At 40.3% G+C, this 72,089-nt stretch overlaps 1 protein-coding gene across 1 annotated transcript; it reads left to right on the forward strand.

The window, feature by feature from the left end:
• The first annotated feature begins 2,360 nt into the window (after positions 1–2,360).
• CERK (ceramide kinase) lies at positions 2,361–44,527 on the forward strand. The gene is made up of 13 exons (XM_074168258.1): positions 2,361–2,617; positions 11,182–11,295; positions 12,505–12,627; positions 17,218–17,343; positions 17,856–17,919; positions 20,613–20,758; positions 29,811–29,885; positions 31,593–31,745; positions 32,536–32,641; positions 33,821–33,891; positions 38,130–38,332; positions 40,625–40,833; positions 41,761–44,527. The coding sequence occupies exons 1-13, from the start codon at positions 2,479–2,481 to the stop codon at positions 41,858–41,860; spliced, it is 1,629 nt and encodes a 542-aa protein (XP_074024359.1). The 5' UTR covers positions 2,361–2,478; the 3' UTR covers positions 41,861–44,527.
• The last annotated feature ends 27,562 nt before the right edge of the window (positions 44,528–72,089 follow it).

A 72,089-nucleotide genomic window follows, 5' to 3' on the forward strand; every position in this document is an offset into this window, starting at 1 on the left:
AGGTAGTAAACGGGTCTTAGAGATAAACCTTGTAAGTTGTGTTACCTTCCTGCATTCTTCCCATTTGTCATTGTGAATTGTACTTGTTATACAACGTATTATTGTTGCCAAGTTAACTACAACTGCAACCCTTCCTGTGGCCTCTGTGGACCTGTGAACAAAGTGAGATGTTTTTACAACCATGCCATTTCTCAGGGCGGAGCCTGTGATCGGCCATCTTTAGCACCAAGATCTTAGGCTATAAATCTTGCAGCTTAATGGAATCGCTGCATCTGCAGTTCTTTTCCCTCAGTGGTAATTAAAGGTTTATGTAATAAGCAGTAAAACAGTAATTGACATGTATGTGCTTTAGCCTACCAAGTCAGTCATCCTGTAGAAACTCTTTCTCTGTTAGAGTCAAAGACGAAAATCGTAAAGTACTAAAACTTATTGGAAAAAATATTGTGTCAGCTCAAATTTGACCTTTACTTCCTAGGGACAGAAGCACGTGTTGGTATTCAGGGGACTGCCTGAGAGTGCCAGAGCAGACCAAACACAGCACTGGCAAGAATTCCTACAAGACATCCCTGTAGCAGCATGGAGGATCCCAAATCATGGACCAAAACACTGTTACACTGAAACAGGGTGTGGTTTCTCCTTATCTAAACAAATAAGGAATGTGGATGGGGAACACCGTTCCTGCTAGTGGTGCTAGTACACCTCTGTAGGCTTCTAAAAGACCAGAGAATATTTTATCAATTCTGTGTCTTACAGCTGAAGACTTTAGCCTTTGCAAAGCCAAAAAGAGTTGTCAAATAAAAGGAAATAATCATAGGCAAGAATGGTAAAAAGAATGAACTTTTTACTTCTTCAGCTAGCATGTATCACAGAGTAAGAATATTGATTCAGGTGACTGCAGGCTATAAAACATTAGATCTAATTTGCCCAGTAGAGAAATGATAAATAATATTTTTAAGAATATGGCTTGATATTAGTGATCCGTTAGCTCCTGGAACATGTCTGAGGGGGTCAACACCAGAAGTCTCTGTTGCACTGTGAGTATCAGCATTAGGCTGTGGTTTCTGCACAGCTGTTCTGGCTTGAAGAAGTGGTTATAAATGAATGGAAGTGAAATAAGCTAGAGATGGTACAACCCGAAACCAAAAGGACGTTCGTGGCCCAGTGACCTTGCTATCTAAGCATAAGAGGAATGATAACAGCTGATGTAGCTGGCAAAATGCAAAGATCCAGTGAGACACTAATGTCTGCTCAGCAGTGGATTTGGTAGACTAGTGTTCACAACAGACTTTCGCAACACGCAGAGCACAGGGTGAGGAGACAAAGCAGGTCACAGAATCACAAAATTGCCTAGGTTGGAAGGGACCTTTAAGATCATTAAGTCCAACCATCAACCTAACACTGCCAAAAACACCACTACACCATGCCACTAAGCACCACGTCTACCTGCCTTATAAATACCTCCAGGGATAGTGAGTCAACCATTTCCCTTGGGCAACCTGTTCCAATGTCTGAAAACCCTTTCTGTGAGGAAATTTTTCCTAATATCCAATCTAAACTTTCTTGAGGCCATTTCCTCTTGTCATAGAATCACAGAATTGCCTAGGTTGGAAGGGACCTTTCAGATCATCTAGTCCAACTGTCAACCTAACACTGACAAAAACTGTCACTAAACCACATTGCTAAGCACTACGTCTCCCCGCCTTTTAAATACCACCAGGGATGATAAGTTAACCACTTCCCTAGGCAGCCTGTTCCAATGTTTGGTAACCCTTTCTGTGAAGAAATTTTTCCTAATATCCAATCTGAACCTCCCCTGGTGCAACTTGCCTCTTGTCCTATTGCCTGTGACTTGGGAAAGAGACCAACAACCACCTCTACAACCTCCTTTCTGGTAGTTGTCGAGAGCGATAAGGTCTCCCCTCAGCCTCCTTTTCTCCAGGCTGAACAACCCCAGCTCCCGCAGCCGCTCCTCGTAACACTTGTGCTACAGACCCCTCACTGGCTTCGTTGCCCTTCTCTGGACATGTTCTTTCTTGTAGTGAGGGGCCCAAAACTGGACACAGCGCTCGAGGTGGGGCCTCACCAGTGCCGAGTACAGGGGGCTCGACCACTTCCCTACTCCTGCTGGCCACGCTATTCCTGACACAGGCCAGGACGCTGTTGACCTTCTCGGCCACCTGGGCACACTGCTGCCTCATACTGCTCCGCGCCCCGGCGTCCCGCTGTCCGGTGGCGGACTGCCGGCCCCGCGTCCCCGGTCGCCCCGCCTCGCCGATCCCGCCGCCCCGCCGGGGAGCCGCGTGCCCCGTAGGCCCCGCCCCGGCGGCGCCGGCGTAGGCGCTGACGCCGCGCCCCGCCCGGGGGACAGGCCGGCCGGCGGCGGGCGCCGTTAGCTGCCGTGCCGGCCCCCGCGGCGGCCGCCCGCTCCGCTGGGCCATGCGGTAGCGGGACTGCGGCGGGCCCAGGCTCTCGGCCGCCATGGAGCAGCTCCCGGGCGGCCGGCGGCCCCGGCTGGTGTCCACGCTGGGGCTGGGGCGGCGCTCCTGGGAGGTGACCTTAGACGAGGAGCGGGGGCGGCTGGCCTGGCGCGACCCCCGCCCGCCGCGCCGCGGCAGCGGTGAGTGGAGCGGCGGGACGGCCCGGGCGGGCCTTAGCGCACCTGCCGCGGCCTCGCAGCGGGCCGGGGCCGCCCGAGGGACCTCCTCTCCTCAGCGGCGGGGGAAGGGCGTTCGCAGTGTCCCGGGCGGCCTGCGGCGGGGCAGCTTCGGGCACGGGTGCCGCCGGGGACGGCCCGCAGCGCTGCGGGAGCCGCTCTCACGGCGGCTCCTCGGCTCAGGGAAGGCTGAGGGCTCGGTGTTGTGTCGGCGCTGGGTATTTCCTGTACTTGAGCGCCTTTTCGCCCTTCAGAAGAAGGGCGGCAGCCGGCGCTGGGGTTCAGAGTCCGGCGGTGAAGGACGGAGGGTGGTTTGGCCCCCGCGGGCCCGGGCCGGGGCCGTGCGAGGAGGTGAAGTCGGGGGCCAGGCGGTGGCAGGGCTGTCGCCGGCCGTGCTGAACGCACCGGGCCGGTTGCTGGGCTTGTGCGTTCCCAGGCAGAGCTGAAAGCGGCTCAGGGGCCAGGGCAGCAAAGTTCCCAGTTCTACGGAGAAAGGCAGCGTAAGCATCTGTGGTGAGAGCTGCTTGTGGTAACAAAGGGATGAAACCTGCCCCTGCCGCTGAGTGAGGAAAGCACGGATTTGTGCGGCTGAACCCCATTGTTTCTCGGCGCTCTGAGTAGGTAGCAGCGTGTAGTTTGTGATGTTGTATAACATTAATCGTAGCAGCACATAACAGACTTACAGAACTTTAAAAGCAACTTCTTTTTTTTTTTTTTTTTTTGCAGTTACATGATTTAGTTGTGGGTAAAAAACACTTCCATACTCTGGCAATGTTTCAGGAGATTATTGTTCCTTTGGTTGTTTGTTTTTTTTTTTTTAAATGAGTTTTTTTTTTAAAGCTCTTTGAAAAGAGCTTTAGAGAATTTTCCAAAGAAAGTTTAACTTTTGCCAGTTACTGTTTTGGAAATATTAAAGATAGGTTAATAGTTGGTAATGGCTTAACAAAGCTGTTTATAGTTCAGCTTTTGTGCAATTAGAATAGTGCCAACTTACAAAACCGCAAGTAGGAGAGGTCACTAGTGAAAATACCTGATAAAATTTCAGGATAACTTCTGAAAATGTCTGTGCATGCGGTATATCAAGCTATCTACTGTACTTTAGGTGGTATTTTATCAGAGTCTTTGACCTTGGGATTTTTATATAGTAATTATTCCTATTATTAACATAGCCCTATTAGCATGGTATGTGAACATCTGAAAATTTGTAACGTCCTTCTTTTCACAGCAGCTGCTGTAGAGCAGAAAGCTGCTGTCACCCTCATTTTAGAGGTTGGAGGAACTAAGAGAGAAACCTCTAGTTAACCTTTCTATTATTAGTTTATCTGAGACAGACTTACATATAGATGTCTCCAGTCCCAGGCAAGTTCCCCAACTTAAATAGTTAAATAGTTCTTCCCTTCTTGCCATGTACCTTTCTTAAATATTTCCCCTATTTTGTCATAATATCTTGTTGGCCTGAGGCTTTTTGAAAAAAAGTGAGGGGGGAAAAAGGAGAAGGAGGACTCAAAAGGAATTGTAAGAATTTAATGGTGTAGTTTACATAACTAAGAATTGACTGTGTTTTAAGTATATCTCTTCTTATTCTTGATAACATAGAAAGTTTGTCATCCCTCCCCTGCTATTGTGTGAGTAAAATTTGACTTAATCTAGTTTTTATCAGCAATACTGCTGAAAAAAGTATTTGAAAATTCCTGAACTTACTTCAGATATGCAGCTAAATAAATTTGAGACTTTGAAGACAAATTAGTTCTGTAATTCTGCTGACCTTGATATATTGGTGTGAAAAATAAGCTGTATACTTTTAAAAATTAAGTAAAACTAGTCTAGAGAAGGGGATCTGGATCTTAAATATATGGTTTACAAGCATTTTGGGACAGTCACTCCCAGTGGGTAAAGTAGCCCCTGCGTTGGGGAGAATTTTGTTGAATTGTGTGAAGTCCTTCTAAAAATGCCCTTGCAAAGTTACCAGTTGGCTGATCTTGTAGGCTAGAGCAAGTTCAATGGGGGCGCCGTTCTACTGTACGATAACTTCCTTTAGACCATGTAAGAGTGCCACAAAATCACGCTACCTGTCTTATTAGCATGCTAAAGTTTACAACTCCTTACGGTTGTAACTTTTCTCAACTTTTTAAGTTGTAAGCTTTCTTGACTAGTTCCTGGTGGGCCAAACCGAGTACAAACCTGTACTGAAGCCTGTTCCAAAGTGGATGTCAGAATGCTGGGAATGGTGGAAGGAGAGTGGGATGTAGAAAACTAGACTCTTCTTGAGGCAGTATTTGAAGCAGTACCCAGTTGGAGATTCTTTAGGAGGCCAGTCTGGTTACTGAGGGTGGCTACTGTCCTGTAGCATAGCTATTTACAAGATTTTGGAAAATATGACAAGGAATCAGAAGGGAAAAGGGAGGGTGGGAGGCAAAAAAAAAAGAAATACCTAAGTGTTCTGGGGGCACAGGTATAATTTACGTAGAAAGCAATACAATAGGTGATGTACCTCCTCTTCTTAACACCCTGATTAATTCATGTGTTTCCTGCAGTTGTGCTTTCGTACCATCACAGTTTTATATTATTGCTGCCCTGTTGTCTTTAAGCTCTTCTAAGACCTGGGATGGCTCATCATGTTCTCTACAATTATTTTGGAAATATGAGCAGCATACATCACAGTATATAAATAAACTTTAATAGGGAAGATGGTTAGTTAGAAGCATATAATTTCAGAGGAGTTGCTTGACCAAGATTGGTATCTTTCTACCATTTAGCTTTTTAACTACGTGACTACTTTGCATTGTGCCTAAATACAGAGTTAATTATGCAGTATAAAAGTGCTGTTTTTTTTTTTAATAGGTAGTTATTACAGTGAAGCTGTTGTCTTTAAACTGAAAAAACTCAGGGCTACCTATTTTCTGAGTATTTATTACTGTCTTGAATTTAGCACCATAAGTAAAAATGGTTTGGTATGTATTTTGTCAAGGTTGTCAGACTTTGACAGGTAAGGAACTAGAGCTAGGTTAGTGTATTAGTAATAGTTAGGTGTATTGTAGAAGTGTTGAAATATCTACCTCTCCCTGTTGCATCCAAATTCAGGAACAGACAGCAAACAAGGGAGACTTTTTCCTATTGTCCAGGATAGTCTCATCTTCAAATGTTCTGAGGAACATTATTTTTCAACCTTGTAATGTTTCTCCATGAGATTTAGTTGTTAATCATAAATAGCGTGTGCAAAGCTGGGCATTTTATTTCTTCATGTTGATGGCACAATCAGGTTTTTATCAAGTTAACACATGATAAAACTTTGTGTACCAAATTTCATAGCAGATTATATATTGTACATGTGTACTTACACCTTTTTTAGGAGTATTGGCTAAGATTGTATTGTGCCTGGTACTAAGGTATTACAAATGCACAATGAGATTCTCTTGACGTTTTTCTGTTTTTTTTTTTTTCCTTTGTAAAGTACTGGTGTGAAGGTGATGATGAAACTGGACACCAAACCGTGTGCCTTCACTTATTGTGTGCACTTTCTTTTAACCCTTCTACTTCTCCCTTCAGAATTCTCCTCCCTCAGTGTGTCTTTTCCCCCCAAAACAACCGCTTCAGGAGGCCTTGGTACTAGCGTTCACAAGACTGATGACATTCTGATGCTGTGGATTCTAAAGAATGTTCAGTTTGATAAACGCGGTACTGAGTTGGGCCTGCTTGAAAACAAGGTCTGTCCAGCACCTGGAATGTGTTGGCACATCCTTAGTCAAGGTCATTTTTCATCAGTCATTCCCAGTTGGCAATGGACACGTGTAGAAATCTGAACCGTGTTTTTCTCTAGGCAGTTCCCCTGCCTGCATTGAAGTGGTAGCATGTGGGGAATAAAAGCTCTAGAAGGCATTCTAGAAGACTGTGTCGTCTTCTAGAAGGTGATATTCAAATATAGATGCACACTGCATTAAACAATACATGTTTTTCAGCATATACCTCTGCCATTTTTTTTTCCCCTCGAGGTGAAGAAGTGCATCTTATTTCTTGCTTTAGTACTGAAATATTCATAGTTCAGTTGAAAAGATTTAACTTGGAAATTTTAAAAAAATCAATGGGAAAACATTCAATAGTACAATTTAAATATGCAAATTGTCCAAGTTCAAATTACTGTGATTTGATTCAAATTCAGATAAGTGATGTGAAGTAGCAGCTGTGTGTCTGATCATAGTAGGAGCTGATCTATTGTCTATTGGTTTACAAAGTACTCGAAGATTTATTTTAAAAAAAGAAGCCAATTTCCCTATACCTGGCTGTATATTGTGAGATTGTGGCCTTCAGATATTTCTGTGACTCTTCCGCAGTTTTGAATTAAATCGTTTAGCCTTTTTTCTTCCCCCTCCTCCAGGTTGTGAATTCTCTGTGATTGTGCTCTATATCCCTATCCACCAACTTCTCATGTTCTGGTCTGTATTAGGCACATCTTTCTGTGGCACGTGGTCAATATAATGCAATGTGCCTTCTGATAGAAAGCGTTTTCTTGCTTTTAGGTGAAGGCAAAGCTTAAACTTAGGGCAGGATAGCTTACTGTTCATGTGATCTGTAACAGTATATTAGCTTTCAAAGTGACTGAAAAAATACTTTTTCTTTAAATCTGCACCCCAGCTTTTTAGTTAATAATATTTTTAAGTCACAAGAGTCGCTAATAATTTAAATTAATTCTGAATGCCACTGCATCCGTGGGCCTGAGCTGAATTTTAAGAATAAACCAAATGCTGTGATCAACGATGTTTTTATGTTTTTGCACATGACTATATTGCTTTGAGCTAACATGTTTCTGAGGGAGGAATTTGGCCTGTAGGATATGTAGCTAACAGCACAAATGAACAAATCTTGACTGGGGTTCTAAGTGAGTTTGCTTATAAGTACATTAATACATGAAATATTTTGCTGATTTTTCAGTTTGCACTTCAGGAGCGTCTGTTAAGACTGTAAGAGTACTGTAACCTAGAACAAGTGAACACTGGCACAGCCAGTGTGCTGGGAAGACTGTCACCTGTCCACTGGGTGGTTGGTTGGTTTGTTTGTTTGTTTTGTTCGGGTGGTTGGTTTTGGGAGGTTTTTTTGCTGTTCTCTTTCATCCAGCTGCTCCTGATGGACAATTCATTGTCTTCAGTGTGTCATGTATGCTATACACTGAACCAAGTGAGACATGAAAACATAAATGTGTAAAGATCTTTGAGATCAAGCTTAAGAAAATTGATACATACGTCAGTATTTCTGAACTCAGAATTCGGTCTCTTGAATCTAGATCTGTATGTTGAAAAAGTCATGGTATTTTGTCTGGAATTTTGTCTAGGAACTCTTGTGTTCTAGTTACTTGAGTATATTGTACTGAGCCAAGTGAAATTCTTTGTTTGTTTGTTGCGGTCTGAGTCCACAGTTCAACTTTTTTCATTAATGTTGATCTAGTAGTGCTGGTGTAAGTACCAATTTTCTTTTTGTTAATGTGGCAATAAGATTTTTCCATGTTTTAGGAGAAACTCTTAAAGGTGAAGGCCTTTATGAGTGAAGACCTTTATGCTAAATCAGTGAAAGAAATGGCTCATGCTACTTGATAAGAGGGTAAAGGTGTGGAAAACGACTATAATTAATACATATGTGAACCTTGTTGACCCCTCAAAAGAGGGTGGGATAGACCTTATTTTTATGGGGTGGGTTTTGGTAATTAAATGGCAGGTGAGGGCACTGTGTTTATAGGAGCAGGGTTGTGCTGCTTGTATTGAAGCTCTGATTTTTTTCCCCAAGGGAAACTTCTCCCTTCTGGGGAAAAGTGGGGAGAGTGGGACTGAGTAGTTGATTTGCTTTATGATTAAACAATATATTTTTGAATAATAATAAATTGAATAGTGATTGAGTCATATTTGGACTGATAGAAATTCTTGAGCTCTATTCAAACATAAATACCACTACATTCAGATTTGTTTTTATAAGCTGTAGGGAATGTTCTGAATAACATGTTTGTATTTGAGACAGCTTTGCATCTTTCTGGCTCTCTAATTACTGTGTTAGGTAGCATGTGTTTTGACTGCCTCAAGACTGTAGGATACTTGTCAGGGCAGTGGAGTTGTGTGATGGTTGTACAGTGCCAAGTCGTACCGAGGACCATAATTGGCATAGCTGGTTATCCATAGAACAAAAACTTCTCAGACTTTTACCAAACCTGAGGATTTACAGAGGGAAGGTGGGATCACTCTGTCCTTTGCTTTTGTTTTGCCCTTTCCCCGCCCCTGGATTTTTTTTTTTTTCAAATATGTAAATCTTGTGGCTTAAGGTAAAAAAATACACGTATAGAACTAAAACAACTACTCTTTGCTTTTCTGCCATGTCCGTGAAGAGGTTTGCTAGCAAAGCAGAACTTCCAATCATGCGACCGTCAGAGGGAAAATACATCTGAAGAATTAGGAAGGCTTAGCAGAAGTGGTTTCAAGGTCTAGGTTTGTTAATATAAGCTGTGTAATATGTGCTAAAATATGTACTACAAAGAAATGCTTTCAGTGATACAGATTTGGAAGTGCATTTTAATCTATTTGCTATCTGAACAGTTGGACAGCTTTCTTTATTATATAGAAAATGGCTAATAAACCAATGATTTCTGTTTCCGCTCCAAGCATACATGCTAATAAGTATCCAGTATGTAGAACTATTTCTCACTAAATTTTGATCTAAATGTAGTTTGCCAGTTTTGTATCATATATGTGAACAACAATAAAATGAGTTGGCAATTAAGTGCAATCTTTATAAATGCAGCAAGCAATATTTCTTTCATATTCTGACATATACATAGGTGACAAGCCAGTAGAAAAATGAGAACTAAAAGCAGTTCTGGGAAAGGAAGGTTAAAGAACATGCTCCCTTCCCTTACTTTAGTGTTCCATCTCTGTTCTGTGCTTTTTTTTCCTTGGATAAATAGGTAGGTGAATAATCATGTTGAGATTCCATAGCAGATCTTTTCTCTGAATTTTAGGAAAACCAATAACTATTGAGTATTTAATATTAGATAGTAAAAGTCTTACATGTGTATATGTATGATATCTATATCTGTATACAAGTGTTTTAGTGAGTTTATCTCTGCTGTTGGATCTTTAGTAAGACATTCTATGACTGCTGCATGTCCCCATTGTGCCTTAAGCATACTAAATGCAATTATTATAAGGCGAAATTTGTTTTGCAAGTAGTTAAAACATCCAAATACATCCAGATTATTGAAAGACCACAGTGTAAAGTTTGGAGGCTACATTGTTTTGGAATCAAGCTAAAAACCTCTGGGAAGATAAAATCTCTAAAGGAATATAAATCAAGTCAAATATTAAAACACCTGTAAAGAAAAAAAGCACCTTGTATGTGTAGTCCACAATGTGTCAATAGACATGAAAGTAGGTAGCAACCCTGTTGACTGAAACAAAGAAATAGTATAGGGGGGGGAAAAATAAACTAGGGGCAAAGGAATTGTAGTCACCACTGTGAAGAGCTCAGGAAAATTTTCTGCTTATTTTGAATTCCTCACCACCACCATGGTTCTGCAAAATAGTGAGAAGATGAAAAGTAGAATAAAACCCAACAACAACAGTGTTAGTGTTTGTACTTAGTGTTTAATATCTCTTTATATCTCTAGATATGACAGAAATTAATACAAGAGTAATATAATGTAATTAAATGTTTTACGTGTGTATATATACACAGTGGTTGCTTGTACATAAACACAAAGTATGCATTTTCAGTTCCACTTTTTTTTTTGAGATAAGGTAAAAGCAGAGAAATTTTGAAATCAGTAATGAAAAGGAGAGAAAATCCTCAATTTGACAGGAGTTAAGAAGACTGAAAAGGTGTTGAGGGACTATAAGAGAAAAAAGAGTGAGGGTGGAGGAAATTCTTTCACAGTGTACGAGCAAGAGGCCTTTAATTCTGAAAAACAATAGTTTTAAATTTGATACAAGGGAAATATTTCACAGTACGTAAGTATAATGTCTAGAATTTGCTTCTTAGGAGATCCTGAAGTTTAAAAGCTTAGTGGGATTTAAAGTCTTAAGAATTCATATGAATGCCCTTCTTTCATAAGCCAGCTACTTACTTGAGAATAACAAATGGCCTCTGTAGTCTCTCTGCACTAGATTTAGTTGCACATTCTTTGAAATAGCTTGTGCTATTCACTGTCAAATATCTGGTCTGGGCATCAGTGAAGGGGCAATTTCATTACTCTGAAAAAGGCAATGTTTCTGGATTTTGGCTTCATGCAAAAATGTTTTTATACTCCGAATACCTATTTTATTCTGAGAAAGCATAGACATTTAAAATATTGTTTGGGTTAGTTCAGAGGTGGTTATGGATTGTGCACTTTGACTAAAGGCAAAAGGAAATAGAAAATATTCTGTAAATTCCTACTTATGCTCTTTGTTGTGCTTATTGAGCAGCTACAGTTGTATGTCTATGTCATATTATGTGTAGAAACAGTCGTTCTGGTGCTGTTTTAAGATGTTAACATGTAAGATCTTGTGTTTATACAGAAAACTGTTTTGTACCAACCTCTGAGATCATTGCTGTAGAAGAAACTGAATTTAACAAGAAACAGCATAATGCTGGCAAATGGCAAAAAATGGCAAAGCCACATGCTTTCACGGGTAAGGCAAATACAGTCTCAAGATGCTTGTACTAACTACTTTGTTAGGGGTGCTTTAGGACAGACTCAAAAGGAATCTTCAGATTTTTTTTTTAAACAGAAGTGATGTTTAAAAACAAACAAGAACTCTCCCCCACCCCCCCCAACACCTTCTGCCCTAAAAAACCCAACAAAAAACTCCACAAAACCAACCAAACAAAAAAACTCCCACCAAAAATGTGCCAGTTTAAGTGTAAAGATCCTTTTTTTGGAAAATAAAACCTTTCCTTTAAGAACACATGCTGTGTTTAGTTATTTAATGAAGTTCTAACTAATGTCTTAACGTTTCTGCTGCAGAATGACTTTGCAGCAGCACAATTGTTTTCTGCTACTTGATGAGAAAATCAAGAAAGAGGCTGGAAAAATGAGTCCTAAATGTTTGGGGTTTTTTAAAATTGTCCCTAACCATCAGAATGCGTGCATGTAAAGGTTCTTCGTATTATTGACTACATTCTTAAAACAAAGTGCCAGAAATAAAATTGTTTGTTTGGGGGAAAGAGCGGTGACTTCTGTGCTGCAAAGCTGGGGCAAATGGGATTGCTCCCATGCCAAAATGTGATGTTGTAGAGTACTTCTCTCGCCTTTAGTCCTTCGTTAACAATGATTGGTGATACTGTAGATGGAAGGGTACGGGTGCTTCTTGTCTCACCAGCCTAGTTCTTAATGCACAAGAAAATTCTAAATATTTTTTCTCAATTTTCAGCTTTTTGAAGTTAAATTCACCCTGTTGGTTACATGGGAGCTGATGTGAGGGTTTGGCTTATCCTCCTAAGGTTATGACATTTTATATTATGAAGACACTGCAGACTTAAATGTGGATAAAATAATACATAAGCTCAGTGAACTTTTGTATAAGCATGTCTATAATCGGTTTATGGAAAATGGATTGTATTTGTTTTAAAAAGAAGTTGATGTTTGGGCATCTGCTATGGAGTAATGACCTAGAGCAAGTGTTTTCATTTTTCAGTTTGACTTTTTACAAGTGTCCTGTTCACACTGAATGCTTCTGTCGTTTGCAGAAATATGTAGTGGAGGTTAGTTACCACTTTTTTCCAAAGGCAGATATTTTGGAGATCTCTCTGAAATGCATTTAATAAATTTGTCATTTCACAGAACTCTCTCATTGTGCCTCTTTTCTTTCTTCTTTATTTTTTTTTAAACGTTTAAATAGTGTATTATGTGAAGAAAGCCCGAAATCACCGCTGGCGGTGCAGTGATGTGACGTTTTGGTGTGTTGATGAGCACTTGTGTAATCAGTGGATACAGGCGCTGAAAGAATTACTTGAAATGCAGAGTAAGTTTGACTAATCTACTAACATTTGCAGCATCATTTTACAGGCTTGTACATAATTTAATATTATTTTGATATAGCTGCTTTTTTGAACTCTTAAGAGCAGCTTTTGCTCAAAAGTTGAGGGAACTGAGAGTTGAAGTGTCTCGTTCTTCCTATCACTACTTTTGTATCTTGTGTATTAGCCAAATTGTACTGAGTGTTTAATCCATTTCAAACACTGGGGTTTGTGCCCCCGTTCAGTACACCCATGAGAGATGTGGCCTTGGCAGCCACCTCTGCGTGAGTGCAGGTGTTCATTCTATTGACAACAGACTATTTCAGAAAAGGTAGCAGGTTCTCAGAGAGGGTAAATCATGCTTTGGGTGTGTGGCAGCTTTAAACCAGTTAAACAGTCTAGCTTGTGGTTTTATTATGCAGATGTGCTGATCTAGTAACTGTTTATTCTTTCTATTTAAAATAATAATTTAGAATGCCATCTGAGAAAGTGTTAATGCTATAACAGTTCTTTGTGTTCTATACAAAAAAAGAAAGGCTCTCTAGGTGCAGCAAGCTGTTAGTTAGTACAGAGGTGTAATAATTGTTTTAATTGCCACCACCAATATAAACCCATAATTGTTTGAACAAACTTGAGATAGTAATAGCAAAGGTGTTTTCTGGGGGACAGGTTACACTGTAGGGCAAGCACTTGCTGTGCAGGATGTGGTTTTGTGGGTATTCTTATTGTGTCTTTATCACAGAAAGGAAATGCGTTTTATGTTACCAAAGCAACAATGTTATTTAAATAAATTAATGTGAAAGTATTTCTGTGTATGCTTCACTCACAAGTGCCTTTCCTGTTGCTGCCCTTGGTTTGTCTTTTCTCTTTTACAACTGATACTGACCACATTAAATGGAAAGGTACCGCAAGAATAATATGTATAAGAATGTGAGATGTGGAGTCAGATTAAATGAGTCTGAATTTCACGTGATATCGTATTACAAATTTGTTCAATTTCAGACAGTATCCTCAGTATAATAAAGGGGATAGATGAAGCAGGTTTTATAGCTCTTTGATGAAGACCTATAGAGTTATAACCCAGCAATGTGCACTTGCAGCCCAGAAAGCTAACCGCATCCTGGACTGCATCAAAAGAAGTGTGTCCAGCAGGTCATGGGAGGTGATTTTACCCTTCTGCTCTGCTCTTGTGAGACTCCACATGGAATACTGTGTCCAGCTTTGGAGTCCTCAGCACAGGAAAGACATGGACCTGTTGGAGCGAGTCCGGAGAAGGGCCATGAAAATGGTCAGAGGGCTGGAGCACCTCTCCTGTGAAGACAGGCTGAGAGAGTTGGGGTGGTTCAGCCTGGAGGAGAGAAGGCTCCAAAGAGACCTTATAGCAGCCTTCCGGTACCTAAAGGGGGCCTACAGGAGAGATGGGGACGCACGCTTCATCAGGGACTGTAGTGATAGCACGAGGGGTAATGGTTTTGAACTGAAAGAGGGTAGATTTAGATTAGATATTAGGAATAAATTCTCTACACTGAGGGTGGTGAAACACTGGCGCAGGTTGCCCAGAGAAGCTGTGGATGCCTCATCCCTGGAAGTGTTCAAGGCCAGGTTGGATGGGGCTTTGAGCAACCTGGTCTAGTGAGATGTGTCCCTGCCCATGGCAGGGGGTTGGAACCAGTTGATCTTCAAGGTTATTCATAGATTCATAGATTCGTCCAGGCCGGAAGGGACCTCCAAAGGTCATCTAGTCCGACCTCCCCGCAGTCAGCAGGGACACCCCCAACTAGACCAGGTTGCCCAGGGCCTCGTCGAGCTTCACCTTGAATATCTCAAGGGAAGGGGCCTCAACCACCTCCCTGGGCAACCTGTTCCAGTGTTCCACCACCCTCATGGTAAAGAATTTTTTCCTAATATCCAATCTAAATCTCCCCTTCTCCAGCTTAAAACCATTGCCCCTCGTCCTGTCACTGCAGGCCTTTGTAAACAGACCCTCCCCAGCCTTCCTGTAGGCCCCCCTCAGGTACTGGAAGGCTGCTATGAGGTCTCCCCGGAGCTTCCTTTTCTCCAAGCTGAACAACCCCAGCTCCCTCAGTCTGTCCTCATAGGAGAGGTGCTCCAGCCCCCTGATCATTTTGGTGGCCCTCCTCTGGATCCGCTCCATCAGGTCCATGTCCTTTCTATATTGAGGGCTCCAGACCTGCACACAGTACTCCAGGTGAGGTCTCACCAGAGCAGAGTAAAGTGGCAGAATCACCTCTCTGGATCTGCTGGCAACACTTCTTTTTATGCAGCCCAGGATGTGATTGGCCTTCTGGGCTGCGAGAGCACATTGCCTGCTCATGTCCAGCTTCTCGTCCATCAGCACCCCCAAGTCCCTTTCCTCAGGGCTGCTTTCTAATACCTCATCCCCCAGTCTGTATTTATACTGAGGATTGTTTCTTCCCAGGTGCAGAATCCTGCACTTGCTTTTGTTGAACCTCATGAGGTTCATCTGGGCCCACCTCTCCAGCCTGTCCAGGTCCCTCTGAATGACATCCCGTCCCTCTGGTGTATCGACAACACCACACAGCTTGGTGTCATCTGCAAACTTGCTGATGGTGCTCTCAATCCCTCTGTCTATGTCTTTGATAAAAATGTTAAACAGTACTGGTCCCAGGACGGACCCTTGAGGGACACCACTAGTCACTGCTCTCCATCTGGACTTAATGCCATTGAGTACCACCCTGTGGGTGCGACCATTCAGCAATTCCTTATCCACCGAACCGTCCACCCATCAAATCCGTATCCCTCCAATTTGGCAAGTAGAATGTTGTGAGGAACTGTGTCAAAGGCCTTACAGAAGTCCAGATAGATTACATCCATAGGTCGCCCCTTGTCTACTGACCTAGTCACTTTATCATAGAAGGCCACTAGGTTAGTCAGGCAGGACTTGCCCCTAGTAAAGCCACGTTGGCTGTCCTGAATCATCCCCCTGTCCTCCATGTGCCCAAGCATGGCATCCAGAAGGATCTGCTCCATGATCTTCCCAGGCACAGAGGTGAGGCTGACAGGTCGGTAGTTCCCAGGGTCCTCCTTTCTTCCCTTTTTGAAAATGGGTGTGATATTTCCTTTCTTCCAGTCTGCAGGGACTTCACCTGACTGCCATGACTTTTCGAATATCATGGAAAGTGGTTTTGCAACTTCATCAGCCAGTTCCTTCAGGACTCTGGGATGGATTTCATCAGGTCCCATGGACTTGTATATCTTTAGATTCCTTAGGTGATCACGTACCATGCCTTCAGTTATAGTGGGATGGACTTTGTCACCTGGATCCTCAACTTGTGGGCCATCAATGCAAGAGCTAGGAGGAGAGGGGTTGCCAGTGAAGACTGAGGCAAAAAAATTATTGAGAACTTCCGCCTTCTCTTCCTCCATTGATACAAGTTCCCCATTGCTGCTCATTAGGGGGGGTACATTTTCTTTAACCTTCCTTTTCTGGTTAATGTACCTGTAGAAGCCTTTCTTGTTTTTCTTTATGTCCCTTGCCAAGTCCAATTCTAGCTGTGCCTTGGCCTCCCTGACCTCATTCCTACACAGCCGGGCAACATCCCTATACTCTTCCCAGGTTGCCTGTCCCTTCTTCCATTTCCTGTGTAGCCCCATCTTACCCCTTAGTTTGACCAGCAGGTCCCGGCTCAACCATGGTGGTTTCTTGCCTTCCTTACCCAATTTCCTACATGTTGGGATTGAGATCTTTTGTGCTCTATGGAGAGCATCCTTAAAGATCTGCCAGCTTTGTTCTGCTCCCTTGTCCCTAAGGGCAGTTTCCCATGGGGTCCTATTTACTAACTCCTTGAAGAGTTGGAAGTTCGCTTTCTTAAAATTTAGCATCCTGATGGTGTTCCTCTTGGGCTTCAAACTTCTTAAGAGAGTGAACTGCACTAGAGCATGATCACTGCAGCCCAGACTGCCTTCAACTTTGATATCCCTGATGGCCTCACTTGCATTTGTGACCAACAAGTCCAACAATGCATCTCCTCGAGTAGGGCTGGTGATTTCTTGTCTCAAGAAGTTGTCGTCTAGGCACTCTAGAAGCTTCCTGGAGTGCCTGCAGCCAGCCGTGTTGCTTTTCCAACAGATGTCAGGGTGGTTAAAGTCACCCAGCAGGATGAGAGCCTGTGATCGTGATGCCTCTTCCAGCTGGAGTAAGAAGGCATCGTCAACAGGCTCTGCCTGGTCAGGAGGCCTGTAGTAGACTCCTACCACAAGGTTCCCTTTGTTGTCCCAATCTCTAATTCCTACCCACAAGCTTTCTACCTGCTCATGGCTATTCTTTAGCAACAACTCTTCACACTCTAGCCATTTCTTCACATAGAGGGCAACACCTCCACCCCTTCTTCCTCTCCTGTCCCTTCTGAATAGTTTGTAGCCATCAATGGCCACACTCCAGTTGTTACTTCCAATCCAATCCATTCTATGGTTCTGTAAGAGTTAATAAAGAGTTATAAAAGGCTTTTGTGCTGTGTTCTCTTTGATATTTACAAGTTTAGTTTTGTATAGCTTATTGAATTTTTGTTTTGTGTACAAAAGCGGTGTACTATAACATGTTTTCCTTACTACAGAGTGTAGACCAAAGCAGTTGCTTGTATATATTAATCCATATGGAGGAAAACGACAAGGGAAGAGGATTTATGAACAGAAAGTTGCTCCACTGTTCAGTCTGGCTTCTATCTCCACTGATGTTGTTAGTGAGTATTGAATATTTATTAATAAACACAATCTGAACTGTTTAAAACATCTCTGAGTAGTTAGTTCATGTTACTTACCTTTTCATAATAAGGAAATGAAGTGGTAGAGAGGGAAGGTTTTCTAATTAAAGCATAGGTACCCAGATAAATGATGACATATCAATTTTCTGCATACTAAACTAAAACTTTGGGTACTTCTGAGCTATTTGAGCTCTTCATTTATAAGATACTGTCTTTCTTTTCCCTTTTAGTTTTACTGTTAAAACCAGTTGTTTGTTTGCACAATTTTTTAGTGAAGTATTTTTCCATGTACGCTGCAGTGCATGTCTCTTCCAAGTCTTTCCTTGGCATAAAACCTTTTGAAACACATTTTATGGGCAGGCTGTTTTATGGTCACATTGGTAATAGAATCATGGTTATTAGTGAATTAATAATAACATTTTTATAATCCTATGTACCATTTTATAGTAATATTTTTATAATAGTAATTTTTAATGTGTTTTTCTTCATAGTAACTGAACATGCTAACCATGCTAAGGACAATTTATTTGAAGTTAATATTAATAAATATGATGGGTAAGTAACTTTATTTGCCTTTTTTTTTTTTTTTCTTCTCTAGCTGATATATTCTGTAATCAGTCTGTTCTTGCCTCTGATTTAAAATAGTGGCCTTCATTGCTGATATGTTTCTTGCAACAGCTGAAAGTTCTGGGACATATTCCTTTCCATAAGGGAACCATATTTAGAAGTATCAAAGGAAAACTAAACTGTTTCAGTAAACTTGTTCAACACACAATGCATTCAAGTGTAATATATAGCAATTTTTGCATGAGGCTTGTGTTCAAAAGATGAATGTAATATTAATTCTACTCATCCAGAAGTTGAGCATTTTGTGATAGCTTGAAAGCTAGCCTGAAATCTTTTGTGGTATTGACGTATGCGTGAGTCCAGAACGTGGTTATATGGAAGATTTTAATAATAGTTGAACCACATAAATGTGTGTGTTCCTTCAGGTTTCTTCTCACATACAGGAAAAGCTTCTTTGAATTCCTACACCTAATTGTTGTTCACCTGTCCTTTTAGATTGGTTCTGATAAGTGGCTTTCCCTTCATTCAGTGATGAGAGTCTTCATTTAGTCTCTAGATTCCCTCTTTGGCAAAGCTGTGCCTGTAATTTTGGAACTAGATACAGGTTCTTAGTGATAACCGCTTTACTGCCTTCCAAGTTTATTTACTTGAGACAGCTTATTTAAACCTCTTGTGCTAGTTTCCTATTTCTTCCCATTTCCCCTTATAAAAATTTCTTATGGTGAGTGTATTAATTTAATAGCTCAGTGATAGAATGGCTTCTCTTTGAAGACAGTTACTTAAAATACTCATTCAGTTACAATTTAGCAGATTTTTGTACATCATTGTGCAGAACAATTAGAGCATGCTGTAATATTCTGCAGGTAATTACTATGTTTAGAATAAGTCTGACATATATGAATCGCTGTGCTTCCTTATCCATGTGCCTGTTTCAGAAGCCTTTATAAAATTTTCAGGTTGTTTTTTTTTCCTTAGTTCTTAAATTATTTCACAAAATGGTTGAAATTAGAAGGGACCATAGATCTTTTAAAACTCATTTGTCTTGTGGACTTGCTTCTCCTGAAGTCCTTTAGCCTATGTAGTTTACTGTTGTCATCTGTCTAAAAGGTGAAATGCTAGTCCATTAGAAAAATAAACTCAAAATTTAAGAATCACTCCAAGAAGAGCTCTCGTCCAATAGTTCTTCACTAGGGACCTTCACTTGTGACTAGCACGTTGGTCATCTGATGTTTGCAGTTCATTTGGTCATGCTAATATTGTGTATGTGAACTTCTTTATCTGCCAGTATTTGCCCTTGACAGGTATAGACACTTGTATCACTGTCGTCTCTGAACCTGGATATAGTATTTGTTATAAATAGAGCACTACTGAGACAGAATTGACCTTGAGCTGACGTGACAGTTTTTGTCCACTTAACCTCTCTTAGAGTCTGCAGAGAAAGATAAGAGGCTAAAGTTGAGAAATAATGTAGTTAAGCAATGAAAAGAAAAATTAATTAAAAAAATGAAAAACAAACATCGTTTTCTCCCAGTCTCTTGGGTCTTGACTTAGAGTTGGACAGTGTATATTTTTAGTGCTGACCTCTCCATTAATGAAAAAATGACTGATTTTTTTCAAGCTTTCCTTCACTGAAAGTAGAATAATAAGTAAATTTAAATCATCAATACTTAAATAAACTAACGTTTCCTATGAAATAAGTGCTCTTTCTGCATATCTGTTGTTGACTATGTGGAAGAGTAAGTCTTAGTTTATGCATTGGAAATGATTGCTACAGATAACAGTAAACATTCCTAAACAGGTATGCTGGGGACTACATGCATAACTTTGGATTTGTCCTGTGTTCCTTTAAAGTGTACTTGAGTTAGATTTTCAATTAAAGAATGGTTATGCTTTTACAGTTTAGGGTATGCATTTGATTATTGTGGATGAAATGTATACTGCTGTAAAATAGTCTTTTACTTCCTAGTATTTGCTTGGCTGTGGACTCTTTGCTGAGCTTTAACATATTGAGGATCTGTGTAGCTGCTGCACCAGCTCTGACCTGAATTAAGTTTGCAAACCAAAGTTTTGCATCTGGTAACATTTAGAAGTCTGTGTTTCATTATGAATGGTTATATAGATATACCTGACTTCTGTCTGTTTGACGGGCTCTCAGCATGTTCAAAAGAGCATGCAAGCATGCACTTCTCTGTTTTTTGACTTTCATATAATGTATATCCCCATTAAGTTAATAGTGTAGAACATAGTCGTGCCTGAAGCTGCAAATATTAACTTACTTTTCCCTTTTTAGTACAGGTACCCTATTTCCATTTTGTTTACTTAGCTGTATGTACAGTCTTGTTCAGTGTTTTTCTTGTATAGTGAATTTCCACTGATATTTGTCTGTCTGTACACAGCAATAGAGGATAAAGATTCTTTTTTTTTTTTTTTTTAGGTTGCATTCCAACGTGTTTTTTCTAACATTACAGATATGTCTAGGTTCATTTGCAGTTGTGTAGCTTGATTATTTTTTTCTGCTTTTTGTTAATTGCCAATTTGACTGTGGGCTACTATGTTCTGTAAAAGTGGAGGAGGAGAATATAACAACTGTTTTTGATGTGCCCAGTGCATGCTGTAAGTAGAACACTTGCTGTGTTGTTTATTGACTGTTAGTGTGCATTCTAATTTGTGTTTCCTGGCAGTGTTGTTTGTGTTGGTGGGGACGGCATGTTCAGTGAAGTGATGCATGGTCTCATTGGAAGAATGCAGAAGGACTGTGGCATAGACCAAAACAATCCCAAAGCACCATTAGTCCAGTGCAATATAAGGATTGGCATAATTCCTGCTGGTAAGAAAGGGTTAACTTTCAGTTTATTTTATTCATTTATTCTTGAAATTTCTTCTTACTCATAACTTCTTGAATTTAGGCCTAAGTGTAAGATATGAGCAATGATATTCCATAAAGACACCTAGCTGAAGTTGTTTGTGTCCTGGTATAATTATTGGTCACATGCGGTTTTGTTTGGGAAGGTTATTTTGCAAAGGAAATCAAACCTTCATGTGCAACTTCAGCATTTATTTACCACTTTTTTTTTTGTGGTGTGGCTTATTGTGTGTTAATACAAGATAAGATGTTGACAGTAATACCTTTGCCCATCTGAACACGTTAATGAGTGAAATTTACTGAACAGAGACTTACCTGATAAATAATTTTCCAGTTCCAAATGCTCCACAGATTTAGTTAGAATTGTAATGAGAACCTTCCAACCTCCCACTGGTCTGGAAAACTCTGAACCAATGCTGAGTTTTTTTTGTTGTTGCTTTTGTTTCTTTTTTTTTTTTTTCCCCTCCAGTTTTTATCACAGAAAGCAACTACAGCTGAGGAACAATCCTCAGGTTCCAAGGTTCCAGACCAGGTTGCAGTTTCTGCCCTTTTTTAGAGTTTCTCTACCTTCACAGTTCTTAGTGTCAGTGTCTTTTTCAGCCAATCCTGACTGCTGTCATTGAGAGCCATTTGAGAGAGCTCATTCTTGGAGTTCAGGTCTTTGGTGATAAACTTTTTTTATTGACCGTAGACGGTCTTTGGATCAAGCTTGCTGTTAAATCTAGTGTCCCAGGTGTTACCTCACCCTGCCCAGTTGATCCACAAGATTCTTTCAAAAGTGGAATTATAAGATGACTCTCTTCCAGGACTGGATTCAGTATTGCAACTCTTTCATAGCATCTGCAATTTTGAGGACTCTGTGGAAAGACAAATGAACAGTTCAGTGTCTTTTATATGCTGTTCTCTTTTTTTTTTTTTTTTTTTGTCAGGTGCTTGAGATTTGAATTAAAGAACTGTGATATGAAGTAAACATTATGATCTTCTGACTAGAACTGCAACACAGACTTTATGAGAAAATTTAGCACAGGTTATAAAAATACACTGTGTGAAATAGTATATTTGTACCCTCAATGTTTAGGTGACTAATTTTATACTGGTTATAGCTTTGTGAAGAATGTATCCAAACCCAGCTGGCCTGAATTCTTGCTTGGAAGAAGCTTAACCCTTTCTGCTTGCAGTACAATAAGGGTTGGTTATCTAAAAGTTGCAATGTCAGTGTTCCCTTGTGGTTTTTCCTTCTCCTTGTTAGCTAGCACATTAAGGGTTCTGTATAACACAATTACTATATTTAAGTATATTCTGATTTTTATTTGTTCAAGCTTTTATATTAAAATCAGTTTGTATAATAAACTTAAAAATAATAGAATTTGAAGTGCTCCACCCTTCATTTCCCTTATTTGAGCAAATTTCTTGGACTAAAGGTTTTTGCTTACATGGTTGGTTTCAGAAGTTTTTTGCCTACTGGTGATGTTAGTCACCATAAGAAGATACATTTTAAAAAAACAGAACTTCAATATTAAAAGCTATTTCTTTGTCCTTATGAGATTAGCTCTCAGCATGTTAGAATTGAAGGATTGACCTTGCTTTTTCAACAATTTCTTAATGCATTTTTTCCAATTGCAACCAAAAAGTGTCATCTTCATTGATATTTTAATACTGCTAACATGGATCAAGTCACTTTCTTCTCTCATATACTTTAGTGTTTGGTTTGTTGTGTTTTGTCCATTGTGGCTGTGTGCTATTCGAATGTATACTGCATGCTCTATTCCTTGAACTAATGTGACGTGCAGCCTTGTAATCAGTTCTATGATTGAAATATTATCTCCACATCATTATTCAGATCCCTCAAAAATTATTTATAATGGCGTATAAGGAATATGGCCTTGAAGTTCTATCAATTAGGGTTTTGGAAGTACAGAATATAACAAGTATCTTGATCTGTTTGTATATTGTGCAATATTTAAAGTGATCCATTACTGAAAATATGGAAAAGTGCTTATTTACTGAAAAAGGGAGTCAAATCACTGAACAAATCTTAGCGCTTTCTGAACACATCTAGCCATCACAGGGACCTTACACTGTGTATGAAATAGCCAAGTCCATGCATTGCAGGGTGGTCAGGAAGGCAGCAGGAGTTTGTTTTGGTTTGATTTTCTTCCCCAGCCCTTGGTGAAGCTGTTCTGTTCGTCTTTGCTTGATGTAATAGAGCTCTGACCATGTATTGACCCCAACAGATCCCCTAGTTCTCCGACTACTGCAAGAAACCTGTTCCAAAATAAGTGAGATCCTTAAAAAGACTTTTTTTTTAAACTGACAGTCCTAAAATCTAGCAAGTCAAAAGGAATAATGAAATATAAATTGTGCATCTAGAAAAACTTCATCCATAATGCTTTTTTAAGTTCTTTATAACCAACCTTTTTCTTAAAATCCTAAGAACTCATTAATAGATATTGAAAACAAACACTACCCATAGTTCAGAGATTAAGTTCTAAAGCTCAATTTGTCTTCTGAAACATGGAGACGCTTTACTCAGTGAGGACAGGAGCCCGGGCTAAGGTGACAATGAATCAGTGCTTTCGCCTTTTTTATTATTTAGTACCTAATGTCAAGCTGCGTTAACAGAAACATGGCACATTGTGGTTTGTGATTGTGATTACACAGTGTCTGTATTCAAACTAACACTCAATTCAGCACTTAGTCTTTGCTCAGAAACTGTCAATTTAATTGTAAAAAGGTTTGGAACTAAAAATGAAAGATTTAATGCTAAAACACTCTCATCTCTGTGACTTTTTCAGTAATTAGCTTTATTTCACAGGCAGAATCCCGTCATACAGGCTTTTTTTTTTTCTTTTTTTTTTTTTTTTTTTTTTAGATGTTGGATGCTACTTGTAAATCATGATTCTTACTTTTTGGAACAAGCCCCTTCTTGGCCCCTTTTTTTGTACAGATCTGCCTATTTCCAGACAATCTCTTTCCTTAGTGTGTCTTCTGTTTAAAAAATACTTATGCTTCATGGTACATTTTTATGAAATAAGTTGTGTTTTTATTGACATGAATAAAGCCTTTACTCAAATGTCAGTTTTAACTTGTGAGTTTCTTGTCGTTGCAGCCATTCTTTAAATCTGCCAATGTAAACTGACTGAATGCTGCTGTAAATGGATTTGCTGCGAGAGTACTTAAAGGTTGTAGCAACTTGACAAAATTTTGCATTGTGTTAGCTACAAGTCAGCGTACCTCCTAAAACTTCTCTTTAGTTATTACTTCCTCCTAGTGCTATCTAGCCTTAAAAGCACATTCGGCCATGGTTTCTCACCGCATTCAGAGCGATAGTATGCCTACAAAGAACTTAAAAACAGAGACTCATTTCTTTTATGACATGTGGCATTGAGGTTTCATCCACGTGTTTTAGTATTAAAATTATATCCTCTAGAGTAAGCCAAAGTAATTCATTCTTCTTACTAAACCTGGCAGAGAACAGGAGGACAAAGCTGTCAACTGCTGTCAGAGGATCCTTCAGTAAAAGAGAACAGATTAGATTAAATACTCTTAAGATCTCAGCAGGTAGAAAAAAAAAAATTCTACTTCACTCTGTGCTGTGGCATAATATTAATGCATTCATTCTTCCAAAAACCAAGTCTGCCAGTCTACCAAGGGGATAGAGGAAAAAAGTTTTCCAAACACTAGGGAAGATAGAGTAAAGTGTTAGATACAGAGTGTTAATTGCTATAGTGATTTAGGCTCCTAATGTATCTAGATCTCTCTCACTTTTGTTGAGGGTCAAGGTATGAACTCTGTAATATCTAGGATTGAAGCATGCAGTATGATTATAATCAGTGTGTCGATGTGTAGCTGTAGAAATTAAGAATGCTAAAGGCAGCACAGGCTTCTTATGTGACAGTGGTATAGAAAAATGGTGGAGCATTAATTCACAAACTTAAAAACGAGATGCAAGTAAAATCATGAAGCATGACTGGACTCATACTACTGTCATCTAGGCAGTAAAATTTCTTTTGGAAAATGTGTTAAAGTGTAGCATAAAAAGCTGTCTAATTCTTTTTTTAAATTACTCCAAGTGATGTGTCCACAGCCTTCTCTGTTACAACATTTGTAATATTTAATGATCTTTGCAGTTTAGTTAGCATCTCATTTCAAGGTTCAGTATGTCCAGTTTGAAATCTGATGTGCAATGTTTTTTGTTCCTCCTTCAGCATTTTAAATTCATTATACTTCTGGAAATGACAGTCTTGGAGCTAAATACTGCATTTAATATGGTGGGGCTGCTATGAAGACAACTAAGTCAAGATTACTTTTCCCTGTGATGTTAATTTAATCTCTTAAATTTGTTATTATTGTATTAATCCATTTTTGTTGTACTGTGCTACTGAACTTCCAATGAAGTGATTATCTGCCAAAAAAACCCCAGAACAAAGCCCTTCTGAACTGTTTGTTCCTTTTTAAGCCAGTCTGTAATTCTGCAGATGTTAAACTTGATTTCTTAGTTTCTGGATGCAGAAAGGAAGAAGTATAAAACTTTGAGTAGGAACATGACTGTATGCCCAGGCCATTTGTCTGTAGCAGTAGCTTCTCGCCTTACTTTTGAATGTGTCATGTCCTTGTCATTTGAAAATCACTTCCCATAAAAGTCTAGACTTTTCAAAATACTAAATGCTGCTTGGCCAACAGTATGCAGTTACTCTGTCAATACGTGACTTGCCTGATATTTTGTCTGTGAGGTGACTGCATGGATTTTGACTTCACAAAAATGCTATAAAGATATGGGACCCCCCCTGAAGTTGTTATTCTGCCTCTTTGCAGCATGGACTCCTGTTGCCAGGCTAATTTGTCTCTGAGGGTTCTGTGTGTTCTGGGGGAGCACTTGCTCCTGTCAAGGGTATCTTGCATGGAGCAATGCTCATGAGCACTAGGATTATTTCTATTTCTTTATTAAATTCACTTTTTTCTGTAGGATCAACATCTGTCTGACCATTGCTTCTATCATCTGCTTAGTTTAGTACTTCCAGTTCTTTGGAATTTGTTTAGTTTTCCACCAACAAAAGCACAAAAATTAATACAGCCCACAGCATGCATGTGTTTTGGTTTAAGAAAACTTAGTTGTAAATTAGTAATCTAATCAATTTTCAGATTATTAATTCTAGCAGGTTTTTTTTATTATCCTTTTTTTTTTTCCACAGAATCAATGTCATGAATTCTTCTATGCAACCAGTTAATCACCCGGTTTTGCTTATTCATTTGTTGGTTCTGTGCACCTGTCTGCATGACTTGTCTGCTCACAAATATCCAGCAATATTTGCATGCAAAGGGGAAATCTGGTGATTTAACTGCACTGAGTTCTATGTAGTGCAGTCCATCACTTTGGTTACTTTAACATTGCTTTAGCAAAAATGTTTTATGGGGAGCACATACTCTTTAATATTTTAAACACATATCTTGGTCATTTCTCCTCGTGATTAACTAAAAGGAAGAATTTCCTTGATAATTTTTAAATCATTAAATCTTTTTACTTAAATTAGTGTGTTTAAGTTTGGGGAGGGGAAGAACGTAGAAGAACTTGCCTATATGACAACTATGTGACTGTATGATACCTCCTAATAACAAACAGGTTTTGGGGAAAATGGGTAATGAAACAGGGCTCTAGTGTGCATAATGTATGATAAAGATTCAAAGTAATTAAACTTATTTTAACAAAGAATAGTTGATGTGCCCTCTACACACTTCATGCTCTAGTAGGCTCTTAATATCAAAATATATAGGATGAGAGCTTCCTTTAGCTGGGAGATTTCAGACAGTTTAGTTTGGGATTCAGCTGTCTACATATGGTGGTACAGTGCCACCACTGTTGACATGTTCTAGCCCTATGCAAGACAACTGCTATACTAGAGTAGCAGTTGGAAGCCAAGCAGACTCATCTGCAGCACTTGAACACCGATGGGGTGGCATTTTAGCTAATGGAGTTACTCTCTTCAGGGTGGGTTTCAATTTGAAATTGATGCTCAAATTTTCATGCTTACACTTAGCTGTCTGCAGGTGAGATGGGCATGACTTTGTGTGTGAGTACCTTGAATCAAGCTGCCGTCAGCATTCCTGACAAGATCTCCTTCACCAGAATGGAAGCTTTGACATAGTCTGCAGTATTACATGCACAATTCCAGGTGTCTTAACCTGAAATTTAATCATTCCCTTGCATGCTGATTTTCTTCTCTTCTAGCACTCCAACACAAAAATTAGTTTCCACACTGAAGATCGATCTCTTTTAATGAGTTAGGACTCAGTTAACTACTCAGTCCAACTACTTTCTTTACATTTCCATGTGGTTCTGTGCGACCCATAAAAACGTCTTTTATTTTCCTTCACTCGGTTAGGCTGTTGCCCTTAAAAATCCCTAAAGAAAATCTGGCAGAGTATGTGTATAATTTTTCTGTTGCTTTAACCAGAGCAAACAACATCCGCCACCTGATGCTAGTCAAGAGCCATGCTCTGTGAAACCTGCTTGCCCAAACTGAGTGCTCTGGCAATCCTAAGCTATTAATAAAGGGATATTAGTCAAGCTATATTTACATTCTAACCCTACTTTCTGTATCACGTTTATACTGATGAAATAAGCTGGATTTTGGGGAGGGACGTTGCATGTGCATCTACTCTGAGTGCTGTTTCAGCAGTAATAGATTTGGAATCTATTCAAGGCCCACCTGGTGCTCTAGAATTCCTGTTTGGTTATGAAATATTCAAAGAGATTCAAATCCTTAGTCCTCATGAACATTTTTGTGACCTTTAATACCATTAGGTTCATGCTTGGTGTGGCGTTATGACCAGTTACATTCTCTTGGAACCTACGTAAGGAACAATACTGGTTTTGTTGCTTCCCGCTACTGGCTCTGAGAGAAAAAAAACCCTGATATTTTAGTTTGTGGTTGGTGCTCCGCTGGCATGTCTGAGGAAGAAGGATGGATGATTTGGTAGTTGGTAAACGCTGTTGGGGTGTTCCCCAGCCTCCCATTTTAGAATCTCAGAATTAATTTCAGACCTCAGATCTAATTTTAGCCCTCCCTCGCTAGTTAACGAATAGAAATGAAAAGAAGTTCTACAGAATTGCCTAACAGATAAATGAGCTTTTAATTGACTATAGGAGAGTAAAGGGAGATAAGCCTCCGGTGTTACAACGTAGCTTGCGTGAATTCCCCTCTTCTCCTCCCACCTACAGTGTAAGGCTACGTGGAAGCTCTGCTTACATCAAAAAAAATGTGACCAAGGTGGTTCTAGCAGCAGAATGCAACCAGGTCTTGAAGAAATGAGAAAGGTTGGATGAAATGTTAGGCTTGTATATCCAGTAGTAAAAGTTCAGATCAGATCTTTTAGGGGCTATTTTTTTCTTTGTTTTTCTTTTCAAAAGGAGTGGGAATTTTCTACCTAACTGAAATTCAGGAGTGGAGGAGGCAAAATGAAACTGAAAAAATGGGCAGTAAAGCGTAACTTCAGAATCTGAACTCTGCTTAGTATTTTCTGCTATAAAACTCCAAATGTGCCATGACCAAGAGGTCATCTGTATACCTTGTCTGTTATGACACTGAGAGGAATTGGGGCCGTTTCCTGTGCAAGGGCATATACTTGTACTGGTACACTTGCACCATCTTGAACCTCAGCCTTGTAGAGAGAGATCTCTTTGGTCACACTGTTTCTTTTTTTCTGCAGATCTATTATATTTATATTCTCTTTAATCGGCTTCTGGAGCTGCTTCTTGTTCAGTGTGGTGGGCTTCTGCCTAGCGTTTACTTGACAGAAGCTGCTCTCATGCCCTTCACGGGCAGGGAAAGTGGTGTCCGTTTCCTGAGAAGTGAGTTGGAAGGGAAAAGGATTTCCTGTGCTCCTATTGCTAAGTGTCTATGCCCTGACATATTTCAAAGTGAGAAAGAACCAAAAGTAGATCTTAAATAGCGATTGCTCATTCTTCCGTTTTTAATTTTCTATTTCAATTTGATTAGGCCTCAGAAATTAAGTACGCTCTATCTGAGCTGATCTACATGTAGTGTATTAGTAACAAATCTGAGAACATGTATGTGGACCAAGTAATTTTTGTTTTCAGATTTCTAGCCTTGACTTTACAGGAATTCATTTTCAGGGAAGGGATGGGAGAAACTGAAAGCTAAATTTGGAGTTAGGTGCCGCAACAAAAATGCTTTGGTACATCTGGCCCTGACTTCCAAGTCCCTGCTGCAGAGTAGAAATCAGAACCCTACATTAGGCTCTTAGATGTTTTTTATAGGGATCAGGGAGAATTGCCTGTCTCTAAACAGCGCCTAAAATACTGAGGGGACATACTGACAGAGCAGTGGCCTGAAGGGAGTTAGTAACAAAAAGAATATAGGTGAATCCTAAAACTTCCCCCCTTACTTCTTGTAGGTATTCTGTTCTAGACTGTAAAGGCACATCTCTGTCCACTTTGCTCCCCTATCTGTAAACTAATTCCTGAAAGCAAATGTTTACTAATTTTCAAATAATCAAACTAAGCAGAAGTTTCTGGTTCAAGATGCAGCTGGAGGAGGAGGGGATATTGACAGCCTGCAGTTCAGGTCACTCCTCCCCCAAAAAAACAGGACATTGGTCAACTTCTTTTCATGGGATCTCAACGAGTAAGAAATTTTAAGCAAAAGAGAATCAGAGTATGCCTGCCTTCCCCTCCATCCCTAATTGATGTAAAAGCTGATAAAAATGTAATCCTGAAATCTTTCATGTGAATTAAGTTATTTCCCTTCACTAACTGCTATGTATTTATTGCTTATATAGTGAAATCTTTGTAGTTTGTATAGAAAGAAATAAATTCTACTTATGAGGGCAAAAAATGTTACAATTTAAATCACGGTATTTGTATCCTTGTATTTTCTTTGTTCCATAAAATAGAAAGGCACAAGCAAAGGAACATAATGCTTTTATTTGGAGGGCCATGCCGATAATACTTCGTTTGAAAAGATATGAATTAATCTCTAGCTTTTTTATTTTTCAGGATCAACAGATTGCATATGCTACTCAACTGTTGGCATTGCTGATCCAGTAACATCAGCTCTTCATATTATTGTAGGTGGGTGGTCACAGTTTGCTGTTTTGTTATGAAAGTGATGAAAATAGCAAAAAATAATAGTTTCATTTAGTTCTTTCTATATGTCTGTGAAATATAATTTGAACACAATGGCTGAGTTGAAATACAAAGTTTTTATCTGGGCTTTAAGTCTTTATTTGAAATACAGGACATTAAAAATTATTTGCTCTCTACTGTAATTCACCATTTTCAAGGGATCATAACATTTTGAAACTTTGTATCTGGTGCTCATGTTTTCATGCATTTTGGCATGCTTTTGAAAATAGCAGTAAAATACAATGATCAGTGTAAGTTGTTGGACTATATATATAACTCTTAAAGAAGTGATGGCAAGTACGTGTACACTTCAATAGTAGTATTTTGTACTAGTTGCCCAATTGTCCTGTGCAATTGAATGCTTCCATGCCAAGTTAAAAGTATGGCTTCTGCTTGACTGGAATTAGTTGATAATTCCCCATTTTTACTATCTGTAAGTCATATATTCGAGGAGAAACTAGGAAAGAAAATTATTCTTCAGTAAATGCTTCTTGATATGTTGTCATCAGTAGGGATGCTGACATTGCCACTTCTCAAAGTCCTGTAGTAATGGAGTCCCTGAACAAGCTGAAGAAGGCAGCTTGGCATATTCGGTGCATTGTGATTTGTGATGTCCATCCTGTCCACTACGTACTGAAGAATCATAGTCACCCATTTCTTAATACTGAATTTGAAAAATTGTACAAGGTGGTCTTCAGTTATAATGAAGTTGTGTAAGCATAAAGGATAGCATTTCCAAATGCTGATTATTTCATTATCACTTGTTAGTGAGTGCTTAAAGGTTGCAGTTGTAGCAGCTGGTGTTGCAAAGGTTTACACGTGTTTCTCTGTGACTAACCTATGGTAAAATCTGTTCAGCATATGTAGAGTTCAAGCCATTGGACTAGGATTAGAGAGAGAGATGGATTTACTGTATCATAGATTTTAGCTGAGTTATTAAATGTGCATATATACACACGTATTTAAATTTTTAAGACTTTCACACGTAAAGGGTTCTTCACAGTAGTCTGTGGTGGAAGGATGAGGGACAGTGGGCATAAAGTGAAACAGAAGGAAAAAGGAAAAAAACAAACCAAACACCAAAAAACAAGCAAAGAAACAAAACCACCCCCCAAAACCCACCACCACTCTAAATCTTACACTGTGAGGGCATCAGTGAGGTGGTATAGTCTTTGTTCTTAGGGATTTTCAAGACTTGGCTGGATAAGCCCTGAGTAGCCTGATCTGACCTCATAGATGAACCTATTTTAAGTGGAAGGTTTGAAAAACCTCCTAAGGCCCCTTTCCAGATAGAATTATATAGGATTAAGTAGTATCCAGTAGATGTACAGATGCTGCATTGATCTCTTCTATAACATCCCCTCCTGTTGCTAGATGGTAAATGAGTGTAAATTCTACATTACATTTTTTTAGCATACCAACCTTTCTTCTCACATAGTGCTTAATCCTTTTTAAATATTAAATGAATTTACTATTAAAAACTATTTTTCCCTTTCTGTATATAAGAAATATATGGATACATGACATATATATGTTATGACATAAATATAACATATTTTGTAGTTTTAAAAAATTGGTAACATTGAAGTTACTAACTTTGCAGCTGCAAACAAAATCAGCCTTAATAGAACCTTGCACTTCTAATCTTCATAGGTGACTGTCAGCCTCTGGATGTCTCTTCTATACATCATAACAACACATTTGTGAAGTACTATGTGTCATTGCTGGGTTATGGTTTTTATGGAGATATATTAAAAGATAGTGAAAAGAAGCGATGGATGGGTCCGATGAGATATGACTACTCAGGTAACTTGTGTAATTATTGCATTCGTCAGCATGTAAACGTATTGGAGCAGTTGATGTGCTCTCTCCAAACCAAGCTTCTCAGAAGCTTTTAAACATCAGAAACAGCCCAAACCTGATTTTAAACTCCTTGTAATACCAAGTAGGATTGGATCACATTATCACCTCCATAACTTGGGGGTTAGCATTAACAGTGTGCTTATTAAAGTTGTCTTGAATATATGTTACCTAGTAATAGCTGCCTAAAAAGTAGTGTCTTTTCTGTGATAATCATTTTGACTTTCTTTTCAGTCAGAGAGAGATAGTCACTCCTCTATCCTGGACATTCAGCTGGTGGAATGAATTGTTAATTTTGTCCTTCTTCCAGCAGTGACCATAGAGCGAAATGAGTGGTTTAGCCTAATCAGCTAATATTTGAATAAATCCTATGCTATTGGAAAGTATTTTTTTTGCCGCCTTTGATTTGTCTTGTGTTAGGGAAGAAGATGCAAAAGAAAAATTTAAGTAGTGTAGGCCAATTTTAGCATTCAGCAGTGATGTACCGCTAAAATTTTTTCTTGGCTTTAAAGACGTCAAACAAAGTAATGGCACTATTGGCAAATGTTAAAAAGTTAGGGGAGTGGTATTTCCTTGTCCTTTACAGTCTAAAACATCTTAACAGAAAGAGCTGTGAGCTTGAGGAGAGCAACTATTGTTTTGCAGTCCTTAGAGAAGGAAAGAGGAACAATCAAGGGATGTATGCAGAGGTGTTTGCAATGTGGATTTATAATGACTTAATGCCTTTTTTATGTAGGCTTCAAGACTTTTCTTTCTCATCATTACTATGAAGGAACAATTTCTTTTCAACCAGCAAAACATGCACTGGGATCTCCACGAGATAAAGATAGATGCAGAACAGGGTAGGCTAATGTTTATCTCTGGATATTTGACATGAACTATTTTAAAAGGCCTGTACGTAAATAGAGATCACAGAAATGTTGTTTTTAATATCAAAACACTTACTCTGAAAGAGACCAGCTTGTAAAAAAGTTTGAGTCATTAAAGAGAACACATTTTTCAGGTCAGTAAACAAAAATGTAATAAAATTTATTAGCTGGTCACCCCCTCCCCCAATATTAATTGAAGCAAAGTGTAACAGCACAGTACCCATTACAAGATGCTGAGGGTACTGTGCTGTGTTACTGCTAATAAATGAAAATTCTGTATGCCTCTTAGCTTCTACAAATGGAAATAATTATTCAGAAATTCTCAAATGTTCATACTGTAATTGGATCTAGCAATTTTAGGGATTGTTTTAGTGCCATGACAACAGCTGGCATTGCTTGTCCTGAAGATAGATCTTCTCAGGAATCAGCCTATTTAGCCCTTTTTTACAGACTACTACTATGCTGTATAAAATCTGTGTGATATTCTTTGCTTGTTTCTCCAGTCAGGGAGCCTGCCTTAATCTCCACATGTTCCTTCCTTTCTTTTTGCTTTCACCTGCTTCAAGTTGTGCACTAGTATTTATTATTCTTCATATATGAATGTAGCTATCGGAGACATCAGAGTAGCTGTCACAGCAGCGAACAGCACACAGGATACAGAGGAGCCAGAAACTTTGGCTAAAAACTACCTGAAACTTGTTGAGACTGGGCTGCAATAATAGTTCCGTGACATGCCACAGATCACAGTCTCCAGTTCTGCCTGGAACAACTACCCTGATCCATCAGGTGCCTTGATGCAGGGGAAGCTCCAGAGGGAGAAAGTTGTCATCTGGGTCTCAGTCAGGGAGCAAAGAGTGCCTGATGCCTCGTGGGGGATTTGAGCAGGGGTTTGGACCACATTAGAGGTTCCTTCCAACCAATGTGATCTTACAGCTCTGGGATGCTGTTATTTTTAACATCCAATAATCTTCAGCACTGTACTTGAGTAACTGTGCTGCCTGCAGGGCCATCATGATTCATGCCACGTCAGGGTTGTCAGTGCCATGCTGCATCTTGTGGTGGCAGAAGGTCCTGTAATGATTGGGTAAAACAAGAAAGTTAAACTGAGTAATAGTTTTGTTTTCAGGAACTGAATGTTATTTTTGTTTTCAGATGTTACATTTGCAAGGAAAGTGAGCAACAGCTGGCAGAACAGCACAAGGCATGTGGATTAAACCATGAAGGTAATTTGTCATAAAAAGCAAGATATTGTAGTATTATGCAAAATATTATTTTTCAGAATATATCACATCAAGCGTGTGTGTGTTTTGGTTTTTTTTGTAACGTGAGTTACTAGATAATCCATTGTTTCTTTAATTTTAAGGAGAATACATGTAAATATTGGAAAAATCTGTACGGTGTCTCCTTCACTCAAACCTCAGAAAATTCTGAGGTATATAAAATTATACTAATACTTGTATATTTCAATATGTTAGGTTTCTTTTCTTTAAGAAAGGTGTATTTTGTGAACTAGGACTCTGTTCCTTTTGTGAGAAGGATTTAACTGATAAACTGTGAGGTAGTATGGAAGGAAGCAGTTCATTAAGATAACTTTTATACAAGATCAGGATTAAAAATTTGTATTTTGTCAGCTAAAAAGTCACCATACGCAATACTCTTTGTTGAATAAATATGAGGCAGTGAGCTTGGACAACCAATAACCAATCTAGTGGACTGTCCAGGTTTCAGCCAGGGTAGAGTTAATTTTCTTCCTAGTAGCTGCTGTAGTTTGGATTTAGTATAAGAGTAATGTTGATAACATATTTTTTAAGTTGTTGCTAAGGAATGTTTATATTAAGTCAAGAGCTTTTTCAGCTTCCCATAGGAGCTGAGAGGGAGCATAGACAGAGCAAGCTGGACAAAGGACCATTCCATACCACAGACATCATGCTCAGTATATAAACAGGGGTTGGCCAGGGGAGCAAGTACCCACAGTCACTGCTCAGGACAGGCTGGGCAATCAGTCATCGGGTGGCGAGAGCAATCACGGAATCACGGAATTGTTGGAGTTGGAAGGGACCTTCTAGAGATCATCTAGTCCAACTCCCCTGCTGAAGCAGGATTGCCTAGAGCACATTACTCAGGACTGCATCAAGGCGGGTCTTGAAAATCTCCAGAGAAGGGGACTCCACGACCTCCCTGGGAAGCCTGTTCCAGTGCTCTGTCACCCTCACCATAAAGAAGTTTATCCTCATATTTGAATGGAACTTCCTATGTTCCAGCTTGTGCCCATTGCCCCTCGTCCTATCACTGGGAACCACTGAAAAAGAGTCCGGCTCCATCGTCCCTCAAACCGCCCTTTAGATACTTATAAGCATTAATAAGGTCTCCCCTCAGCCTTCTCTTCTCCAGGCTAGAGAGTCCCAGCTCTCTCAGCCTTGCAATCATATTGCGGCAATCGTATTGCATCACTTACTTTGTATATTCTTTTGCCATGTTTTTTTCTCTTCTGTTGCTGTTCTATTAAACTGTCTTTATTTAAACCCGTGTGTTTTTTCCTTTTTTTTTCCTTTCTCTTCTCGCTGCCCTATGGGGAGGGATGAGAGGGGAAGGAAGAGAGTGAATGGCTGCATGGTCCTAGTTGCCAGCTTGGGTTAAACCACGACATGGGCTTAAGCAGTTCTGTACAGTACCCCACCAATACTCAGTATAAATGATAAATAAGATTTCTCTAGTTATGCTATCCTTACTCTCTTTTTGCCCCCCATTCCAACTCCTATGCACACTTTCATGAATTTTTTTATATGGGCTTAACTTTTCCTTCCTTTTGTTAGAACAACTGTTAATATACTGGATTCTGTGCAGTCACGCTCCTAGCTGTATCTCTTTATGTCTGACTATTATGCCCTAATGGGAAGCACCGATATTGATAGACTTGTGGCCTTGCTGGAGTAAGATACGCAGATTCAGTCGGCCGAGTTTCGCCTCTGGTCCTAGTTCATCGCCTTGGATAAACCCCTCTTAAACTGCAGGCAGCCTTCCACTGGTGCTTGCTTCTGCTTTTTCTATTCTATTTTTTTTTTCTTGTACAGCCCAGTGTATAAAACTGTAATTTTCTTGACACAAACATTGGTCCTTATGACCTAGATTATCTTGTAATTACAGTTATTTTGCACAGTATCTGTGCCAGGTTCTAGCCATTTGTTAGCAAAAAGAGTATCATCATACTATAGAAATTCATTGGTAGCGTAAAGACTGTATATAGATTTCTATGCCAGCTTGAATTCCTGTTACACGTGCTTCTCTATAGTGCTTTCATCCCAGCTACTGCTTTCAGATCTTTGATATAGTCAACAGATGGCCAGATTGGAGTATTTCTTGAGTTGTTTTGATTTGTGCCCAGATTCAGCTAAAGAAATTGCTTTACATAATATTTTCTTAGGAGCTAAGTCTGATAGCTAAATCTGTCTTTTTGAGAAATAACTGTAGTTATAAATTGCCAAGCTTTTTTCTTTTGTTTGGGGGGCATTTGTTTGGTATTTTTTTGTTGGGGTTTTTTGTGTGTGTGTGTCTTTTGGGGGAGTTTGGCTTGTTTTTTTTGTAGTTGGTGGTGTTTTTTTTTTTTAAATCTGCAATTTTGTTGTCTTTCATCCAGCAAAGGAGCAAAGGCAGAAGAAAGTTATAGGTTAGTGAGCAATCAAGACTGCTTTAGCCAGCATTGCACAAGACATTAAGCAGCTGATTATGTAGGATATTGTTTACTTAAATCCATTTTACTTCTGGTAGCTGGCTTTTTTTGCAGTCCATCTCTGTGCAGTACTGGTAAGCAAACAACAACAATCAGCTACTCTTGATTTGCAATAAAAAGGATTTTAAATCACCACCTCAGATAAGCTTTTTACCGGGCAGAGTGTATTGGCTGACTCCTTCATTGTGCCTGCTTTGTTTGGGTACAGTTCAGACAAGTTTAGAAGGATGTTTGCATTGACTGTGACTGAACATATTTCTTTGTATTGAGCATAGTAAACTTTTGAGTGTTGGTACTTTATGCTGATTTCAGCAACTTGCACTATATATACAAAATAGACAGTTGAAATGAGTGCCATTTATGCTCTCCCTGCTCATGATTGCTCTATTGTATGAAAGATATTCTGGGCAAATAATTTGTGCTGTTACAGTGACGCACTCTGCAGAATGGTTATAAAAACAGTTGGTCATTTAAAATGTGATAAATACCCTGACTTTGTTCTTAACTGGACGGTGAAGCTTTTTTTGAGTAACATGCTGAAATTTATACTGAACTTTTCCACCAGGTGAAAACAACCTGTTACAGTAACTCATATAAGCATCCTACCTTATGTAATTTGAGACTTATTTATTACAGTGAGCATACTTCTAAAGTTAACACGTATCTTGACACACTATAGTCTAAACTATTAATGCTTCTTAGATAAACAACAAAAGCATTTACCAGTAAACAGTGGTGTTTTCATTTTGTTTGTGTATCAGAAGATGCCTGGTTTTCTTGTAAATAAGTGCTTGTGTAGTTCTGGACACAGATGTTTCCAGTTCCAATAGTTCATATGTTCTGTTCAGTTCCCTTAATCTCAGAGCAGGGCCCCATCATTTGCCTGCAGCCTGAATACATTCATTCTGTAGTTTGACATTTAAGTCTTTCTCATCTCTCTTAAGATACACATTCTGAATCTGATTTAAATTATTTCTTTCTGTTTGAAAGCAACATTAAAAGATCAGCAGTAAAGCAAGCAGTACTAAAACCGCTCTGGCAAGTGATGCAAAAATGTTGTATTTAAGAGCTGCATTTTTTCTCATTATCGCTGATTTATTTATCAGAAGATAGAACAGTTTAGATGGAAAAAGAATAAAGGTTTTAGTGGCCTTTAAGTCTTTTGTCACATTATAATCCTACTTTATTTTTCCTGGAATTCTGTTTTTCTTGTTTCTGTTACTAAAGAGTGGTTAGTAAGAAGCTCCAATGAGTAAAAATTCAAGGAAGCAAGAAAAGTTCAAAGAGCAAAGAAAAACTACAGAATACTTTCCAAACATTTTTTTTCTTGTTTTATTTTCTTCTTTTTCTGATGTATAAAGCTTGGAAGAGGTCAATTCAAAATGAACAAACTTTCATGCTTACAAGAGTTGTAACTCGCCTCTGTCTTGTCGCTGCCTAAGGCTTTTTGCATTTACACAAATAGCATTGATCCTGAATTTGACATGCGTATATCAGAATTGGTGAGCAGTTTTAGTAGATAATCAGTCTGTGAAGGGAGAAAGCAATTTTCTATGTTAGTATATGAAAAATAGATATATTTTTTAATATATGGAGTTTATTTTAGATATGTATTGACAGAGCATGAATACGCCCACTAAAAACTTTTAAGTTGCCAAGAATGACTGCTTTTTAGTGTTCTTGTGAGTAGATGAAATAATAACCTATCTCCATGCCTTTATTGATGTGTTTCAGAAGATGAAGAATGGAAGATTATTAAAGGGAAATTTCTAGCCATAAATGCAGTGAATATGAGCTGTGCCTGTCCACGAAGTCCAAAAGGTCTTTCGCCAGCAGCTCATTTGGCAGATGGCTCAGCTGACCTCATTCTAGTTCGTAAATGCTCCAGATTTGATTTTCTACGGTACCTTGTCAGACATACAAACCATGATGATCAGGTGTGTATTACTTTTGGCAGTGAATTCTCCAGAGTCAGTCTGGAGTTGCAAATATCGATATTCTTACAAATAGAGAATGTTCTTTTTTGACAAAAAGAACATCTACAAAGCAGGTTTAAAACAAAAAAAAAAAGTTTATGCATTTTGGATGACATAATCTTTAGTACCACTAAAAAGAAAAAAAGTCAAGTCAAGTCTTTGTCCATAGCATTCTAACAAAGTTCCACTTCTGCTAATTGAATTCTGTGCCCTAACACTTCTTATATATTTGATGTCTGGACAATATTTAAAGTGATTTTATCACAACTGTATCCCTATGTATTCATCAAGAAAAACTGCTCCCAGCAGCATAGTGTAGCTAAGGTAGAAGATGCACTGAAGAATAATAAATCACTTTTCGTAAACTGTATAAATATGTGGTTTAGAAGAAAGCTACCAGAACTGGAGTTTGATTGTAAACTGCAGGCTTTTAGCAGAGTTTTAATACATACATGTGACCAGGATATGAGCTTTATGCATTCAGCTTCAAAATTACGCCTTGCATATGTTGTAGCTGTCAGGATAAACTGTAAGGGAAGATTAATCACTGTTTTGGATTGCAGTATCTGTTGAAACCAGAGCTGTGGCTGTGAATACACACATTTAATATTTGTCACAACCTGCTATTATTAACATGGTCTGGAAATTATCTGAACAATGGACTAATGTCATATCTAGTTAGAAATGCAATAATAAATCTCACCTGTTTATGATGCTATTCTTCCTCCTCTGTAGAAGAATTAGTATAGATTCTCTTTCCTGTATTTCCTCATTACTGTTCCCTGGGACATTGTGTTTGTGTCTGTATCCCTCCTTCCTGCTCTTCTCAGTCTCCTCTTCTTCCCTTCACTCCTTCCCACTCACTCTCACTGTTCCCTTGATGTTTTTGATTATTTGAAGCCTTCCCTGGCTCCCTTTCAAATTAGCCTCAACATTTGTCAAGAGACTTCATTCTGCTTCGCCTGGAGACGGGAGAGCATCCACTGGTGGCTTGTGCAGCCGCGGACGCCAGTTTTTGCACTAGGCTGTTGGGACTGGTACACTACTTAGTGACCCTTCTTGTATCCATGAGCCACTGCTTCCAAGTGCGGAGTCTGGCAACTTCACAGTATGTTTACATTTAAAAGCCAAAGGAACTTAACACCTAGGAGGTCCCTTCAACTCTGGTGCTTCTTGTGATTGCCACTGTGGTCATCCCCCTCCCAGTGCTTCCCCACTGTTTCTCTCTGGGATATGTTGGTTTTGCAGGGTAGATTAAATGCAGGGTTGTACATATGTTTTCACCTCAGGTTAGTGTCTACCATAATAGTGAGAGAACCTGTTTGGAAGCTTAAGAAAATGTGTAAAGAAAAAGGAAGAAAAGGGTAACTGTACATTAATACAGACTGGTTTATGGATAAACTGTTTCTTTGTTCACTTTTGCTTCCTTGCCATCCCCTTCCCATAGATGCACACAGACATTGTCTTTGCTAAATGATGTGTCTATATTTATTACAGCTTACTAAATGTTTAAGTCCGTATCAGTTAATTTGCTTTCAGGATAACACCCTCTAATTTGATTATTCCTTTAGTTTACAAGCCTGTTTTAAAGCATTTGTATAATATTGTAGTGTAAATCAAATAAGAGCAATTTCTTGTCTTCTTTTTGTAGCTGAATTAACTAGTTAAAATTAATTTTTTATTTTGTTGGAATGTAATTATATTGCCCTCTATTCTTATTTTCATATACACGCAGCTCTGTGGTGTGATCACACTGCCATGGATGGAATCCTCACCTTCAGGGAATTGTTTGAAATGCAGCAGCCTTTCAGAAAAACCCATGTGTCTTAAGGACTGTAGTTGCGCAGGTCCTGTACCATCCTCATCTGGCTGAGCATGGTACAAAGATCCAATCCAAATCTTTTTAACTTTGATTCCATGTTATAATAGTTTTTACTGGGTTTTTTTTAATAGTTTTTATAACCCATTTACTCATGATCTCAGAACCTATTACCTGATTATCTGTAAAGTGGCAGTATCACAGCTCCTTGAAGAGAACTGTTGAAAAGTAAGGTTCCATTTTGGCCTTATTGTTTCTGACTTGCGCAGTATTTTAAAAACAAAAATCACTCTGTGCCTCAGGTAAGCTTCTCTAGGAAATTGGAGTGGACAAACTTTCTTGAATACAAAATGTTGCATGCTGAGTTGTTTTACACATCAAACATATTTAACTGATTGTAATTGCCTGTTTTGTTTGATTTTTTTTCTTTGTAGTTTGACTTCTCATTTGTAGATGTTTATCGGGTGAAGAGTTTTCAGTTTACTTCAAAGCTTTCGGAAGACAACGAAAGCAGTGTCACAGACATAGGAAAGAAACGTTTTGGCCAGTTCTGCAGGGATCATCCAGTCTGTTGCTGTAATATTGCTAATAGCACCTGGAATTGTGATGGAGAAACTCTGGACAGTTCAGCAATTGAAGTGAGGTAAGCATCCTTTTTTTCTCTCTGTGTACCAGAAAACATTAAGCCTTTCCATTATTTTAAAGATGCTCAAAAGGACATCCCAAAAACCTGCCTCCGTATAGCAAATGTGTCTTCTGATAATAAACTTGATTTTTTTTTTGTTACTTTTTCAAGTCCTTTCCAGAGACTGTTCCAACCATGTGTATTGTAAATAATCACTCTGAGATAGATGGATGCCCTACCTTTGAAGTCCTACATACTTCTTAAGGACTGATATTATGTGCTGAAGGTGAAGGTGGTGTTGGTCGTGTTCTTTTTAAATGAGTGGAGTACCTCATTACTCTGAGCACTAGCTTTTCCTGTTAAACTTAAGCTTCAGTAAGCATCTTTGTCTTACAGAAATACTGAGTATCTCCCATGCTTTGTGATTTTCGACACACAGCACAGTCTTATCTCCAGCCATGGCATATGGAGAAAGAAGTTTTCAGTTGTGCAAATAATCAAATTAAAAGGGAATAGAGTTTTGTGAAATTTGAAGGGTGTTTTTCTTTTTTGCTTGAGGGTTTTTTTTGGTTGATTGTTTGTTTGTTGTTTTTAGAACAAAGGGAACCAAAACCAATACAAAATTTTTACATGCAAGTGTGTTCCATTAAAATATAAACACTTAGCAGTCCAAAGTGATTTTTATAAATTTTTTTATATTGTATATGATCGGCTCATCTAAGTGCCCTGTAAAACTTTTTGTGTGAGAAAGAGGAGTAATAGGAATGATGGATACACGGAAGCATCCAGTCTTCTTCGCAGGGGAAGGTTGCATCAAGAATGAGACTGCGGTGTCTGTAGTCTGGAGAGAGGAACTTTTTTACAACTGCTTGAAATTCAAGGATTATTAGAATTAAATATGTAGTACTCATTTATTTCTTATAAATTGTTTTCCATATTTTTCAGGGTTCACTGCCAGTTGATGAAACTATTTGCAAGGGGAATTGAGGAAAACTGTAAAGATGAAGCTGCCTACAGCCACAGTAGCGTTGAACAATTACTATAGACATTGTTCCTCCAATGGGGAGAAGAAAAAATAAAAGCTCAAGGAAATTGAGTAAATATGCATTTTAGTCAAATTGACAAGTATTTTAAAATTTTAGATATTTTTTTTGATGGCTTCAGTTCAGTTTTAGACATCTTATTGCATTGTGTCATTTTTTTTTAAAAACATTGTAATCATTAAAATGTATCTTGGAGCAACGTAATCTAAATTATGTTAGAAAAGAGAGGATTGGCGTATATATATCTATTCACGATGACCGATAAAATTCTCTGTGCTTCTTTAGAGAGCTAATTTAGCAGTTGAGTTGCAATAATATCTAAATGTTATAAAACATTGAACTTTCCATTGTCATTGATCATGAATATGACAGATATAAAAATGACATTTTCAGTGTCTGAGAAGACATTTCTGCTGGGAGTGTTACGTAGTTGCATGTGGCTTAAATGCTGGACAACAGTATTGTCATTCACATCTGTTTTTTTGTAAAATCTGTCATTATGTAATTCTGACTATACCTTGCAACTTATCAATGCAATTCGAACACACATTCCTGGCTTTAAGTAATAACAATAAGAGTTTAGAAATACTTCGAGAAATAAAAGCACATCTGTAATACAGATCATACCTTATCTTATATATTCTATTTATAAAGGCTTCCTTGCATGATGCTTTTTGGGATTATAAAGGGTTTTATGACTGTTTGGATGATACCAAATACCACACACTGCAACTGAAATGTCTTGTAAGCACCTCGCAGGGAAATTTACAATACCAGGAAGGCACAGACAAAGGAAAATACAAATATCTTCTGAAACACCAGCAAGTTTTAATTTTTTTAAAATACCTAATATTAATATATGAAAAGCTTCCCTCTTTAGTACACAATTCTGTGGAAATTCTACTATATGTGTTAAAATGTCTTTGCAGAATGTTGGAATGTTAAGTTTAAAAATATGATTTACTGCTTAAAAGTTTTAAAAAAATGTTTGTTTCACTAAATATGAAACAAAATTTGTTTCGTGAAGCCAAGGGAAGAAACTGGCATCTGATAAATCATGAATTCACTGTGCTCATTTGTTTTTATAGCAAAAAACATTAGACTATCATGTATAGCTATGGAGTGATTACTTAAGTTGTGTCTGGATTTGTGTACTGTGGCACACACGTTCCGTGTGCAGGCTTGGGGCTAAATTTTGCTTTTCTCATACAGATTTATTCCTGTTTGAGGATCAGAAGTCAGCCCCCGCTCTCTTCTATCTCTTCTTAAATGTGTAGTTCTTTTTAAAACTCATTGCATCTGAGGTTTTTTTGTCTGACAGCTGTCTGACAGCTAATGATTCTCTGTTCATGTATATTTATTGGCACTTCTGTCATTCAGCTTGTATTAGTTTCGTGTCTCTCATGTATCTGCTCTGTGTAAGCCGTGGTGATTGGTCAGTTTATTACTGAAGCACTTGAAAATTGTTATAAATGGCTGATCTTTTTTTTCCATTGCAATTATTTACATTCCAGTTTTTTGTAATATCAAAATGATGTGCTATATCTTTGCTACAAACTGTTATTCATACCGCTCTATATGACAAAAAGCACTTGCAAATTATATTTGCTTAAAGTACAGTCATACAAAGTTCAGGATCTGTTTTTCATTATATAGCGTTTCAGGGAAATACTTGAATACTTTTCCAAAAGTACTGCTGTTTACTTTCCCTATAAATGCAATGAGTTGAAATGTTGATTGATCCAATGTTTTTCAGATATTTGTAACACGTTATGTATACTGTATTTTTAAAGCCATGTTTAATAAGTGAAATAATACTTTTGACCTAAGAATCTCATTGAAAATGAGATTATGCAGCTCTAGAAATGCAAATATTTTTTGTAAGTGTCGTTTGTTTAAAAAGTTCTACAGTTATTTTGGCCTGTCCATGAATATTGTGAGAACCCAGACTTGAAGTTACCGTAATTCTCGTGCAGGATGTGATGGTGCACACTCAGCTCACCAACAGATGAGGGCGTTTATGAGGTATTACAGCTGTCCACATCACATTCTCAGAAATGAGAACAGGAGTAAATACTAACCCATCTCTTTCCATTAGTTTAGTAGTAAGTCAAGGCCCTTACTTGAAAAATGGAGGCTTAATCTAATTGTGAATGTATATTGAAATGCTTTGAATATTTTTACTATCTGAAACTCCGTGCTTGGTGTTTCCAAAGAAACCCCCATCAAAGGGTCCCTTTCTGAGAAACAAGCCACCGGAAAAGGAGAAAAGATCCTTCCTTAGCGTAGTATGGTAATGAAGTGTGAAGTAAATAACAAAGGTGTTTCAACATAATAAAATGGAAAGGTCTTAGGTAATAGAAAAGCTGCATAGATGCATTTGAATAATTCTATCTGTAGCATCTTGTACTAGCAAAGCACCATATGTGAGTTGTATGACATCTCCAGTTTATTTTTAAGAAGAGAGCTGCATAAGTAATGTCTGCTTACATTTTAATTCTAGGTTTTTTTTTTTCTCTGAATGTAGTCTCAGTATGGAAATTATGTATAGGAAAACCGAGTTCAATTTTTCTTTTTTTCCCAATCTTGCTGGCTTCAAGATTAGAAAATGTGTTCTGTTTTATGACGCTAGGGCATTTCATTGAAAAAATAAAGTTACGTTGTACAGCAATGCAGTGGTTTTCTTCTTTTCACAACTTGATTTGAAAAAATACCCGTTGCCAGATTTCTACCAAACAAAGGTTACACTCAGTGGAACCAACGTGGGCAGATTAGATCAGGTGGAGAAGTAATTCCTAAGCTTCCATTTGGGCTTACCATGGCTTTGTAGCAAGTGGGAGTGTGGACAAACACTGAGAGTGAAGAAAAGCAACTACTGAAGCTGGACTTCTACTAAAACTAAGTAAATCTACCAAGATAAACTAAAGATTGAACAGGGGGAGAAGAACCTAGTTATAATGTAAGTTTTTAGTTATTGATTCTGTGAGAAGACACCAGAGGCTGCCCCCAGGGTGGACAGAGCCGTATTTGCAAGGGGAATTGAGGAAAACTGTAAAGATGAAGCTGCCTACAGCCACAGTAGCGTTGAACACTTACTATAGACATTGTTCCTCCCATGGGGAGAAGGAAAAAATAAAAGCTCAAGGAAATTGAGTAAATATGCATTTTAGTCAAATTGACATGTATTTAAAATTTTAGATTTTTTTTTTGAAGGCTTCAGTTTAATTTTAGACATCTTATTGCATTGTGTCATTTTTTAAAAAAAACATTGTAATCATTAATATGTATCTCAGAGCAATGTAATCTAAATTACAGTCTCTTCAAATTTCTGTCATACCCTCTGACATCCGCACAACATACATCTTGCAAAGGCTTATGGATGTTCTTAATTAATGTGTGACTAGTCCTAGTAATTAGAAGGGGGTGAGGCATTCGTTCTGCAATCAGTCATGCCTTTCAAATCCTCTGCAATGAGAGGATTAGCGATATTTTTTTTTATTATTCCATTTCCCACTGTTTAGAAATTTTTCCTTTTATGTCCTTACTACAAGTGCCGGAAGAGTTTGTCTTCAAAAGGTGTTTGCTGCTCAAAGATTCTTACATGTCTGAAAGGGGCACCTGCTCCTGTTAGTAGCTATTTCACCTACAGAGCAGTGAGCCCACCAGTGATGCTGGTAGCATTTCTGTGATAACATATTTTAAAAAGGGTAAAAAATGCTGCAGAGCAGCTGGCGGGGGTGGGGGGAAGAAACAGCCCTGCAGACACTGAGGTCGGTGAAGAAAGGAGGGAGAGGAGGCGTTCCAAGCACCAGAACAGAGAAGCCTGTGTGTGGAGAAGACAATGGTGAGGCAGGCTGTCACCCTACAGCCCATGGAAATCCACAGTGGAGCAGATATCCACCTGCAGCCCATGGAAGATCCCAAGTCGGAGCAGGTGGATGCACCCTAAAGGAAGCTGCAGCTGGTGGAGAGCCCAAACTGGACCAAGTTTCCTGGCAGCAGCCGCAGCCCTGGAGAGGAGAGCATGCAGGAGCAGGTTTTCAGGCAGGAACTGTGGCCCGTGACAGATGTAAGTGGGAGAAGTTAATGAAACAGTGAGTAGGAAAGAAAAAGCATTATGAACCAACCACGACCCCCATTTCTCATCCTCCTGCGCAGCTCAAAGTGGAGGGAGGAGGTGGAAGAGTCAGCAGTGAAGTTGGACCTGGGAAGAAAAGGAGGCGGGGGGGGGGGGCAGGGGAAGGAGAGAAGGAGGTGGGTTTAGTTTTACTTCTGTCTGTCCTACTCTGTTATTAATTGGCAATAAATTAATCTTCCCCAGCTTGAGCCTGTTTTGCCCCTGACTGCAACTGCAGAGTGATCTCCGTGTCCTTTATCTTGACCCATGAGGTTTTCATTGTATTTTCTCCCCCTGTCCCACTGAGGAGGAGGAGGAGGGACAGAGTGGCTGGGTGGGCACCTGGTGGCTTCTTATAAGAAACTGATGGTTATTCATGAACAGGAAGACAGTATGTAGAATCAGAAATTTCTCTGAATGCCTCTGTCTTGCAATTCAAGTATTATTTCCCTAGAACTCCTGCCTTAATCCCGATGAAGTAAATGAGTAACAGAAATTCATCATTTTAATTCTCATTAGTCACATTGCTCTTATTTCAAATTTTCAACAGGATTGTTAAGTACATTTAATAGATTCTAACTGGTGTTTGAGTTGCAGTAAATGAATTCTGTCCATAATGAAGCGTTGGTCTCCCTAGACTTCTGTCGTACCCGCTGAAATGCACACGACATACATCTTGCAAAGGCTTATGGATGTTCTTAATTAATGTGTGACTAGTCAAAGTAATTAGAAAGGGGTGGGGCATTCGTTCTGCAATCAGTCATGCCTTTCAAATCCTCTGCAATGAGAGGATTAATGCATTTTTTTATTCCATTTCCTACTGTTTAGAAACGATTCCTAACATTTCCCTACCAATATTGCCAACAAGAGGTTGTCTTCAAAAGGTGTTTGCTCCTTGAAGACTCTCACGTCTGAAAGGGGCACTTGCTCGATGGCAGCTATTTCACCTACAGTGCAGTTTTGTGCCTTATTTCATGGGAATCCTCCAGCAATAAGTAAAACTAACAGGATTTTTTATCTTTTTTGGGGTTTTTTTTGCGTGTAGAGAAGACTTCAGAAGTGTAGAACAGGAGAAATATAGAGGGGGAAAAATAATTATTCATAAAGGAAAAATACTGAAAGAATAACAGAAATGATGCAAATTAAAAAATCCATGGAGACCAAATTCTGGAAAAGATGAAAGAGAACAAGTGCAAAAGAGATTTTAAAAAGAAGAAAAATAAAAGGAGAAATAGGAAAACAAAACACAGATTTGATTTGATTTTATTTATTTTGCCGGAATGCTTTGCCCAGGCATGTGTATTTTAACTGCAGAGTGAAGGTAGCAGTAAAGGTTTGAGTAGATTGTTAGAAGTTTGACTATTTACAGCTGGTAGACAGAATAAAAGCTTTATCACTGTTGTGAAGACATATTTCTAAACAAATGTTGGGTCAAGCTCTGTATCTCCACTCACAGACTTTACTAAAATAGCAGCATCCTAGAAGATGTTTAAGGTGTTAAAGGAGAATTGTAAAAGCAGCTTCCTGAAGCAACGTGCAGCATTCTGGAATGACTGTTCAATTTAATCTGCCAAATATTTATATTTCACGTTAATATTTAGCAGCTGTATTTTAGGAAAGGGGAGAATGGGCAGCTATCGGAAATGCTGGGTTAGTACTTCAATGCTGCTGAGGGCAAGGTGCAGGGATAGCGACTCGCCCCAGCCAAGGGTCTGCCCCACAGACCTCATCACATCAGGGAAAACTCCTGCAGAAAATGGTGGTGTACAGAAATACCTGGTAGATGTTTGTGTAACCTGTTCTTCTGAGCTTTCAGTGATGTATATTCTGCAAAGCAGTTTAGCCATCAGAACAGATTGCTTCAAGATTTTCATAGTTAGAAAACTTTGGTGACTCGCTTAACTGAATCTGCCCTGCTGTGTTTGGTGGTTGCCTGCTCTGCCCTCGGTGGGCACAGAGAACGGCTCGCTCCCTTCAGGGAAATTCCCTACCTATGCCCTTGTGTTCCCTCTTGGTTTTCTGTTCTTTGCCTAAACAGTATTAATATTCAGACAGAGAAGGAAAAAAAACCCACAATATCGATATCAAGAAAGACTGCTTGAAGCTGATTTCTGTTTACCACCAAAGAAGGGACTTAATAGAAAGAGCTGGTATTGACAGGGTTGCTCCAAAAAAGGAATGTGTATCTGCATAAAGTCTTCAATCAAATCCGATACTGTTAGTTCCCAGACATCGTGTTTTCACAGAACGGTGTCTAAAGCTCTGATGGATGCATTTAGAGGAGATATCTCCCCTCAGCAATACCTATCAGATAAATAACTACTCTGAGGGTTACACTGGCTGGTAGGCGCTAGCCTGCCCCTGGCCCAAGAAGAATCAACCCAATAAGTAGCTCTCAGGTGGTTGGAGCCTCCTATTTCCATTTCACCTCGTGATGCTGGAATTTTCTAGGGAAAAAAAAAACCTGAACACCCTGGTGTTGCAGTACTTTCAATTTCCCAGTAAAGGTTTTCAGAAACACATTGGTAGCAGGATCTGGAAAGAGTAAACATAGGCGTATTCTCTCACCAGAGCAGCAGATTGTGGTGTTTGTTCTCCTCTGTGCGTAGGCAAAGCTTTGAGATAACAAAAGAATTTGTATTTTTTTTCCTGCATAAGGCTTTGCAGACGTGGTGGAGGAAGGTGAGGTCTGCTGCCACTCGTGCTCAGAGGAGTCCACCTTCAGGCTGCTACAGTGAGAAGAGCAGGCAGTAACACTTCCTCCGGATGGACGAGTGCAGAAGAGGGATGAGGTGAGCAGGAATATCAAAAGGTCTGGGGCTGTACAGACTCAGCAGCCCAGCCAAGGAAACGCTGCACTGCACCTGTGTAAATTGCTTGAGTTTGGGGACCGAAGGCTATTGCTGTCTGCCCTCCCTTCATTTGTTGGAGGAAATTTCACTGGTCTGGGATAAATCTGCCCTGTAACACTGCTGTGAAAAAGCACAGCAGGAATTTATTAGCAAAGTAGACGGTGTTCATTTTTTTTTTCATTGGAGTTAAAAGGGAGGAAAAAGGAGGTGAGGAAAGGGTTGTTGATTCACCCCATCCCTGACTGAAAGAACCTGACATGATACATCTTACATTACACGTGCGGAGAGACTACTACACATGGGAGACTACTGCTACTTGTGCTCATTTCTACTAGGATTTCTGATTTCTATCTTCCAACAAAGGCTACTGAGATACCAAGACTCCTTCCTCCACTTGGCGTGGGTGGGGGCTAAGGAAATGAATGCCATACCCTTTCAAAAGCACTGGTAGCTGTGTTTGAATTCCCTTCAGTCCCAGGACACAGCATACATCTGCAGTGATGACAGCCAGAGCTTCCTGTGGAGTGGCAAATGCCTCCCTGTGCTCTTAGTGCAAGGCAGTGGTGAAAGGAACTGCAGTTGTTGTGGTTTTAATGGTTCTCCTAAAGCCACTTGTGTGGGAATGCGTCTTTGCTGTCTTCATAAAGACTGGGAAGCACACATCAGGTCATGATGACCCCTGCAGTGCCCTTTCTACTCACATGGACTGATGTCTTAGTACCAACAGGGAGCAGACAAGACAGGTTATGCAAAATAGAGATGACAGAGATCGTGTTAATGATGTCTATAATGAACTTGCTGATTGTGAACTGCTGTGCAACAGAGTTGCAGGGACTGAGCATAGCCATTGACTGTCCCACTCTACGCAGCACTGGTGCAGCCCCACATCAAGTACTGTGTGCAGGTTTGGGTGCCTCAGTGTAAGAAGGACATCAAATTATTGGACTGTGTCCACAGGAGGGTGACCAAGGTGGTGAAAGGTCTCAAGGGCAAGACTTACGAAGAGCAGCTGAGGTCACTTGGCTTGTTCAGCTGGAGAAGAGAAGGCTGAGGGGTGACCTCATCCCAGTCTGCAACTTCCTCGCTGGAGGCAGTGGAGGGGAAGGTGCTGGTCTCCTCTCTCTGGTGACCAGCAATGGGATATGAGGAAATGGAATGAAGCTGCGTCAGGGGAAGTTCAGGCTGGACATTAGGAAAAGGTTCCTCATTGAGAGCATGATTGGTCACTGGAACAGGCTCTCCAGGGAAGCGGTCACTGCACCAAACCTGTCAGAGTTCAAGGAGCATCTGGACAATGCTCTTAGTCATGTGGTTTAGTGTTAGGTAGTCCTTTGAAGAGCGGGGCGTTGGACTCAATGATCCTATGGGTTCCTTCCAACTTGAGATATTCTATGATTCTATGAGCTCATTGAAGGCAATGTCCACTCACTTAGTTGAGGATGAGAAACAATTGCACTGTCACTTTAGATTTTGTGGTATCTATTGGTCAACGGTCTAAAAATTAACCACTTGTGGGTAGTTATGCTAAGCCAGGAAGGCTGAAAGATCCTGATGCACATTGCAGGTCTTTAAAACATAGCAAGCCTGATCTCATGAGTCGTGGCCTTCACCTCCTGTTTGCTCTTCTGTCCTTCTCTCCTCTCATGGGTACCAGCCTGTCACAACCTACTGATGACCAGGAAGAATATTGATGCTGAGAGGTGATCACATCAGGGCAGCAGGGTCTATGTGATGCAGAAGAGTTAAGATAGAGGAGTAGAGTCTTGTCCTTTTGGTTTCTGTCACATGCCCAATGACATGAATTTGGCATGGAGAGGCCCACTGCCATGAAGCAGCCATCAGGAGTGACTGAAAAGCAGCTCTACTGGTGCTGCACCAGTGTTACAGCATATTTGCAATTGTGAGTATTTTGGAGTAATGGGACGTGGTGAAATAATTATGACAAAGGTATATTTTCAAGCTCTCTTCGTGCAGGTCCACTGGCAGAGTTGCTCAACTCTAAATCAAAATCTCAGGTACATTCTTGGATGTAGTCTGAGACCTGTAAATAACATCGGATATTTTGTTGTAACCTCATTTTCCTTTGTTCAGGCACCTGTCAAGGTGTCAGTCTTGGCTGACACTGCCGACACAGTGTTGTCCATACAGAGAAGGCTCACAGACACTGAGGGATGCTAAACATCTCTAAACTGCACAGTGTTTCAAATGCTGCTAACTGGCCTACACTGGAAGAGCAGTGTCAAGAGAAAAAAGGCTCAGTGCATGTTAAGTATAAAGGATAAAGCTTGAAAATGACACATCTAGAGAAAATTGCACACACAAAAGATTTGCCTTTGGGTAGAAGCAGATTATTTTGCATACAAATACGACAGGATGGAGACAGCACAGATAACTCTGCCTATTGCTCTCTGATGTGCACATTGATTGAATCTCTCCACCTGCAGTCCACAGTTACCATATTGGAAATATTGCCACTAACTTCCAATAAGGAAAGAAATACAGCTTTGTTTTGGTTTTGAAGTCTTTGTATCACAAATCAGTGCCTATAATCCAGGAAAAGAGAAAATTATTTTTCAGTAAAACGTCAAATAATGCCTTTACATGGAGTTATATACATGTCACTTGTTTTCTCCACACCTGCAGTGTGGAGAAACCAAGAGTTCTAAAGTTTAAATCATTTTATGATAATAAACTCTCCGGTACACTGTTTAATAATTCTGCATGTTAATGTAAATAATTTTTTATCTACCTTACTGCAGTAACTGCTATTCAGTGTTTTAAGTCTGACTTGGTCCTGCAGCTCCCTCTACTGAAAATTTTTTCTCTTGAAAATAATTCTACATTTCTGAATACAGCATTCATTTTTAAGGTAGTCTGGCAAATCCTTTTTCTATGGTACCCTACTGATGAAATCTGCAGTAACATGCGTCAGTTCAAATTACGTGTTGCTTTACATTGGTAATTTCTATTTTCAATTTTCTTTACAGGATTCGATGTGATTAAACAGTGATAGATACTGCACAGTTGTTTTTTGTCCCAAATGACTGAATAATTTGAACAATATCCTCATTAAAAAATGGACAGAAACATAGGTCAAATAGGGGAAAGTATAATCGTAAATTTTAGCATCTGGGACCCTTAGATTCTTGTTCCCCTACCAACTTTCTTAGGGCAGGAGTGTTGGGCACACGAGTAAAGGTGGATTAAATATTTGTTTCCACCAGTTCTCAGGTAGTTCCAGTTCTGCTCTGCCCTAAGCGAGAGTGGAAGAATTTAATAAATAAAGAAAATAAGCTTCCGTATCTGTTAAGCTGATAGCCTGCAAGGACAGACCATATCATTTATCGTTTTCGGTCAGTGCCACAAGGCTTATGGGAGGCTGGGGCAAACCTGACTACATCTGGTCTTGCTTTTCCTCTCCCTGCTGGTTCCTAGGCTCAGCCCTGTTTCTCCTTTCATGGCCATAGCAGCGTTTCTGAGTGCGCCTCTTCTGCTCCAGCATTTCCCCTTGCTCAGCCAGCACACCCTGGCACATGCCCTCAGCGCTGCCAGTTTTTGCTCTTCCTCCCTTCCTCACTGCTATCCTGAGCTCTTACTATTCCCTCTGCTTTCTTTTACTGGCTCCTTCTGGAGTTCAACTATGGTGCCTGTAGTACTGGCCTGATGACATGTCTCTCTGTTCCTTTGATCTCCTTTGCTCCGCCTTTGGTACTCCCTCAGGCTGGCTGCCTTCTGCTCCAGCACACGGGCCATCAAGCTCTTCTTCTCTACGTTATTTCTCTTCTGGAACTTTTCTGTTTGATTTTGGGATGCAGACTTACATCTGAAACAAGGGATTTACTTACATATCTCTGAGAAGAGATGTTTGGCATCTGGACATGTCCTTGGGCACCCAAGTATTTTACGTTACAGTCTATCCAAGCCATAATGATCGACTTTGCATTGTGGCTTTGTGCGTGTTTTTCTGCCTGAGTGTTTGAAAATTCTCCAAAACACCTTTTATCAAGGGGAAATATTTATGTATAATAAATGAATGACAATAGCAATAGGAAATTATTATTCATGACATAGAGTTCAATTACAAATAAGTGCATATTCTCCAAGGAAACATTTAAAAGCTAAGTATCACTGACATGCGGCTACGTAACATCACCGTTGGGGTAATGCACTGCCATATTCATACTTCTTTTCCATGTAAAAGACTGGGTTAAAAAAAGCATGTCGCTGTGAACAGTGAGCTTTTCTTACTTATTTCTACATTAAAAGGAATCTCCAAGGAAACAGAAGTACTGTGTGGCGCTGCTAAGATATTTGCTCCCTCTCTTAACCTTCCAACAGCCATCTTTATTGAAAGCCTTTAAAAGAATAATGATTTCTTTAGCATGTACAAGTATGGACAATATAAATGTCAATATTTATGCTCTATGTATTTTCTCCTGTATAGCAGAGCAATGATATATGTGTAAAAGCAATTTTGCAGAAAATAGGATAGAGTGATTTCAGTGCAAATGTTCCTAGCACTTATTGCTATGAGCTGGCTTGTTTACAATGGGATCTATAATCCACACAACACTTGATTGTTGTGCATCCTAATGTTTGTAACTGGATTTAATCAGAAACCATAAGCTGTAAAAAGGAAAATGGCTGTTCCTATGGCCAAAAGGGCTGTGTAGCCTGTGCTGCGTGTGGACATCTTTTAAATTCTGGAGTATTAAGATCCCTGGGGCCTGTAGTAGAAAATGATGAGAGAGAACACAACGCTATCTAAAAGGCAGCAGGAGAGGTACCAATCCCTCCGCCCTGTGGGGAGCAGTAGGAGAATGACTCAGAGCAGAGAAAAGCACAAATCAATGCCAGACCTCTGCGTGTTTGTGTATCCCAGGTTATACTGAAGGCTCAGCCAGTGGCATGTTGATTGCAAAATTCAGACTGCATTTTGGAGCCTTTGGCATTTCACCATTCCTCTTCAACACCCTTACATAAAGGTTTTGAAATGCAACCGCTCCTCAACAAAGTACCATGCTGAATGTCAGAGGGCTTCCTCCTCTTCTGAAGGGCAAAGGGACAAGACATGGGTGGCAGGTCAGCTCCACCCTCAGCTGATGGAAATCAGCTCCTTTGTTTTTTAAATAAAGCCACATCAGTTTACCATAGGTGAAGACCTGCTGCTCCGCTTAGTTGATATACGTGCTTAATCCAAGCACATATCAGGAAGTATTTCACCAAAATTCTGAAGAGGCTTTGCATCCATGGTGTGACCTCTGGAGTTGTGTTCTGTTGGCTCCAGCAGAGTAACTTTTTATTCTACTTCAACATACTCTAAACCAGAGGAACTAGACTAATAGGAGTGTTAGGTTCATTTCCAGATTGGTCTTGAGTAAGGCAAATTTGCATTTTCTATTGCATACACAAGCCCATCTACACAGAGAAGAGGAGAAGACGGTCTATTGACATTATGTAAAGGCGGCATATCAATTTAAAGGATTCTGTTTGCCTAGAAGAGTGTGAAGGAGACTATTTAATTACCTGTCTGGGGTTGACAAAGATAAACACCCTGTTATTATTCTATGTATTTGCTTGTAACTCAATTAAGGTTGTGTACTTAATTGTATCACCAATATGAAGAAATAAGTGTTAAAGTGTTTGAAAGCTAGAGGAAACGAGATGTCCCTCAAGAAACACGAAAGGTCAGGGAGTGGAGAAAGCAAGGAAGCATAAAATTATGGCATTGGTATTCAACTAAGATCAGAAGTGAAGGGCTGTGTTATCTGAATTCCCAATTGTAAAGTTGAATTGAGGAGTTAACAGAAAAAGTGCGGACTTACAAAGCAGAGCGACACAGCGCAGCAGCATGAACTAAATCAAACACGTCTAGCTATTCTGTCAGTGGTGAAGGAGAGCTTATGTTCGCGAGTTATTTCAGTTACATTGAATCATCCCTGACATATCTACAATATTTGCTGTCTTCTGTGTACAACACTCTTGAATGATAACATTTAATGCATGGCACTAAGTGATCAGCCTATTTCATTTTTTGCTTCCCATATTAATTTTTCCATATTAATTCCCCATATAAATTTTCCATACAGAAACAACAAAGGACATGACATTATTATTTTAAAAAATTAAGATTAATGTGCAGGGCTGTCTGATCATCTCCCCACCTGTCCCTTTTAATGCGTTAAGACTTTAGCTTGGACTATGATTGTACATATAATATAAGCCAAATTGGTTAGCGCTGCCTTCACCTGATGCACATTAGTCAACATTTTGCATAGCAAAGGCAAAAGAACAGGCTATATTTCCCTGTGAAGTTGCGCTCTTGGTAATCCTGCCCCTTGGACACCGGCTGTTCCTGTCAAAATCAGGAGGGTGAGGTGATCCCAGCCCACCAGCACCAAGACAAGGAGACAAGGAGTGCTACAACAACGAAGCACAGCCATGTGTTGCCCCTGTCGGACAGCCCCTCAGTGGGACATCCAGTGCCAGCCAACAACCCATAATTACACCCAGAGCTGTTATTTCAGGACCAGGTTCAGAAGAGTAAATCATTAGATGACTTCTAATTGGTCTATGACTATTTTCTGCAGAATCGAGTGTTCTCATCAATGCAAGTCTAAGGGGGGCAGAAAGCAGGCAAGGGACATCACTTGGCACTTCTGGGATGCTATGACAGCAGAGGACTGAGGGAAAGGATCTCCCCTGCTTCTCCCCTGCCATTGCAATGTCTCCATCTGATCTTCTTTTTGACACATCTGACAATATAAACCTGTTCTTTGCAACCCCAGGAGACTTCCCCAGCTGCAATTTATCATTGAAAAAGTTTGATTAAATTTAATTTTGCTCTTCATAATTTTTTTCTTAAATTACTTCAGCACTTTCAGAGGAAACAGGGTTTTTTTTTAACCCATCTGACAGCTGATTGTTTAGAGGTTTTTTTACAGCATCTGACACAGCCGACACCACTGTTCTTATCATAAATATCTGCCACATTAGTTTAAAGCTGTGATTAAAGCTGCTCCACATTCTGCTGGCAAGGCAGCTGGACCTGCACGAATTACAATAATAACCACAGAAGCTCCTTCCTGAGAAGAGTGCTGTTTCTGTAGCTGTGTCAAACAAGTGCTGCCTTTTAAGAATGATTGCTCAGCTCTAAATGACATTTTTGGCTTTCTTCTAGAAAAGTAAGTTATTTATTTTCCTGTGATTTTAACTAAAGAACACTATCATCCCTAGAGAACAATTTTGTTTTTCAGCACCAGAGCAATTACTTTCAGATGTATCAAGTGCCTGATGTCTAAAAGTCTCTGTGGTTTCATGGGTTTGAAAAACTGCTTCTCTTAAGGACTCATAGACTCATAGAATAGTTTGGGTTGGAAGGGAACTTTAAAGGTCATCTAGTCCAATCCCTCTGCAATAAGCAGGGACATCTTCAACTAGATTGGGTTGCTCAGATTTCTGTCCAAATTGACCTTGAATGTTTCCAGGGATGGAGCATCTACTACCTCTCTGGGAAATCTGTGCCAGTGTTTCACCACCCTCATGGTAAAAGATTTCTCCTTTATATTGAGTCTGAATCTACCCTCTTTTAGTTTAGAACTGTTACCCATAGTCCTATCACAACAGGCCTTGCTAAAAAGTTCATCCCTGTCTTTCATATAAGCCTCCTTTAAGTACTGAGAGGCCACAATGTCGTCTCCCTGAAGCCTTCTCTTCTCCAGGCTGAAGAACCCCAACTCTCTCAGTCTGTCCTCATAGCAGAGGTGCTCCATTCCTCTGATCAATTTCATGGCCCTCCTCCGGACCTGCTCCAACAGCTCCATGTCTTTCCTGTCCTGATGGCCCCAAGGCTGGACGAAGTACTCCAGGTGAGGTCTCATGAGAGCGGAGTAGAGGGGCAGAATCACTTCCCTTGACCTGCTGGCCACGCTTCTTTTGATGGAGCCCAGGACGCAGATAGGTTGGCTTTCTGGGTTGTGAGTGCACATTGCCAACTCATGTTAAGCTTTTCATCCACCAGTACCCATAATCTTCAGGAGTGAGGAGAGCAGGTCCTCAGAGCTGAAGGCAAGATGCCCTGTCAACAGTAGAGCATGCACCTGAACTGACAGTTGATTACTGGCATGAATCAGGGTCATATTGACAAACAGTCCACTGAGGGAAAGTCTTAAAAGTGCAACTCATAAGAACAAAACGTGTATATCCAGATCAATCTATAATTAATATTTACCAGAGGCATTTTGACACTCAGTTCTTGCCACACTGAATATTAATGTATTCTTTGTGCTAGAAGTAAACAACATACATGAAACATACCATCCACAAAATGGTATTAAGTGCGTAAGACCATGATATTGCCATCTTCTCATGACAACATCTAAAAAAACCCAAACCCAACAACCCCCAAAACCAGAATGGTAAACAATGACAAAGCAGAAAATAATGATACTTGTAATCTGGGTCGTTCTTAGGTTCTTACAGGCTTTCAGACAAAAAACATGGTCACCAACTAGTCAATATTCATGGCTTGCATTCTGTTGCAAATCAGTTTGTTGCCATGTCTTCCCATCCTTTAGTGGTATTGTACTTCAGTGTAAGCCTCCCAGTGCTACAGAGCCCGGTCGCTCCACCAGACGGCTCACCCAGGTGGAGTCCACAGCACTGGAGTCCACAGCTCTTGCCACAGCGGCTGCTTTGTTTGAGTCCTGTGCTCAACTAAAATCTCTGTTTTCATTGGCCTGCTCTGTTCAGATCACTTGGTATTGGAGAAAAAAATAACAACAAATGTTTTGAGCAAGTAAAATCAATTAGATCGGTGTAAAAAAGCTGATTGCATGTGCTGACAGGGATTCATTGCATCGGGGAGAGAACTAAGGCTGCGGGACAGAGCGATGGTGTATGCTCTACATGGGGCTGGCCAGGGAAGGGTGGGGAGCAGAAGGATGGGGCTGTACCTGGGGACACACACAGCAAGAGGCAGAAGACATTCCTTAATGCAAGCTGCCATACCTGGCTTGGTGCATTTAACACTAGTTACTGCTCAGGGGATCTAAAGGAGCAGGCTTGGGTCTGGAAGGAGACTCTCTGGTTGCTAAATCCTCTGACTTTTATCTGTGATCCAGCTTTTAGGTCTCATGGACAAAGTCTGCATCAAAAACCTCAGGCCAAGCAGGGCTTGTGCTTTACGCAGTGTCTTTGCAATGGCCTTTAGACAGGCTGTCAGCAGAACTACTGTCACCACCTCTCCTGAGATGTCTGCGAAACCTACTGTAAATATTCTGGCCTCTGGCTCTTTTCCATGCATGCCCAGACTGATGACTAGTACCAGTTAGTGTGCGGTCTCTGAGGAAATTTGTGAATGTGCTCTGCAAGTGCATCAAGCAATTAATTTGTCAGCATACCTTCTCATATAAGGCCAAAATTAGACTGTGGGTTCCTTCTCATCCCATTAACCAGAGGTTGAGGGATGGAAAGGGCTGATGAGCCAACCCCATGGTGCTGTCTCCACCTTTAGACACCATGACAGCAATGGCCAGTTGCTGTGACCAGCGGTACTGCACACATGTACTTACGCCAAATTCCTGCTGATGCCTCCTGTCCTTCTCTGGCGGTCAGTCCCAGCCTGCTGTCACTTGAGTCAGTCTGAGCAACAGCTACAACTTCTTTTTTTTCTCCTCCATTGGCTCCTTCTACACGTACCCTCCCTGTCCTGGGCTCCTCATCTCCTACAAGCTCTCTGACAGGACACCCACCGCTTGCTGGGGACACAGGCAGGCTGGCTCATGTGCGGGTACATCTCTGAGCGTGGGGCAAGACAAGCTGACCATCTCCCATGAATTCTGACCTGGAGCGTTCCATAGGCTGTGTGGGTGGCTTGTTTGTGTGCCTGGGAAGCCAAGTGCATGCGAGTATCTGCCAAAAGGGGAAAAAGATCCAGTGTAATGGCAGAATATTTCATGACATGGGATGGGTGGGGGAAGGCTTGCTAGACATGCAACTGGATTACGGTATGAATCTCCTGTGTGACTCCCTGATGCATCTGGGGATGCTGCCAAGGAGGACTTCTGCCTTCCTGGACTCTCCCATGGGCAGTACCTGTGAGGAGTGGGGAGCTGAGTAAGGGAATCTCTTTATTTCCTCCATAACTTCCAAATATCCTCCATATTTTCCTTCCTCTCTTGAAGCCAAATTAATCCAGGAGAGTTCAAGCCCACAGTGTGTGCACATTCCCATCTCTTTCCAGTGGTAGCCTGAAAACATGGCAATTACAACATGAACAAAGGATGGGGTCCCAGTAACCGAAGCTGGAAGGTGTGCGGTGGGGACTGCTCATCTATCTGGAGACTGGTGCTGGAGTAGCACTTGTGTCTGGGGCAGGCAGCTGGGCAGGCAGCTTGCCAGACAGCCCCATCCTTCAACAGGCTTTCCAACAGACAGATGGCTGTGGCACGGCTTTCAGGTCTGTGGCCAACCCCTTTTCTGTCCGTGCTGTGCACCCTCACTGCCTGCTGGGCACTTGTGGTACGAGGGAGCGGGCCCGTACGTCGAAGGGCAGGGGATGAGAGTGCCAGGTGATGGACGGGCACGTCTTGCAACCACCTCTCAGGCATGAGCAAATGAGCCCAAATGGGGCTGAGCTGCTTGAAATGAGTGCCTAGACATCTGAGGTGTTGTTAGCAATCCAGGGGAATTAGATCTGCAGTCTGGGGCAATTGCATCGTAACTAAATGTAGGCTCATACCCAGAGGGAGAAGTTTACTCTACTTTGGGAGCCTAAACTAGGGCAGATGAAACTCAGTCACTGGGTCTATACACAATTACTAATACTCTCAATACATGTAGGCCATTTTTCTCTTTGTCTTTTATTCCAGAATGGACTCTCTTTATTATTGTATTAATTTTCTTATATTACTTCAAAAAGTGATTCATGTACAGAGTAGATTGCTTGGGATGTTTTTGCACTGCCAATATGGCTTGATGAAACGGCTGTGAAAGCTCGCCCGTGGCTCGAAGGGCAGCGTGAGGCTGAACGCCGCTGCTCAGAGCTGCTGCCTGCCCCAGCCGTACCGGAGGAAGGTACCAGCATCAGCCTGGCGCGTACCTAGCCTGGAGCCAAAGTCTGCCCTTAGGAGGAACACAGCAGAATTATATTCTCTCAAAAATATTACAAATATCACAGGCTTTTATTGATTCTGTGAGTTCTTATAAATTGGGCAAATAATTCTATTTCTAATACAGTCTACAATGTCTTGAGGGGTCTGGGCCATTTAAAGACAAAAGGGTCAGGATTTTGCTTCTTGTTTTAGGGTATATTATGCCATTTCAGCTCATCAATTTTCACTACTTTGTTACTGTTCTTAAGAAACATTTTATGTGGGTGTTTTGACCTCAGAAACCAGATGCCAGTATTACTCCCTGCAGCTTCATGGGGGGGTGGAGGACTGCTGTTTTCTCTTATTATTATGGGAGGTTATTACTTGATTACAATTTGTGTCTGGCTAATGTACATTTTCTCCACAGTCATCGCTTTCAAAGCGTCTTTTTAATTTGTTCCCCTTCCTTAAACCCTGTGCTCAAAGGCTTCTCTTTATGTCTCCCACTGGCTGTTCAGACCAGTTCTCAAAATGAAGACAAGCACCTCACTGGACATAGGCTGCCTTGGACATACAGGTGTCCAGCTGTGGGCTGTGCTGTGTAAGAACCATCATTTCAATTAGTCAAGAAAACAGGAAAATGCATCATCGTTCTTTTTTTTTTTTCTTTTTAGTTCTTTCTAAATACTTTCAAGTGACAGGTCATGGAACAAAGCAATAATTATAAAATGACACACTGTTATAATAACAGAGCAACAAATATTTATAATTAATTAAAGAAACAAAGGCAGGATTCGACTACAAGAGTTGTCTAAAATAACAGCTGAGCTGCTGTTTGCAGCAGCTGGCTATGGTGCACTGCTCCTCTCCCAGTGTGAGATCTTCAGAGGGTGCCGGGCTGTGGATTGCGAGGACCCCTCTGTGTTGAGCTCTGGAAGGGGGAAATTAAATATATTGCCAGACACAATTAAAAACAACAAATGCTTATCCTTCTTAATTAGACTGTAGAACACTTATCGCCAACCTCCCCCCATGCTTACTGTTGAAAACAAATTATTCTGAGAGTGCTTTTAATGTGACTTGTTTGCAACTTGCTGAAATCCTGACATCTTCTTTAGTAAGGCTCATGGCTTGAGACCCCAGCAATGGAAGAAGGCTCACGTAGAGTATAAAAAGTAGACAATTAGCAAAAGTATTTCAAAGAGAGCAATGACTTTGAGCTGGCTTCAACCCACACATTCCTTCTCGGTGATCGGAAATGTCTCCCATCGTGACAGTGAGCATACTGTAGAGACTAGTAAAGGGAATCACATTGGTATTGGTGATTAAACTGTGCATGGCAATTTCTGTGTTTTGCTAAGTGTAACTTACATTTGTGCTATGTTTTCAGTATATTTTGTATCACTCTACTAAACCAGAAATCCTGTGTAACATCTTCAAATAAGTAACTTTGACGTTAAGCATTGCACCCTCCACCCGTGGCATATCCAAAAGAAGGTGGTCAGAGAGCACTGGACTCCGACATGGCTGTTCAATAATAAGACTATAAGAGATGTTTTGTAATTATGTTGTTCATAAGTTTATGTGGCTTTGATTTTTGTCAGAGAGCTTCTCATCAGAGAAACTTACTTAACTAAATGCTAGCAGCAATGACAACTGGCAACTCTAATTACACTTGACAGAATACAAGACAGTGTTTTTTCTTCCTACCAGATGCTTCCACTGCTGCGGGCTCCCTCGTCTACTAATTCCTGCCCCCAGTAGAACTTATTAAGACACGCACCTGTCATTTGGGACATCACAAATATCTGGCAAGACATGTAAAGTGTAGCAACGTGCAGCAGAAGCGCCAGCGTAAACAGCCTCTCCCTGTCACAGAAGACTACCTTCAGAGTGAGGAGTTACACGGGGTAGACGCTTGTCACTAAGGTGACGTGATGGTTCTGCAGCGGAGGCAGGTGTCGGGTCGCATCCGCAAAGGTATCAGGGTGCATTCCTGTCCAAGTGCTTTAGGGCTGATGTGCTCCCATGATCTTCACACAGTCGTTTCTGCGCCGTCACCGCCCAAGTGGTCTCGCAGACTCATGCTCGATGAGGTAGTGGAGGCAGACGGGATGATCTGACGACTGCTGTGGTACGACACTGCAAGGTAGATTGGCTTCATGTTTCTGTTCCAGAAAAACCACAACATAACAATCTGTCAGCATGCACAGGTATATTTTCCCATTTTTCTTTGGTGTATGAATTTTTGTTTAATATCATATTAGTTTGCTTTCAATGTATAGAAGGAACTGACCTAATTTTTGCTGCCAGGCACAAGGAAGGCAGAGCAATAAAGGTGCTCTGTGAGGAAGAGGAAACACACCATATTTCAAAGATATTCCTGATGTGGAGTAAGGTCATGAGAACAGGAAATGGCCGTACACTTATATGGAGGTTAGTAGTGAGACACTGGCAAATTAAAATGACATATTATTGGGAAAAAAACAACAATGCCTCACCTGTTGGTTGATTCATCTGTGGTTCTAACTGACGTACACCATTGTGAAATATTTTCCACTTGTCCCAACTGCTATTTACTGCTAGTGCTTACTAACGAATTCTGGAAAGCATTGAGGCATGCAGGTCTTCAGAGTAAGTTTGCCAGGTTTTGTGTGAGTTTGTGTGAGTACAAATCCACTGTGGTCTAACTGGGGAAGAGGCACACGTGCTGGTACTGATGGAGAGTCACTATTCCTTTACCTTCATTCCTTCTTCCTAATAAACCTACTCCATACCATACTCACAGTGCAAAAATTGAAACTGAATTTTAGAGCATTATGGGCTGTTATTTGTTCCTCCTTATGTGGAATGATAATTTCGGAAGTCTAGAAGAAGCAGGTCAGCAATTTTGTGCTGTCTGGGGAGGCAACATCAGTGCATCTTCCCTTATTTATGTGCTGCAGGCAAAAGTCAGGAGGTTCCTCCTCAGTTTTGTTGCTGTTGTTGTGAGAACTAAGTCAGTCCATGAGCTTGTTACAGAGAAACAAACTACCAATGAGAAAGCAAAATTGAAATAACCTACTTAGAAAGTTTTGGAGAGATTCTGGTAGTCCAGAAGGTATATTTTTCATATCTTCCCATTTCAAGAGCCAAGAGCTTTCATGATTACTAGTCCAGATATTTTGAGCCCGGCATAGTTGTAACGTTTCAAAATGAGGTTTTATATGCTTAAAAATAATTCATACTTTAATGGTTAGATATCTCAAAGCCTTTTAGACCTGGGAGACTGTAAATTTTTACTTTCCATTGGCATAAAGGTCTCCATTTCTAGCCATACCCAATATAGTATATATGGGGCATTAAAGCTCTGACATTTCTAGACAAAGAACATTTGTCACTGTAGTAGCACTGATTTTTACCTTTCCAATAGCTCACACAGGTGTCATTTGAAGAGAAACTCCATGTCTGAAATGAAAAAGAGGACGTATAGCTATAGGGCGACGTTTCTATTTGGAAACTGTTGAAATAAATTGGGTTTGAGAAGCAGATAATATGGTCAAAGGTTTATGGTAAATTAAAATATAACGTATCACTGTAATTTAACACTCCATCTCAAAATGCGCTGCTATATATCATCACTCAGAGGTCTGTGTGTAAGCTTGGTTGATCGAGTCTCAAAGGACTGGGAGAGGCGGCAAATACAAAACTCAGCAGAGGACAATGATGGGCAGATTGATCTAAAGCAGCTGAGCAGGAGGTTCTCCTCCCCCAGGTCTGACATCACCAGGTCTCGCTCTCTCCGTGATGCTGACCTTGCAGGGTGCAGAACCGGAGCTGTGCCAGTGCTCTCTCTCCTCCCTCAGCAGAGCCATCCCAGAGCACTCAGCAAAAAACCCAAATGAGCTGCATTTCTACAAACATCCGCTTTCTTCCTCTAGCCGCTTTGCTAATTGTTGCTAATAGCCTCAGTGGTCAAGCAGGGTTTGAGTAACTATTAGCTAGTCATCACAGCAGTGCCAAAAGGGTTTCATTGGGTGTCCTGGTTTGAAGTACGAGACCACGACACTGGGTCAGGACTTCATGAGGCTGGATAACTCTATCCCTGCTCCAAATCACACTAAGAGACTTTAGTTGGTGTATTGATTATTTGTTTGCCCTGTGAGTACGTGCTTCCACTGTGGAGGTGAGGAAGATAATACATATGGACTTTTTTTACCTGTTGGCTGATGCAGATTCCCAGTGATGGTCAGGGAGAAATGGGAGAAATTATTTTTTTGTAATAGCTTTTACTTTGAGTGTTAAATGCATACAGAATACATCTAGGTTTTTAACTTTGGGTAATGAGATTACTAACCTGTTATGATATTAAATAACTAAACATAGAAAGTGAGTATATAATATCTACCAGTCTTTTCTCTGGACTTTTTGCACGTGTAATAGAGCTCAGCCCTTGCTTTATCTATGTGAACATACTGCTTTTAATGGTAATGTACTCCCTAATTTGTTCTCCCACTGGTTTACATTTCCTAAAGCTAGTTTTTCAAATACATAACGACACTGTGGAGCTTAGGCAATTATTTCCAATGTCTAGGCATATTTATCAAGTGGAATCAAGTATTGATCATCTGTAGTGAAGGTCTCAGCATTCCTTCATATTTTCCAGCTGGCTGGGTGGGGAGGAAGTTCATTCTTATCAGTGAATTGGAAGTGGGGTTTGTATTTCTGTTTTAAGACAAAAATCATCAGGCCTCGTGGTTGCAGGTTCATAACAAAAACCAGTCATACCACCTCTTTTCACAACTGCTGCCACTGATTTATTTGGCTGTTCTGCTTCAAATTTGGCACATCATGTTTTTATTGTGTTTAAGAATTAGTGTGAAAGGAGATAACTACCTTGTATGAAAAAGGTTATTTTAAGGTTTTAAGACTGAGTACTTAGTACTTTTTTTTTTTTTTTTTTTTTCCCTGTATGTCAGCTAACTCAGCCAGGTCGAATTTCTGTCACTTAAACACCTCTTGCCAGGAGTATCCTGCTGCTTTCAAGGATGAAAATTTACTTCCCAGCACGATTTGCGAGGTCCAGCATCACACTGGTACTAACAACCAGTGCAGGCTCCTCTCTTCAGCCTTCGCTGCTGAGGTCTTTATTGCCAGAGGGTTTTAAAGGATTGTGAAATTGCTCCAGACCTGTGTCACTCTAGTATAGCAAATGTGTATTACTTACCTCCGTTTTAGAGACGGATGTCAGCTAACTGGAGGGAAATAGAAAATTAGCCCAAAACCTTACCAGATAACCTGTGGGAAAACAAGGAGTCTGTCTCCTGATCTCCATACTCTGTGTCTTAACCTTAGATCCATCATTTCCATTTATTTCAAAGATGTGTTTGTACTGTTACTACTGCTGCTAATACCACTGTTTCAGCAGATGCCCTGCTTAGCTGATGGAGGAAAGTGTGCCATCTCCAAATTTTTTCCCCTCTGTTCTGTACGTTGCAATGCAAAGGACTTCAGGAGAAAAAAATGCTATCTAAGAATAGGCATAATCAAATCCTTGGGGCATTAAAAAGGACAAACTTTCATTTCTGTAATGAGAATTCCATGTGATATTTCATCACATATTTCCCCTGAAAAACCTTCTATGTAGCAGCCTATTTGCAGGAACGGCACATAGGAAGTATTAACACAGAGAATTAATGGAAAACTTTAAATTGACCCTTTTATACTGTTTCCTGAGATTTGTTGTTTGTTTTGTGCATATTTAACCACAGACTAGGAGGTGGGGATGTTCATAAGAAGAAACCAGAAGCCAAAGCAGAGCAGCTCACAGCTAGGGGTGTCTGTCAGCCATGGAGTAACTGGTGAGCCGGGGGGGCCAGATCCTTGGGCATGGCTCTACTTGGCAGTATGAGGACCATGCGGCCACCATTCAGCCTTGGGTGAGGTGCACAGGCTGGCCTTACATATGTTCCACTCAATTACCTAATACTTAAACAACAGAGTCATCTTTGGCTAGTAAATGTTTGACTCTGTCTTCCTCCCCCTCAGGTGGTGCGGGGTGTTGTATAGGGCTGGTGGTGGGAGCTGCGCCTGCAGTGGTGAGGGAGGGGTCTGAACCAGGCTCAACCACAGGGATTACACAAACCGAACGCCAGAATTACACTGCCAGCTGCTTCTATATTCGCCGTCCATTATGTTATCACGTGATGTCTCCAGTCTGCTTTTAAATCATTTTAGAGATGTGACTTCTAATACTGTTCTTGGGAAGCTATTTCACAGTCTATTAGACGTCCTTGTTAAAATTTTGTCTGGATAGTCAAGTCAAATCTTCGTTTGCTCAGTTTCCTACCTTTATATGCAATTATACCCCTGAGAAGTGCTCTAAACAATCTCCCTAATGCCTCAGTGTTTGTACCTTTCAAGTGCATGTAAACAGTTATAACAGTTTTGGACACTGTGTGGGGCATCTTAAAACATTTAGCTCTTACAGTCTTTCTCCAGGAATCATCCGCTATAGCCCTTATGTTAGGCATTTTATTCTTCTTAAAGTTCTTTATAATTTGTCATCATTTCCCTAGGTAGGTTGGTGCCCAGGCCTGCATGCAAGCTATAATTTGTACAACAAAGATTTCATATTCATAATGTTTCTAGGCTGCACATAGTTTTAAATTCTGCTCAGTGCCCTAATTTCACCGGTAATTGTATTTTATTTTTTTAAACCTTATACAGAAAGAGAAGTGAGCAGCTTTTCAGTTTAATTAGTTTGGTTTCTGACAGCTTTAATGTGCAATGCTGTAAAGAACTGGAAGGTTAAAAGATTTTCCTGGGGTCCATAGAACTGTAAAGAAAAATAAACACATTTTGCTTATAAAACAGAAGGAACGCTATATGGGATATTAAGATGTGTTCCTCTCTTTGTTTTCTTAAAGCACAGAACTGCTCATTTCAGAGTGTAAAAGAAGAACATGAGTTTTTCATCCTAGCTCCTAAAATAAACCATGCATAAATATATTCATAGTACCATGCAGATATTTTTCACGACAGCATGACAGTCAGGTGTCACAGGCAAGATGCTGTCTGTTGGTGCTGTTGGAACATTCGGTGCCCCTGCATGGTAAGAACTCTTTCTGCATAACAAAATGTGTAAGGACTCCATAGATGCTACTTGTAATGTTTTGGTAGAAAATTCTGTCTGGTAATCTATAAATGATACATTTTATTTGAAGAAACCTATATGTACATGAACAATACCTGATTCCAATTTCTTAATAGGCCTATTCAGAACGTAAGAAACTGTATGAAAAAAAGAAATGTAGTTTCAGATCCGAATTTTGGAAAAGAACCTAATTGTGCTAAAAATGAGCCACACCAATACCCTATGAACTTCAAGATGGTTTATGGCAGTTGGGATGAAAATGACCTGGGATGATTCTGTGTAATTATTAATAATAATGGTGATGATCACAATAATAGTAACAGGAGTAATAATCAGAACAAAGTTATTCAGAAGCTCAAGTCAGAACCTGGGCTCCACAGGGCTAAACAAATACAAAATCATTGTCATATACCTATCACAGGATCACATGCACTCTCCAATTTCTCACAAAAAGAAGGATAGCTATTTTTTTTACTTCAGGTGAGCAGCATTTTTTAAGTGCTTTAAGCACAGCTGGTATCATATCCGGCTTCTCCCCTCATTCAGTACAGAAAGATAAAAAAATATGGACAAGCATGTGAGGAAAAAATATATGAAAACCATAGATAATATCTTTTTATGAATAGCATGATAGAATCCAACTTTTGAAAGACATTGCCTTATTACCTCTTCCTACTGTACTTTCACTTGAGGATATTTCCACCTCTGACCTTTTCAGCAAAATTTTACTCTCCTCAATATTCATTTCCTGGTCTCTGGTTTCCATCTGGCTGCTGATTGACACCTGAAAATCTAAAAGACTGCCTGCAATTCCAGCTCACTTAGAAGTACTGATCTGTGTTAATGTAGTAACCTTCTTCACCCAAGCTCTTCTTCATTGGAATGAAGCAGGTCACAGAGGAAGGCTGAAGCTTTCTTCAGCAGTCCCTTAAATTAGCCATGTGCTACACCATGGGAGCTGGCTACAGATCACATTGTGATCCCTGCTGCTTCTGTGAGAAAGTGAATAGGGACTGCAATTTCGGGAGATGGTCTAATTAGAGCAGATGAACCTTTCATCTCTGTTTTGCTGTTTGCATTCAGACCATGGTGCACCAGACTGCTGTGGGAAGCATCTGGGCAAAAGATACCCAAGAACCTCTAAGGTGGAAGGTAAGGATGAGTTTAAAGAGGAAAAAGATATTATTTTATTTTTTTATTCTTTCAAATGGAGAAAAATAAGCTGTGCTTTTTTTTTTTTTTTTTTTTGAAAGGAGAGGGGCAAAATATTGATATGGGACCATAACTTGTAAGCCAAAGAGGAGATTCACAGAGGCCATGTCTTCAAGGTATGTTACAAAACAGACCCACCTACAACTCTTCCCTTTGCATGACTGTCACACATGGATCATACTTGCTTACAAACTGCCAGAAACTCTGCATGAGAAGACAAACACCTGAATGGCCCAACATGGGCTGCTTCTGAATGGGATTTGCCTGGAGGCTTTTCTCCTGGTGTTTCTTTGAATACTTCTAAATGTCAGAAGAAACTCATTGACGAGACTCGTCCTCAATGTGTATCAATCATAGGCAGGAGGCTGCAGACAGCTCTTGATGTAGTGCTGGAAGCAACAACAATTCAACACCACTATTTTTCCTAAGTGATGCAGCTAATGGCCAGATTCTGGCAGAATCTGGTGTTCCTTGATACTTGGGTTGGCTAATTTGAATGGGATAAAAATTCAGCCATTTCTACAGATGGAAGATATTGAAGCGTTTTTTCCTCCTGTGGAAATTCTTCATGTCATATTTGAGTGAATTTACTTTGGCAAAATTCCTGCTTCCTTGTGCTGCCTGTAAACTCTCTGGTTATTCAGTCTGATGGGGATGTTCGCAGGCAGTACATTTTAATACCTTTTTTTTTTCTGTATCAGGTCTTATATCTTACAGCAGTGTCAAACCCAAAAACCTTCCTGCCATGCATGAAGCAATTTGATGGCTATCTATCTGTCATATTTTCTCTGTCCATCTTTCTCCAGAGAAAGATGTCTGTGGTGCGGCACGTAATACTCCTGCATACCCAACACGTCCGTGCTGCTGCTGGGGTATGTTGTGGCTGGCAGTGACAAGTGCTGGGGAGGGCCCAAGGGGTGGGAACGGATATCCTTTCCCCATCCACTGGGAGGAAGAGACCTTCTGTCAACACCTCCACACTTCATTTCCAGATCCCCAAATGAATCCAGATTTCACTGAATCTTAGCTATTAGCTAGCAGTTCACGGCAATGTTTTCATAAACGTATGCTGGATGGATCAGAACCAGCATCATGGTCATCAGTGAAAAACTCCTCCAAAAAAGTGCATCAATGACAACTAAAATGAAACATCTAAAGTGTTAAAAAACTCAGAATAGAAGGAAATATCCTCCGCTGAAAAGTCTGTGAGGTTTGACCCCTTGCATTCTGTGCAAGGTTGGAATTAAAGAAACCTGAATATTGTTTTACCTAACAAGTTGTGGAAAAGGTGAATCTATAGGTGAGAACTAAGAAGAAACTGCTTTGATATGAAGATTCCATCTAATATGCAATCTGTATTCTTTCCAACACTGCTTACATCTTAATCTTTACCACAGAAAAAATAGCTTTGGAGAAAAGCCTCATGATCCGCCAAGATGGACACTCAGAAAATAATGGCCATTAATTCAGGAAATGAATTAGCCTGTAATTCATCATAACTTCTCAACTCTAGCTAGTTAAGAAGACTCTATACTCTTAGTTCCCCCCCTTTTATTTTTTTCTCCTTAGTTTTCATTAAAGTCACTTCTACTTCCCTTCAAAACGTTCAGGTTGTGTTTAGCAAAGTGGATGCTTTACGTATGGGGCTTCCTGTGTAACCTGGAACGGCCAGGAGCTCTCCTGTAATTAGCTCTGCTAGTGTGACTGTGCATTTTAATTTGAATACTTGGCTGCTCTTCCTCCACTTCTGAGAGGTAGCTTTCATATGCACTTTTTGCAGATATGGACACAAAAAAAAAAAAATTCCTAACTCTGTTTTCTTTTCATCTTAGCATATTTTTTGGAATAAATCTGGCTACCGGATTTCTCACCGCCCTCAAAGATACTTATGGTTGAGTTCCAGGGTTTAGTACTGCCATGAGACCGAAGAACGAACACATTAGAGAACAAGGGGTCTCAGTTTGTGCCAGTTTTCCCAGTAAAGATCTGTTTCCCAGATTCTGTCAGGGGACAGTGCTGGTGGCAGTCATTGACACATGTGCAGAGAAAGGCCGATGTCGTTGCTGTTTGGCGGGTGTGCAGCTCCCCACCGGTGTGCGCAGCACCGATGACCCCGGGGCTGGTGCACTTCCCGTGGCAGTCCATGGGAGTCTGGAGCTGCTGGCAAGGAGGAAGGCCCAGCCCTCATCAAACACGCCATCCATTTCAAACCTACACAGCAGGCCAAGTTGCTGGGAGAAATCAGCATCAGTGGGTGGTGCAATACCGTCCATTTTAATGTAAATTTACTCTTTTACTGAGTTTGCGGAAGTGATCAAGAAAGACGGGGTAGAACCAGATTGCCCGTAGGCTTTCACCTCCCAGCAGCTAACATGAAGCTAACACAAATTTAAACAGAAGCTCCTTCTGGAATCGCAGTTGCTCAGAGAGATAGATGCAAAAATGCTTGACAGATAATGTTGTCACTGCTAATGAGCAGGGCTGCTCTGAGCTGGAAGAGCAAAGTGCTGGAGCCAAGAGCCCCCGGGAAGTCACGAGGCTGGAATAAAGCCTGGATAGTCCAGGCTGTGCTTTACTGGTAGCTTAGTGTCTTCAGAAAGTAACTTCTCTGTGCTGCAGAAAGGCAGCTGCTGTGGGTTAGAAGCACTGTCAAACCCTGCAGAAGAGGTGATGTCCTCCACAGCAGCGAGAGCTAGACTTTTAGATACACACCAACTACCCAAAGCATGGAGCAGTCCATGGCTCTGGCACCCAGTGTGGCTGGTGGTGCTGTGCAGCACAGGAAAAGGCTTCACAAGGCTTTGCCAACCATCCTCCTCCATGTCCTCCAGCCCATGCTGGCTTTAAGGACATGACTTAGCCACTTGGGGCCAGAGAAAGGTCAAGAAAGCCACTGTGGGTTCGGCCATCCTCTCCGAGAAGCTTCCTTACTTGGCAGGCTGCCCTCTGACTCTCTTACAGAGAATCACAGGAGCACAGGCAGGGTGCAAGGTGGCTGGCGGTGGCTAATCCACTACCCTTGGAGATTGCTTCAAGGGCAGCATCTGTCCCTGCTGCAGAGCTATTGTTCTTATGCCTTTTGTCCCTGTTAAACCCTGACCTGCTGTGTGCCACTGGTGTGTTTAACAGCAGTGTACTGTGACTCCGGTCATACTTTGCCCTGCAGGGTAACTACTGTGATTTAGAAAACTGTAATTCCTACACTGGGTCTGACATGTGGCAAAGCAGTAAAGTACTTCTCATTACTGTCATCCATGGAGTTGTCTCACAGGTCCAGCCTGTTACCTAGCATATGTCTTTAAGTGGACGTGGACGCGAACACCAGTAAAATAGCTTTCAGCTCAGCCTGGATCTTCTCCCCAGGAACGCGATAATCCTGATTAGTTGATACTGCAGACAGACTTCACTTACTTGTCAAACAAGCTCTGCTGCTTAATGAAATGAACAAATCCACTTCCAGCCTCAAAGGGGAGTTTAACTTGCTGTTTCTTTAAATTAAGCCTGCACTGCTTCAAACCTCTATTGAAGTGTCAGCAGGTATATTCCAAAAATGACATCTGTAAAAATGACTGCCTTCCCCTCCTGCTATTCTCCGTTCACCCATGTAGAATCTAATTCTGAAAAATAAAGTTATCTGCTAATAGTGGTGATCTAATCTTGGTTCTGAGATCTGGCAATCTGCACAGCTGGCTTTAACAACCTGGGTGAAGTGATTACAACTCAGTGATGTACCAAAACATGGGGCAGATCCACACTTTGTCCAATCTGCTATTTTGCTCCAGGCTACTCATGAAAATCAAAGGTTTACGTTGTGGTACTGTC

This window comes from Numenius arquata, chromosome 2 (assembly GCF_964106895.1).
Source record: "Numenius arquata chromosome 2, bNumArq3.hap1.1, whole genome shotgun sequence".
Classification (NCBI taxonomy): Eukaryota; Metazoa; Chordata; class Aves; order Charadriiformes; family Scolopacidae; genus Numenius; species Numenius arquata.

Bases quoted from the DNA above. Each gene is read 5' to 3' on its own strand.
- CERK (XM_074168258.1), top strand. From the start codon at position 2,479: ATGGAGCAGCTCCCGGGCGGCCGGCGGCCCCGGCTGGTGTCCACGCTG. The intron at 12,628-17,217 runs GTAAGTTTGACT...TCCTTACTACAG, and splicing joins AGAATTACTTGAAATGCAGA to AGTGTAGACCAAAGCAGTTG. The intron at 17,920-20,612 runs GTAAGTAACTTT...GTTTCCTGGCAG, and splicing joins AATATTAATAAATATGATGG to TGTTGTTTGTGTTGGTGGGG.